Here is a 72,089-nt window from a genome sequence, read left to right as displayed (position 1 = left end):
AGAACTCCTGCAAAGAGGACTAGTAGGGCCGTAGTTGGGGGTAGAGCATCGACCCGAGTCGGGACCCGAGGTGGACGTAGTCGAGCGCCAGCTGTGGCACCCCTCGATGGCCCCCGATCCATTGGGGTCGCCACAGTTCGCTTACCTTTCTCTTACTTGACTTGAAGGTCTATCAATCTTGGGGGTTTATATCTTTTAGGTTAGGTCCTGTGCAATTTATGGCGGAAGCGTATCCAACAACTCCCTTCCCTATATTCAGAAAACAGTACACACCAACTAAACATTTATAGGTAAGTTAAAGCCGTACACTTTTATTTACATAACTTGATGGACATCATTAGTCGGTACATCAAAATGCCAAGGCTTTCTATACTCGGCTATATTTCAAAAGATGACCAACATCTCTTCCAACAGTCATATACTTAAAGTCCATCGATCAGTGTTGACGTCCAAAAGTTCCTTCCTCTGTTGTCCTCTTCCTCGCGGCCATATCCAACCACTCGGTCCATTTGCTGGTGGCGGTGGCAGCAGAGGTATCTTGTCTAGTCTAAAATGTTAGTCCCCAAACAGGGTGAGTACAACCACTCAGCAGTAAAAGATTCATCAAGCTATATCAAGCATTACTATTAATATCCAGATTCAAGTATGGTAGACAAAATAGGCAATCCATGAATGAGTATGCATCCAAACCATATAACTCTTCGATGCAATGACCAGTGCATTTCCAACCAATAAGATGCATTGTGTCCAGCTACACAAGTTCCGATCATGGGGCGAAACTGTAATGACACGTCCCATTTCATGCCATACAATTTAGTCCCATAACCAGACCACACTCACACTTAATATAATCGTCCATTTTATCATTCAAAAAGTTTCATCCCCTAGAGGACCAATGTTTGCATCCTTCTAGGATTCCGCACCCAACCTGGTGTCGCGGAAGCCTCAGGGCATGTATTCAAAATACAATCGGGCATCCAAAGGGCATCGACTCATTCGAACCTCTAGGCATCTCACACCCGACCTGGCATCACGAGGAATCACTGGGGACCATAGGCATGGTTACCCCTAACCTTCGGGCATGCATCATAATACAACCCCTCACCTTCTGGGCATGTATCATAATACAACCGAACATCCCGACACTCCCGGGGAAAACCTCTAGGCATGTATTCATAATACAACCAAGCATTCAAAGGGCATCGACTCATTCGAATCTCTGGGCATCCCGACTCCCGAGGCATCGTTGACCCGAGGGTCCAATGGCAACAATTAACATCTTAATTTCCAAATAACACTTTTCAATGCAAATGACAAAATGTCTCTTGAGTCTCATCACATCTCAAAATTGCATGATATGCCAATTCCAGTATCTTCATATCACATAACACCCACAATATCACATTTGATAAAGCAATTCATTGGTTTTTGAAAATATAACAAATTTTCGGGTAAAACAGAATGCACCTCTTTAGTAAAAATTCTTGGAAAATTAGTAAAAAATCTCAATAAATTCTGAAAATTTAACATGATGTAAAAAAGATCCAGAGGAAGATATTTCATGAAGAACACTATGTCAATAAAGTTTTACATCAATCACATAGGTCCATACATCACAACAAAAAGAAATCCCAGCACCACTTTTACACAGTTTCGGAAATAATTTCGATTAAGTCCTTAAATGAACTTAAAAATTCTGAGGTTTTGATATGTTATATCTGTGAGACCTAGAGGTAAAAGTCTTGTAAAGAAATCGAAGTCCAATTCCTTCCGGATTAAAAACTATAATTTTTATAACTCTCCCTAACTGTCGGTTCACTGTCCAGATTCATCCTTTTCAGAGAAAATCGTTTTCCCCGACCAATACTTGTCCGTTTATTCTAAAATTTAATAATGTTACTCCTACAGATATGCTCTTCAACTTTCATTAAGAAATAAAAGTCAAATTGTGGCTAGAAAATTATAGAAAAATCAAAAATTCACCGAGGGTCACACTGTCCTTCACAAAACAGTCCATTAACCTAACAAGAGTTTTTCCTACTCCTTGAATTTCAACCTCCAACATCCACAATCAAATATATACGAGTGTATCACACTATAACACAGCCTTATCACTTCCAAAAATCCTCCATAGTCAGATCTTTAAACTCTTGTTCCATCTCAAAATTCGAAATCCACAATGCATGCTCTGTTTTTGCTCGGTTTCTTAGTCCAGCTTCATCTCCTTCATCACAAATCGACATGCAACTCCAAATTCCACATTTTCTCACATCTACCAATTCTTAGCTAGATAAAAGAGCAAGCAAAACATAGTTTGAAGAACTTTTACTTACCTTAAACCTTTCTACTTGATTGCTGGCCAAAAACAGGGGTTTGGGGGTCTCGGGCTTGGCTCAATCGGCGGCGAAGATGGGCGGCGACAACGGCAGCACGCACGAGCACGGCTGAGGATGGTCCTTCTCCTCTTTCCTCGCTGCTCGCACTTGCGCTCACCACTTTCTCTCTCCCTCTTTCTCTCTTACCCGCTCGCTCTACCTCTCTCTCTCAGTTTTTCTGTTTGGTTAGTCTCTTTCCTTGCTCACATCTACGAGCACATTAGTCTCTGATTTTGTTAAAAATTAGTCAACTAAAGGGGGTTTTCGGTGGCTGCAGGAGGAACGGACAGCTCATCTACTCGTGTCCATGCGTGAGAGCCCCACTTGACTTGCTGCCACCTTGCTTCTCCATGCAAGATACGTGTCCGGTTCCTTGCTCCTGCGCTCAGTGTGCTGGCCAACCCATCCCCATGCAGCGAACGTGACTCTTCTTTTCGGTCAACTTCTCCATTTAGTTGACCCAGATGCTGCTGCCGCACGCCACTTCGCATGCTACATGCGAACGTGGCCTTTGCTGGCCGCTCGAAGCAACTCACGGTTGCTTCCTTCGGTCAACAATTCTCCATTTGTTGACCATCGTGGACGTGGGCTGCATGGCCGAATTTCCTTCATTCGGCTCATTAAAAATCAGTGTATTAAAGTCCAAATCCTCTTTTTATTTCACATACACTCAAGTGGCATAGTTGTGTAATGTCATCGGAACAAATATGCACTGGTCAGCAAGGTCTAATGTGGTGTCGACGACGAAGTTCGATACTAATTTTGTCAATCCACGATGTGTCGTTATTTTGCTAAGGTCGGCAAAACTACGGTTGAGGTTGGTCTCACCAATGATCTTAAATAAAAGGGATTTCCGACAAAGCTATAATTTATTCGACGACCGGGCCAATACTAAGCGTGACATATCGGTCCAACGATGAAAATAAAACGGTGTCCGTAAATGATACCGATGACATAATCCGACGATACTTCCGTCGGCCAGTCACGGACCGTCGAATATCCGAGGGCCATCAAAATTTTCGGATGCCACACTAGCACAGGCTAGCGTGAGTGGAGTGAATCCACCTGCTGTAGATGTAAGGGTAGCAGCCCCTAATGATCTCAGGTTTGACGGGATCATGCATGTTTTGGAAGCGATGGGTACAAGGATAGATCAGTAAGCCGTTACAGTTGAAGCCGCCGCTCAGGCCGCCACTACTGCCGTCGCTGCTCAGGCCGCCCCTGCGGCCACACCTATCGTTGCTCCCGCCGCAGCAAATGTTGAAGGTCCACCGGGGATTGCGGTCGCTGAAAGACCAATCCATAAGTTGGTGGAGCACTTCCTGTAGCTCAGTCTGCCAAGATTTAGGGGTACTGGAGACCCTGAGGTTGCTTCGCAATGGGTACAAGACTTAGAGAAAGCATTTGCACTTTTGATGTGCAATGAAGAGGAGAATGTGGTATTAGTTGTATACCAACTTCAGGATAATGCCAACATTTGGTGGAAAGCCACCAAGGACGCCGTGTTTCCAGAAGGAGTGCCCAGGGTGTGGGACACTTTCCTTAGGGCCTTCAATGATCAATATTTCTCGAGTGCTGCCTGGGAACAGAAGATGGAGGAGTTTTAGTGCCTTCATCAAGGAATGATGATAGTCGATCAGTATAAGGTTAAGTAAGCTGAACTTTCTCAATATGTCCCAAGATTGATTGAGGACCCCAAGGAGAAAGCTCGAAGATTTAGAAATGGTCTTCATACTGAGTTGAAGCAACCCTTACTACCATTGGATTTGATAGATTATCATGAAGTCTATCCTCGAGCTCAGATGATAGAGAGAGGTATAATGAAGCAGTCGGCCTCAACTAGATCGAGGTCCAATTTTCATCGAGAAAATATTCATCAGGGAAAGAGGCCTATGCTCGGAGGCAAATCCCATGCTTCACCTTTCAAGAAAAGTGGATTTAGTAGGCTGACATCCAGTAGTGTTGGTGCATGTTGCTTGTGTGGAAGGCGACATGGGTTAGCTCTATGCCCAGCTAGGACAAGAGCATGTTTCGAGTGTGGCCAATAGGGTCACATCGCAAGGAATTGTCCGAGAAAGCAAAGAAGGCAACCTCAGTTGCTACCACCACCACCAATGAGACAGATAAGAGGGTATGTCCCTCAGAATGCACCATCGGGAGGACAGCTGAGACCTCTAACTCAGGGCACGATTTATGTAATCACAAAGGGTCAGGCAGAAGTTGTACCTAACGTGATCACAGGTATGGTTTCGCTCAACGACCAACCTACATATGCTTTGTTTGATTTGGAAGCAACTCATTCATTCATTACCGAGCAATATGCTAGGGTTGAGTCATGTGTTATTGGAGTCGGCAATCTACATATCTACACCCTTGAAAGATAAAGTTATTGCTGCTTTGGGATGTTCGGGGTGCAAGTTAGCGATTGGTGAGCGAGTGGGAGAAATAGACTTGTTAGTCCTAGCCATGTATGACTTTGATTTGATAATTGGCATGGACTAGCTCACTAAGTAACGAGCTAAGATGGACTGTTATTGCAAAGCGATTCGGTTTGACCCGTTAGGGGGTAAAGGCTTCAACCTGCTTTCTACGAAATTAATTGAACATTTCATTGATGCATCTATAAGGCTATTCTCAGAGCCAATCACTCTCGAGATAACTAGATTAGTTGGAGAAGCTATTAGGGACTTTAAAACAAATAGACTTGAGAATTTGATCAGGAATCGGCTTCTCGACCGTGTTTATCTTTAGAGGCCGTTACGGCACAGTTAAAAATCGATTTGAGATCTAAGATATATCCGTTCGACTGAAATGTGTGGCCGATCGTGGGTGACTCCACTAAATTGGAAAATTCTCGTCGATCGATACTAATATGATTTTACTGTCGTTTTGGTACCTTGTGTCCGTAATTGAATTCTCGAGATTTTCATGACAACCAAGGGTTGCCAATGTGTCGAGTGAGTTCAATGTGGCTCGAAGAAAATCGACCACGAGTCATTTGCCCTAAAAAGTTCTAAAAACTACCCAGTAGTCTAGGTCACGTTAAAAACGCGCCGACTGGAAATTAACCGCGAATTCAATTTCAATTTCGGAAATTGAAATTTCTGTTATGTCATAATAAATTATAGGAGTATCGAATCAGTCTTAGAAGATTTTTCTGACACCCGACACTTTTTGGAAAAAAAATCGTCGCCGGGTTGTTTTTGTGCGGAAAATGCCGAAGATGGTTTTTGATGGCAAAATTGAGATGCAAGATGGATTCTTGAGTGAGGAAAAATGCAGAGATGATCAATCGGTGATCAATTGAATTGATTGAGGTCATTTGGGATTAATACAAGAGAGAATTTAAGTCCAATTGAAGCCAATTATTATGAAATTCGTGTGCCCCCATTCCTTATGGTCTTTGAACCATTTCAAGAGGTTGCGAGAAGTGCAAGTGTGGTTCAATGCGAGCCAAGGATATATGCTTGGCCAAGAATGAAAGCTTGAAGACCAAGTTTGGAAAATAAGGCCATATGGACCCCATCCCTCCTCATCTCTCTCTCTCTCTCTCTCTCTCTCTCTCACTCATCTTCTCCCTTAAGCTACCGTGGACCATTTCTCCTCCATCCTGCGGATCTTTGCGACGCCTGCAGCTGAAGAATACCGAAGCAGCTCCATGCCTGTAGCTTCTTCTCTCCACGTGTCCACGACCCAACTCTTCTTGGTCAACAACAAGCTTCAAAACTTCCTTGGTGGACTACTGAGTGCAGCGCCAGCGAACACCCTTCCCCTTCCTCACCGAGTTTGGTCGGCCACTCACACATGTCCAAGCCTGCAGCCTTCTTCGGTCAACACTTCTCTTCGTTGAAGCCTTGGTTGACCGCCCGTTACCCCTCTGCCACGAATCAAGCTCACCGAAGTCTTGCCAGCACGTCTATGCATCCAAATTTGTAGCTTCTTCAGTCAAAGTACCAATGAGAGGCTCCTTCGAAGACCCCACCGCCAGCTGCTTCCTCATCCATTGATCTTCACAAAGCGAGCTCAACATCTTCGAGAATCCCAGCGCCCGCATGCCCCGACTCCAGCTACCAGCCTTGCCAAAGATGCCACGTTGAAGCCCATCTCCTTCAAGACCCATATGGGCGTCGGCCTTCTCGTGTCTCACTCTGGTCAGTCAACCGAAGCAGCTTGAAGATCCAGGGAAGCTGCTGCCGCATCTTTTCTCTGCCGCTCGTTCAGTTGATCAAATCGATTGAAGCCAACAACCCAGCAGCCCACACGTTTGCTATGTCGGCCCATTTTTACTGCAACATTCGGCCAACCTGTTCTCAGCGACAACTCAGCCCACAGTTGGTTGAAATCAGCTCAACCTATTTCCAGCAAAGCCCAAGGATCCAACAAGTTCAGCCCAACATCTTTGCTCGTTAAGCCCACAGAAATTCTTGCAGCGGGTCCAAGCCCAAAGTTTCTGTGGGCTTGCTAAGTTTTAGGCCCGGCCCGAAAGTTCGTCGTCATCGTCGTCGAAATTTTGGAATTCGGCTGCCGTCGTGTCGTTGTCGCAGTGTCCCGATCTTTGCTTTGCGCAAGTAAGTAATCTCACTAATCCTTGCCTAGTAGGCTAATTATGCTTAAGGGTTTGTTAGTGTTAATTAAGTAGGATTAGGTGGTTAGATTAGAATGGATTAGTGATTATTAGTTAATTGCATTGCATATTAGTTAGGTGGTTAGTGTACTTAGCTAGAGAACTGCCTATACTATTTATTGAATGCATCTCGGGATTTTTCCCAACCCTTATCGGGCTTCAATTAGGCATTACGAGCCTAAATTGGATTTTTAGTATTTATTTATTAATTTTCAAAATTAATTATTTGTAATTATTTATTTTTCAGAAATTAGGCAGGAATAGCCTACCACCGAAATTTCGTGCTGATTGTCGTGGTGCAGTCCATCTATTTATTTGAATTCTACATTGTGCTAAATTGAATTAATTGTGTAATTTGATGAATTATTCCTAAATTAGTTGCAATTAAATGGAAATTGAGTGATTGACTGGTAGATAGCCGATTATAATTATTTAGCGTCAATAATGCTTTGATAGGCTAAAGTAGAGAGAATTTCAAGGGTGAAATGGGAATTTTCTTGGCTAAGACTAGTCAGGTATGACTCATGGACAGGTGTGGTTCGGTGATGAGGAACATCACTGGCGAAAATAGCGCCTTAAAGAACGCACGTAAATTGTCTATAATTTCTGGCAGGCGTGGTTCAGTGATGAGAAATATCACTAGTGAAAACGACGCCTTAAAGAATGCACGTAGACTGTTTGTGACCTATGACGGGCATGGTTCAATAATGGGGAATATCACTAGCGAAAACGGTGCCTTAAAGAATGCACGTAGACTGTCTATGACCTATGACGAGCGTGGTTCGGTGATGAGGAATATCACTAGCAAAAACAGCGCTTTAAAGAATGCACATAGACTATCTATTACTTACGTCACCTTGGTGAAAACGACGTCCGAGAGCATTAATGGAGCTTTGTGACTAAGTGTACTATTTGAGGTTATACAGTGGAGATGTGAATGACCTAAAAAAGATATGACTGACATGTAATCGACTAAGTCGATTGGTCAATCATTGATTTGATTTCGTGATTTGATTGACTATTTGATGTGATATATGAAGCATTTGTATATAACCTTGAATTATAGGTTGGAACTGATGCCAATGTAAGTCTTCTGACTTGTGTTGTGCTTAGGCAACCATGTGGTGTATTGATTTCATAATCGAGTCTTAGTGGGGTAGAACTTGCTAAGACGTAGGCTCATCCCGGTTGTGGGGCAACATTTTAGGCTCGTAGATGAGTCTGAGGAGGAATCAAAAGATGACGATGAGCCAGAAAAAAATGAAGAGCTTGAAGGAAACGAGCTTAGTGAAGAAGAGTTAGAAGAGGATCAGGATGATCCTGAGTACGACCCGGATGAGGACTGAGATCCCATCCTCTTTTGTGAATCCTGTTTTAATGTGAATAGAGTGAAATTAGAAAGTCGTGAATAGTTTGTGAAATACTTTGAGTTATGCTCTGTATAAAAATATGATTGTGAATTTCAATATGAAAAATATGGCATTACTTTTCTATTCCATCGTTTTATTGTCTAAGGATTTATAACTGCTTCCGCATGTGCTATTAAAAATGAAAGGGTCGGTGATACATAGTCCTGGGATATCGCATTATAAAATCAAACAAGTAGAAGGATGTGTGCATGCTTGAGGATTAGAGCGTGATAGTGGATATGATAGTTGTGGAACTGAAAGTGGAGGACATTTCAGTGGTATAGAGTTTCTAGATGTATTTCCAAAAGAACTGCCATGTCTTCCTCTAGAAAGAAAAATAAAGTTCGTGATTGAGCTAGCTCTAGGGACAGAGCCGATCTCAAAGGCACCTTATCGGATGGCGTTATCTGAGTTGAAAGAACTGAAGGTGCAGATGCAAGAGTTGTTGGATAAATGATTTATTCGTCCCAGTGCATCACCTTGGGAAGCACCAATTCTGTTTGTAAAGAAGAAAGATGGTTTGTTGCGTTTGTGCATTAACTATCAACAACTCAATCCGGTAACGATCAAGAACAAGTACCCACTTCCACGGATCGATGATTTGTTCGATCAATTACAAAGAGCGTCAATATTCTCGATGATTGATTTGAGGACGGGATATCATCAGCTGAGGATTAGGAATGAGGATATTCCTAAGTTAGCATTTTGTACTCGGTATGGTCATTATGAGTTTACAGTGATGCCATTCGAGTTGACGAATGCTCTAGATGCCTCCATGGATTTGATGAACATAATGTTTAAGGAATATCTAGATCAGTTCGTGATCGTGTTCATTGATGATATCTCGATCTATTCGAGAATTGATGAAGAGCACAAGAATCATTTGAGATTAGTGCTCTATACTTTAAGGATGCATCAGTTGTATGCTAAGTTTAGCAAATGCGAGTTTTGGTTGACTCGTGTTGCTTTCTTAAGTCATGTGATTTACGGAAAATTAATCAGCCAAAAGGAAAGGATGATGACAAAGAATGGTCACACATTTTTAGGCTAGGATGGGAGTGGCTGCAAATGTTGGTGATGATGGGCGAGTCTATTCAGATCAAAGGACCACAAGAAGGTTTATTCAAAACGATGAAGAAAGGGGTTATGAACCTAGAAGCGTTGATGTTGATTTTCTTGATTACCTGTCTATAATATACATCATCTCGTGCAAAGTAAATCTGAGGGAAAACTTGCACTTCTTCAATTAGAGCGTTTTTGTTATGAGACAACAATTGCTTATCCAGAACTCACAGCCTATTTCCATTTGAATCTATCTTTTTTAGATGCGAATAGATTCTCTTTTACCGTTAAGGATAAGGAATTTTTGGTCGATGTGGATATTTTGGTTGACTTGATTGGGGTGGAAAGAGCATGTTTCCAACCAATCAGTGTGTCCATTCCTCACGCTACACTAGAATTGGTAAAAGACAGGTTTGTTAAAGACAAGATCTCCTACACTAGAATGAATGCCTCCAATATATTGCTGCATAAAATCGTGATCAGCGCATCCGTCTAAAATCAACATCCAAGATTGATATATCTCGTTACGAAGCAAAATTGATGTATGCCATCAACATTGGCTACAAGTTCTCTCTGCCTCACACTATCCCGATGCACATGTACAAGATAATGGTGAAAGACAAGGGACAACTCCCATACTCTGCTTTTATCACAAGAATCTTCAGACACTTCAACATTCATTTACCTGCTCCTTTGTGCTTGCGAAGCATTGCTCCTATGGTAATTGGATTGAAAATGGTTACCAAGATGCGTCTAAAGGAACTCAACAAGGTGTTAGAGCGAATGAAGGAGCAATCCCTTGTCAAGGCAAAACAAAGCTTTGCAGCATCAAAATGGAAAGGCAAAGAACCAATGACAGAACCTATCCAAAAAAGAAGAGCCCTTATCTTGGAAGATGAAGATGATAAGGATGACATCACTCTCTCCACCTTTGCCCTTCGAAATTTACAGAGTTATGTTAACTTTCAAGAGACATAAGGAAGAGAGACCGGGGAAGAGACGAGAGAAGAGATGAAGGAAGAAGAAGTGAAGAAGAGAAGAGAAGCGAGACGAAGAGGAAGAGGAAGAAAGAAGAGAAGAAGAGGAAGAAGAGGCTCGAGATGATTCATTTGAGCCTACATTGGTTGTATCCTTGTCGAGTGATTCAAAAAAGACAAGGAGTGAAACTATTGAAGAGAAAGACAAAGAAAAACATCACTTTGGTGCTAAAGCTGAAGCTGAAAAGGAAGAAGAAATCACTTCTCCACCTAAAGGCACACAAACAAGGGGAGCTGCTGAAAAACAAGGTATTTCTTCACCTATTATAACTAGTGATGTTAGTCGATTTGCAGCAAATCCAAAGGACGTGTATGCCTCTCATCATCTAGAACCAGACCTTAAGGCATTCACTGCTAGTCTTAGTAGATGAACTACTGAAGAACCCTACAATCTCAAGACTTTAGGAACAAATTTGGCTGGACCCAGTTCTGCACCAGAACAATCAGCAGAATTTTCAAGATTACTGGATATTATGTTGGATTTAAGGAGACAGCAATATGGTTTGGAGTATGAGATAAAGGATCTCAAAAAGGCTTTCTTAACTACTTCATTTTCGTTGCAAGAACAGTTACTCGTCTGAAGAATCAAGTGCAAGATACTTTGTAAAGGGTGAAGAGTTATAGCAACTGAAGGAGGCTTTTGAAAAGCTTGAGAAGACAGTGAGTTCTATGGGGGAATTCTAGCTTGTTCGCTTGCCCAAACAGTCATGATTTTCACACCACTCTTTTTACTCAACTATTTTTGCTTATTCTCCACTTTTTGCTGTTGATAAAAAGGAGGAGAGTGTGCTGATTTGACTTTATCTTTTGTTTATCTTTTGATGATCTTTTTAGACTTTGGTATTTTTGTTTAGTTGTGGACTTTTGACTTTGGATCTTGATTGCTATCATGATTTGAATCTTTGATGCTTGCAATAACTTAGCCTGAGATACTGATTGTGGATGGATAGTTATCTTGTAGGCTTAACATGTTTTCTGTGGTTGCAAAATTGATACTATCCAAGTCCTAATCAACTTATTTTTATAAGTTATCATGTATTGCTTAAGTGTTGTTTTGCAAGACAAAAAGTTTTCAAATCTGCAGGAAAGTTTTGTCACCATAAAAAATGGGGAGATTGTTGGAGAAAACTTCTTTATTGTTTTGAAGTTGACAAAACGTTTTTATTAGTCTAGTCTGAAGACTTCTAAACTCAAGTGTTAAGGTCTAAAGAACTCCAGACTATGTTGTCAAAGTCTGAAGACCGCCAGACTCAAGACTTAAAGTCTACCCTCACTGACAGTTTCCAAACGAAGAAAGAAGACTTATCCAGATGACGGATTATCTTCAAGAATTTGATTCGTATGGTTTTGGAAGACCTTTTTGGCTGGATACATCTTCAGTAAGATTGATTATTCTTATTGGAATCTACTTTGATTTGAAGATCTTTTGAAAGCGAGCAAACTTAGATGGTTCTACTTATGGAAACCAAAGATCCTGATTGTATGGGCGAACAGGATTGACAGGCTTTCATCACTCATCTTTCAACGACTCGAGATCACCTTAATTGATTCTGTCCAACGGGTAGATTGGAAGAATTCTTTTGGAAAGTGCCAACGGTTGTGAAGGCATTAAGGAGTATTTAAGGCGAACTCTTCAGTTGTTCGAAACAGTGCATGAAAGAAGAATTTCAAAGTACGAATCTCTTAGTTCCTTGTTCTTTCAATTCATCAAGCTCAAATTGTATACAAAGAGAGAAGCACATAGGGTGTGTTTGGGAACTGCTTTTGAATGGGCTTTGGGGGCCTAAAGGCCTTTGGGCCAAAATGGAGGTGTTTGGGAACTACTTTGCAAGGGGCTTTGGGGGGATGCTAGCATTTGCAAGGCTAAAAGCCCAAGGCATGTCCTAGGCTGCCTTGGGCTTTCAGCATACTCAAAATGCCTCAGGTATTGTTCATCTTCCTTCTCCGGCCACGTCGCCGATTAGAGAGCTCACTTAGACGAGGTCATGACTGAGGTCGGCAAGGTCGTGGCGACCGTCACCGGCTAGTTGCGGCAACCATCACCAGCCAGTCGCGCGACCCCGGTGAGTCACAGCAACTGCCCGCGAGTCCCAGAGACCGCCCGCGAGTAGCGTCGCCACGACCCTAGGCACGACACAAATCTAGGTCATGCTGGTCGCCGCGAGTGCAGGTTGCCGAAGATCACACGACCTCGCGGCGACCGATGCGATCTAGATATGGTCGCTGCGAGTCACGCGACCTCCGACGACCGAGATCTAGGTCACGTCGGTTGCCGTGAAGTCACGCGACCTCCCGCAACCCAAATGCAGGGCGCGCCGATCGCCTCGAGTTCACACAACCTTCAACGGACCCAAATCTGGTTGGCCAACCTCCGTGAAGGGCGGCAGGGTCCCCTACCTCGGCTGGTGGCCGGTACCGCAAGGCCATCGGCGGCCACCTGCCTCACCAGCGGCCACTTGTCCTCACCAGTCATTTTTTTTTTCTTTTGATAATTTCTTTTTTATCATCAAAGCCCTTTTTGAACCCCCAAACACCATTTTGCCCAAAGGTACTTCAAATGTGCTTTCAAAGTATAATTTACCAAACACAGTTTGTATTTTATAAAATATCTTCAACTTAAAGGTTTTTGCATTTTTCAAAAGACTTTCCCCAAAAGTCTTCCCAAACGCACCTATAGTGAGACTTTGTGAAGAGACTAACTAAGACTCTCCACTGAGGAAGTCTAAGATCACAAGCTGTATAATCTCTTTTGATTTATAGTGGAATTCAGTCAGTGGGTTGTCAGCGTGGGAGAGTAGACGTAGGTTTGGATTAAGCCGAACCACTATAAATCTTGTGTTCCAATTCTCTTTCCTTAACTCCTTATCTCATTGCTTTATATAATTGTTTTTATAGAATCATTCAAAGTCGTTTACATCCTTAGCCAATCTTTTAAAAGGCAATTTATTTTATTAAGTCTTGCGAATAAATTTTTATTTACACCTATTCACCCCCCTCTAGGTGTGCGTACTAGCCCTTTCACAAGCAACCCCTTGGCCAGCGATCATCAGCCTTTGTTCGTTTCTATGGAGAAGATGAACAATACATGTCAATAGTAATGGGACTTGCATTCTAAAGATGTAACTTCCCAAAAGATTTTAGGAGTTGCTTTAAGCTAAATGCTCTTAGAGCCATTTGGAGATGCAATTGTATCTTGCCAAAGTCCTCCAAAAAATCGAACCAAATATGTTTGTATTCGACCAAACCCCCTTAGAGTCCAAAAGCTCCTTCCAAATGCTGAATCAAACAGGACCTAACACTAGCTACCCCTTTGAATATTTTTATAAAATCTAACACTTCAAATGGATTTTTGGATTGAGCCATAGTTACTTCATGTTGCTCGCGATTTGCCTTACCGTGTTTTAAGATCCAAGTTGACACCCCCATGTGGCCGGGAAGTGTGGTGAGCCCATTCTACTCAATAAAAATGTGGTTGGGCCTTTTGCATGTGATCTTGAACTAATTCATGGAGGAAAAAAGGGCGAGTCAATTTTCGTGGAGGACAAAGACTACTCGCGCCCTAGCCACTATATTTTTAAAAATTGGACCGAGAGAAGGTCTTTGAAAATGCTCCATCTGAATCTTTTTATAACCCTAATATCCCAAGATGCTAAATTCTCGGTGATAGTGATAGCTTGAAAGCCTCCAAAAGTATAGCACCTATGGACCTCTTGTAAGGTTTGGACTTGAGCAAGTTCTTAAAATGCTCCATTTAAACCTCCTGTGAATCTCGACATCTCTAAGCATTAAACCTTTAGGCTGCGTTTGGTAGTCAGGATAAAATTCATGATAGGATATGATTTATCTTATCCTACGTTTGGTGCTTGTTCAGAATAAAATAAAGTCGAATATAAGGGAATATAAGCCGGATAAAATTATCCCATGGGAGAAGTAGGATAAAGGCGGATATGGTTTCTAATATTTAGAATAGGAAAATTATTTTCTCGAATAACAAACTTATTAATTAACAAAATAAAATTACATTTCAATATAAAAAATATCTGAATTCTAATTTAAGAAATTAAAAATTAAAAATTAAAAATTATATTTTTATTTAATCTTATTTTAATTTATATATTGAACTTTAATTCTCTATTATAATAAACATTCATTCTATAAATTATACATTTATATTTATTATATATATTTGAGGTATTTTTGTATTTTTAAGTATGTTAGTACAATTTACTATTTGATAAAATTTTATTAAAGAATGATGAAAGGAAAAATAAATAAAAAGAAAATAATTTAAAAAAGAGGAAAAATAAAATAAAAATAAATTAAGGAATAGTATCACGAGAAATTTTTACCATCTTTGTTTATGAACTTTTAGGTTTATTTACAATGATATGTCATTTATATTTTAAAAAAAAAATACACATGGTAGGATGTGAATATATCCGACTTTATCTCTTTTATTTACTAAAGCATGGATAAGATATAGAAAAATCTCGGGATTTCATAACCTATCCTATTCAGTCATATCCTGACCCTATATCCATGATTGAATCCTCAAGATTTTCATGATAACCAAGAATCGCCAATGTGTCAAGTGGGTTCATTGTAATTCAAAGAAAATCGACCGTGGGTCATTTGCTCTAAAAAGTTCCGAAAACTACCCGATAGTCAATGTCACGCTGAAAACGCACCGAATGAAAATTAATCATCAATTCAAGTCCGATTTCAGAAATTGAAGATTCTGTCATGTCACAATAAATTCTAGAACCCATGACTCAGCCTAAGAAGATTTTTTTGACAACCGAGACTTTTTGAGAAAAAATCATCGTCGGGCCGTTTTTGTGCAAAAAAAAGCCGAGGGTTGTTTTTTACGGCAAAATTGAAAAGAAAATGGATGTATGGGTGAGGAAAAATGCTATGGTGATCAAGGAGGCATGGATTTATTTTATTGAGGCCATTTGAGGTTGAATCGGGAGAGAATTGTATCCAATTGAAGCCATCCTCTCCCAATTTCGTAACTCCCCCTTCCCCCATAACATTTTGGACCAATTGATATATTGTGGGGAGTGCTTGGGTGGTTCAATGGAGGCCAAGGGATAATTCTTGGCCTAGGATCATTGTGGGAGATATTTGTTGTGGAAAATATCAAGCCAAGGGCCCCTCCTTTCTCCTCACTCTTATCCTCTCCCCCTCTCTCTCCTACCTCCTCTCCCTCCTCCATTTTCGCGACCAGCAAGTAGCAAGGAGAACAAGAGTAGCAGCCGTCCATACCAAGCCGCCCGTCGCTGCGTCAATGTTGCTCTCGCCCCTCGCGTGCACACCAACCTAGCCGAGCACCGCCGTCCCCTTGGCCGTCTCTCTCTCTCTCGCCCAGTTGCTATCCAGCTACTGTTTCTGGTTTGTGGAAGCTTGACCAGAGCTAGTTTTCTTCGTTTCTTCACTGGTAAAGTTCCGTCAAGGCCCGGGTTGGTATATTTCTTCATTCCCGAGCAAGTTCTGCCGTAACCGAGTAGTTTTTTTTTCTCTATTTTCCAGCCTAGAGCAGCAAGTTTCAATGTGGGTTTCCAGCTAGGTTCTAGGCCTGTTTTGGAGTGTTTTGGGCCTCGGTTCTTAGGCCTACTTTGGAGAAAAGCGTTCCCCGCGCCGTCCCTATCGGATTGATCCGATTGGCCCATTATTCCGGTGAGTTTAGCTCACTAATCATTGCTTAGTTTTCTAATGATGTGTAAAGGTTTATTAGTGTTAATTAAGTAGGATTACACGACTATATTAGAGTATATTAGTGATTATTAATTAATTGTAATGCATGTTAGGCAATTAGCTCGTGTAATTAGTGAGTAGACATGTACTACTATTTATTGAATGCATCTTGGGATTTTTCCCAACCTGTCTCAGGCTTCAATTAGGCATTACGGTCTTAAATTAGATTTATTGTATTTAATTATTAATTTTCGAAATTAATTAAATAATTAATTATTTTTTGGAAATTAGGCTGGGATAACCAACGACCGAAATTTTATGCTGATCGTCATGGTGCAGTCTGTTTATTTATTTGAGCTCTACGTTGTGTGAAATTGAATTAATTGTGCAATTTGTGAATTTAATCCTTTATTGATTGAAATTGATTAATTGATTGGGAGATGGCTGACTATAATTATTTAGTGCCAATAATGCTTTGATGGACTAAAGTAGAGAGAATCGCGAGAGGGAAATGGAAATACTTGGGGCTGAGACCAATCCGGTAAGATGTTATAGGCGTACGTGGTTCGGTGATTGGGACATCACTGGCAAAAATGATGCCTTAAAGAATGCACGTAGCTTTCTATTACATACATCTTTGTAGACATACGTGGTTCGGTGATAAGGATATCACTGGCAAAAACGGCGCCTTAAAGAACACACATAGCTGTCTACTTCATACATCATTATGAGCATACGTGGTTCGGTGATGAGGATATCACTGGCGAAAACAGTGCCTTAAAGAACGCACGTACCTATCTATAATATACATCATGTCAGCGAAAACAATGCTAGAGAGAAAGAATATACGTGATTTGTGGACATACATGGTTCGGTGATTGGGACATCACTAGCGAAAACGACGCCTTAAAGAACGCACGTAACTGTCTATGGCTTACATCGCTTTGGCGAAAATGATGCCCAAGAGCATTGATGTAGCTCTATGACCAGGTGTACTATTGGAGGTTTTATAGTGTGGAGTGAAATGACCTAGAAATGGTCCGACTAACATGTAATCGACTAAGTCAATTGATCAATGATTTGATCCAATTGTCGTAAATTGATTGATTGTTTGATGTGATATACAAGACATCTGTGTATAACCTTGAATTGTAGGTTGGGACTAATGCCAAGGTAAGTTCTCTGACTCTTATGTGCATAAGCAGCCTGGATAGCGTATTGGTTTACTAATTGAGTCTTAGGGGGTAAAACTCGTTGAGACGTAGTCTTAATGGTTATTGTATAACAAATTCAGGACCTTGATGAGGAGCCTGGGGAGGAGGAATCTGAGGAGGAGAACCCTGATGTGAAACTTGAGGAGGAGGAAGATTTTGAAGAAGAAGATGATCCAGAGAAAGATCTTAGGTATGAACCAGATGAAGACTGAGATCCCAGCCTGTTTTGTGTGAACCTTGTGTTCTTGTAGATAGGTGTGAGATTAGACCTTTATGAATAGTATAGAAATATACTATGAGTTGTGTTGATGTATAAAAGTGTGATTGCGAATTTCAGTATGAAAAATATGGCCTGCTTTTCTATCCTATTGTTTTATTGTTTGGGGATTTTATAATTGCTTCCGCATGTGCTTATTTAAAATGAAAGGGTCGGCGATACATAATCCTGGGATATCGCACTTAAAATCGATCAAGTTTAAGGATGGGTGCGTCCCCGAGGATCAGGGCGTGACAAGTCAGGAACAAAGCAAGACTTGTAGCCAAAGGATAAATGCAAGAAGAAGGGATAGACTATGACAAAATGTATGCACCAGTAGCAATGTTAGAATCAATTAGATTATTACTTACTTTTGCTTGCTACAAAAATTTCAGATTATACCAAATGGACGTAAAAAGTGCATTCCTAAATGGATTTATCCAAGAATAAGTCTATGTGGAGCAACCACCTAGTTTTGAAGATCCAAGAAAGCCAAACTCAGTCTACAGACTGACAAATGCCCTACATGGATTAAAGTAGGCACCTCGAGCTTGGTATAAAAGGTTAAGTAAATTCCTAACTCAAAATGGTTTTGTTAAAAGGAAAGGTAGACACCACATTGTTTATTAAAAGAGAAAGCAAAGATTTTCTACTTGCTCAGATTTATGTCGATGATATTAAATTTGGTTTATCTAATGAAAATTTGTGTAAAGAGTTTTTAAGATGCATGCAAGACGAATTTGAGATGAGCATAATGGGTGAGTTAACCTTTTATCTAGGATTACAAGTTAAACAATCCAAGGAAGGAATTTTCATTCACTAAGAAAAGTATGCAAAGGATCTCATCAAGAAGTTCAGGATGGAGAATTGCAAAAAGACATAAACGCCTATATCAAGTTCTTCGAAGCTGGATAAAGATGAATAAGGAAAAATTGTAGACCAGAAGCTATACGGGAGCATAATTGGTTCACTTATTTATCTTACTATATCTGGACCTGATATTTTGTTTAGTGTTTGTATTTGTGTTAGATTCCAATCAAATCCCAAAGAATCTCATTTAGCTGCTTCAAAGCGCATTATCAAATACATTGGAATAACTCCAAAGCTAGGACTATGGTATCCAAAAAATGAGACTTTACTCTCCTTGGATATTCAGGCGTAGATTTAGCAGGTTACAGAGTCGATAGAAAAACTATTTCTAGTACTTGTCAATTACTAGGAAATATGACAGTATCTTGGTTCTCAAGGAAGCAGAGTACTGTAACTCTTTTAACAGCAGAAGCGGAGTATGTGGCTCTTGGAAGCTACTGTTCTCAAATCTTATGGATAAAACAACAGTTAAGAGACTTTAGAATTGAAGACTCATGCACAGAGATCAAATGCAATAACACTAGTGCAATCAATCTCACAAAGAATCAAATTCTTCATTCAAGGGCAAAGCATATAGAGATTCGACATCAGTTTATTAGAGATCATGTTCAGAATGGAGAAGTTATGATTTAGTTCATTAACTCAAAGAATCAATTGGCAGATATATTTACAAAGCCACCGGAGAAAAGCTTATTTAGTTCATATCTTCTATCGAGTAAAGTTTGAAAGTGTTCAGACTCATAGGTAAAGTCTGAAGGTATTCAAACTCAAAATGACTAAGAGTTACGACTATAAGTTATTTCAGTACTAGCAATTTAATTTTTGGATAGAAAATTTAAAAATGTACGATTGTTTTTTTCATCGCTACTTTCTTATTTTATTTTAGAAATTATCTTTTCATTTTTAAATTATGGCAGTTTTTCATTTTCAAAAAGGCAGTTTTACTTTTTTCTTTATGATGATCCGTATACATCGTTTCATCTGCTTTATATACTGTCGAAATTCATCTTCCCCATTTACACTCTCTCAAACCCTAGAATATAGAACTCCACCCTCACTCATTTTCTTTCTAGTTTATTTCAAAAGATTTAACCTTTTTCGAGCAAGTTCAAGGATTTCTCCCATAAAGCAATAATGTCTTCAAGAAAGTCTTCCAGAATCGCAAGCAGGCGACCACGGCACATGCCTGAGGGTCCTACGCACTTCGATTTGACTGAGGAAGATGACTCTTCTCAACAGCAACAACCAAGTTAGCAACAATATTCTCAGTAGCGTCAATCTCCTCCATCGTCTCAACCAAAAGAAGAAATAATGGAAGAAATTGAACCTGTAAGAACGCTAACACCTAAAGTTACTTTCAAGCTTTATTCTAAGTTGAAAGAATGAGGTACTGCTATATATTTGATCGATGAATATCTGAGAGAGAGAGGCTATAAGAATGAAGCTTTATTCTTGCACGATATGGAGAAGATGGGCATTGCGGAAAAAATGGTTGGCTTAAAAGACTTTTGCTAATTTTCCTAGTGACCCGCGTTTTAGCACATTTAATCAGCCAAAAGGAAAGGATGATGACAAAAGAATGGTCACACATTTTTAGGCTAGGATGGGAGTGGCTGCAAATGTTGGTGATGATGGAGCGAGTCTATTCAGATCAAAGGACACCACAAGAAGGTTTATTCAAAACTGATGAAGAAAGGGGTTATGAACCCTAGAAGCGTTGATGTTGATTTTCTTGATTCTGTGCAAGTAAATCTGAGGGAAAAGCTTGCACTTCTTCAATTAGAGCATTTTTGTTCTGAGACAACAATTGCTTATCCAGAACTCACACCTATTTCCATTTGAATCTATCTTTTTTGGATGCGAATAGATTCTCTTTTACCGTTAAGGATAAGGAATTTTTGGTCGATGTGGATATTTTGGTTGACTTGATTGGGGTGGAAAGAGCGTGTTTCCAACCAATCAGTGTGTCCATTCCTCACGCTACACTGGAATTGGTAAAAGACAGGTTTGTTAAAGACAAGATCTCCTACACTAGAATGAATGCCTCCAATATATTGCTGCATAAAATCGTGATCAACTGCATTCGTCTAAAATCAACATCCAAGATTGATATATCTCGTTCTGAAGCAAAATTGATGTATGCCATCAACATTGGCTACAAGTTCTCTCTGCCTCACACTATCCCGATGCACATGTACAAGATAATGGTGAAAGACAAGGGACAACTCCCATACTCTGCTTTTATCACAAGAATCTTCAAACACTTCAACATTCATTTACCTGCTCCTTTGTGCTTGCAAAGCACTGCTCCTATGGTAATTGGATTGAAGATGGTTACCAAGATGCGTCTAAAGGAACTCAACAAGGTGTTAGAGCGAATGAAGGAGCAATCCCTTGTCAAGGCAAAACAAAGCTTTGCAGCATCAAAATGGAAAGGCAAAGAACCAATGACAGAACCTATCCAAAAAAGAAGAGCCCTTATCTTGGAAGATGAAGGTGATGAGGATGACATCACTCTCTCCACCTTTGCCCTTCGAAATTTACAGAGTTATGTTAACTTTCAAGAGACATAAGGAAGAGAGACCAGGGAAGAGACAGAGAAGAGAGATGAAGGAAGAAGAAGTGAAGAAGAGAAGAGAGCAGACGAAGAGGAAGAGGAAGAAAGAAGAGAAGAAGAGGAAGAAGAGGCTCGAGATGATTCATTTGAGCCTACATTGGTTGTATCCTTGTCGAGTGATTCGAAAAGACAAGGAGTGAAACTATCAAGAGAAAGACAAAGAAAAACATCACTTTGGTGCTAAAGCTAAAGCTGAAAAGGAAGAAGAAATCACTTCTCCACTTAAAGGCACACAAACAGGGGGAGCTACTGAAAAACAAGGTATTTCTTCACCTATTATAACTAGTGATGTTAGTCGATTTGCAGTAAATCCAAAGGACGTGTATGCCTCTCATCATCCAGAACCAGACCTTAAGGCATTCACTGCTAGTCTTAGTAGATGAACTGCTGAAGAACCCTACAATCTCAAGACTTTAGGAACAATTTGGCTGGACCCAGTTCTTCACTAGAACAATCAGCAGAATTTTCAAGATTACTGGATATTATGTTGGATTTAAGGAGACAGCAATATGGTTTGGAGTATGAGATAAAGGATCTCAAAAAGGCTTTCTTAACTACTTCCTTTTCGTTGCAAGAACAGTTACTCGTCCTGAAGAATCAAGTGCAAGATACTGTAAAGGGTGAAGAGTTATAGCAACTAAAGGAGGCTTTTGAAAAGCTTGAGAAGACAGTGAGTTCTATGGGGGAATTCTAGCTTGTTAGCTTGCCCAAACAGTCATGATTTTCACACCACTCTTTTTACTCAACTATTTTTGCTTATTCTCCACTTTTTGCTGTTGATAAAAAGGGGGAGAGTGTGTTGATTTGACTTTATCTTTTGTTTATCTTTTGATGATCTTTTTAGACTTTGGTATTTTTGTTTAGTTGTGGACTTTTGACTTTGGATCTTGACTGCTATCATGATTTGAATCTTTGATGCTTGCAATAACTTAGCCTGAGATACTGATTGTGGATGGATAGTTATCTTGTAGGATTAACATGTTTTCTGTGGTTGCAAAATTGATACTATCCAAGTCCTAATCAACTTATTTTTATAAGTTATCATGTATTGCTTAAGTGTTGTTTTGCAAGACAAAAGTTTTCAAATCTGCAGGAAAGTTTTGTCACCATAAAAAATGGGGAGATTGTTGGAGAAAACTTCTTTATTGTTTTGAAGTTGACAAAACGTTTCTATCAGTCGAGTCTGAAGACTTCTAAACTCAAGTGTTAAGGTCTAAAGAACTCCAGACTATGTTGTCAAAGTCTGAAGACTGCCAGACTCAAGACTTAAAGTCTACCATCACTGATAGTTTCCAAACGAAGAAAGAAGACTTATCCGGATGACGGATTATCTTCAAGAATTTGATTCGTATGGTTTTTGGAAGACCTTTTTGGCTGGATACATCTTCAGTAAGATTGATTATTCTTATTGGAATCTACTTTGATTTGAAGATCTTTTGAAAGGCAAGCAAACTTATATGGTTCTACTTATGGAAACCAAAGATCTTGATTGTATGGGCGAACAGGATTGACAGGCTTTCATCACTCATCTTTCAACGACTCGAGATCACCTTAATTGATTATGTCCAACGGGTAGATTGGAAGAATTCTTTTGGAAAGTGCCAACAGTTGTGAAGGCATTAAGGAGTATTTAAGGCAAACTCTTCAGTTGTTCAAAACAGTGCATGAAAGAAGAATTTCAAAGTCTGAATCTCTTAGTTCCTTGTTCTTTCAATTCATCAAGCTCAAATTGTATACAAAAGAGAGAAGCACATAGGGTGCGTTTGGGAACTGCTTTCGAAAAGGCTTTGGGGGGCTAAAGGCCTTTGGGTCAAAATGGATGTGTTTGGGAACTACTTTGCAAGGGGCTTTGGGGGGATGCTAGCATTTGCAAGGCTAAAATCCCAAGGCATGTCCTAAGCTACCTTGGGCTTTCAACATACTCGAAATGCCTCGGGTACTGTTCATCTTCCTTCTCTAGCCACGTCGCCGATTAGAGAGCTCACCGACGAGGTCATGACTGAGGTCGGCAAGGTCGTGGCGACCGTCACCGGCTAGTTGCGGCAACCATCACCAGCTAGTCGCGCAACCCTGGTGAGTAACAGCAATTGCCCGCGAGTCCCAGAGACTAGGGGTGTGCAACCGGACCGGGTCAACCCGGTTCCCGGTTCGCCCACCCGAAAACAGGTCGGGAACCGGTTCCGGTTGAAACCGGTCCGGAACCGGTTCCCAAAGTTCAGACTGTTGAACCGGGTCCGGGAACCGGTTCCGAGGGAATACCCACCCGGAACCGGATCGACTGACCGGTTCCTAGGAACCGGCTTTAGGCCCCAAAATTCCAAAAGACCAAAACCCTAGTCGTTTCTTTCTAGTCTTTACTCACGCCGCTCGTCGCCCGCCGCTCACCTCCGCCGATCCATCCGAGCGCCGCCGCCGACGCCGCTCCGCCGCCCACCGGTCCCGCCATCCTCGCCACCCCGGCGCCGTCGCCTCGGACACAAACGTGACGGCGTTTGATGAGTGTTCGATCTCCCCTGTTTCCACCTTGTTCAAAGATTCGAGCGGCTTTCGATCCGCCTCGAGAACCAATGTTGGCGATTCCTTGCTCTACATGAGGGTTTTGTGATGGTTTAAGCGGTTTCTTTTCCCCTCTCCTTGTACCTTTCTCCAAACTGGGATTTACTCGTAATTCTGCTTTTCCGTTCTTGAATTTCAAGTCTTGACATTTTCTGACCGTTCATCGGTATTTTTCTTTGATGTTACCTTACGCGAGTCGTCAAAACCCAATCGGTAGTTTTGTGACAGTTTGTTGCTGCGTGCGCCTTGTATTTCCATTAGGGTTTTGGATCCGTTAATGTCCTCTTAATTTTAGTTCATGGGGCAGGTGTAAATTTCAAGGCTGATTACAAGGATAAGAGTAGTTATTATAAACGCCAAAGATCTCGGAGGAACTATCCTTTCAAGAAGAGAAAATTTTTTTGATATTGACTTTGAGTCGTATTCGACAAGGAAATTAGTAGCAACGCCACCGTCTATCCACCCGAGAAGCATACCGATGGAGATGTTTCGGTTAGTTTCAAAAAAATGCAATAGTTCCTTTCTAGTTTGTTTTTCTTTTGCCTTTTGACATAGAATCCTGTCTAAGTCTTTTTTTCTGCAAATTTGGTCCTCTTGCAGCCAAAAACGCCATCCCCTCCAAAAGATCGTCAACATTTGTCGTACCAATCTGATTCCCATGGTAATGGAGCTTTTGGAAAGACGTCGTGTACTACTTGTGGTTTTGTAGGGTAATTCATTTTGCTTATCAACGCTCTTTTTTATATTCAAGTGAAGCTTCGGATTGAGTCTTTCACGTGCCGAGCTATTTATTGAAATTCTTAAACATCTACTATTGGCTCATTGAAGGTATATTGGCCATCATTTTCTTCAGATTATACCACAATATATTGCTTGGCCATCTTGCATAGCTGATTGCGGGGGCTATTCTCAAGAGTGTGTTTAGGGTCTCCACTCGACTCTCTCTCCGTGCATTTCCCCTATTTTGTTCACACATGAAGAAAGGTATGTAGGATGAGTGGTTTGTCATTTTACTTCTTCTTAGTCTTTTGAACCACAGACTAACTTTTCTCTTGATGGCTTGGATTTGGCTCCTTGTCTGGGGATTTCTCAACAAATTTCCTGTCAATTCTCTTTCTTTAAATTCTTTTGTCTGTGCAGAGGGCGCTTATGGAAGCAAGCAAGGTGTGTTCTTGGCAGTGAGTTATGTGTTGGAGTTCTTCTCCGTGGAAAAAGTTGGAGATGACAGAAAATTTTTGCAAAACAGGTTCTAATATAAACAGGGTTAACCCCGTTCCCGGACCGAAAAACAGGTGGGCCGGGAACAGGTCCAATTCAAACAGGGTAGGAACAGGTCCAAAAAAGAGAACCGCTTATAACAGGTCGGGAATGGGTCCAGTGTCTAGACCCTACCCACCCCGGACCCGATCACCCCTACCGAGACCACCCGCGAGTAGCGTCGCCACGACCCCAGGCACGACACAAATCTGGGTCATGCTGGTCGCCGCGAGGTCTGGGTTGCCAAAGGTCACGCGACCTCGCGGTGACCGACGCGATCTAGATATGGTCGCTGCGAGGTCACGCGACCTCCGACGACCAGATCTAGGTCACGCCGGTTGCCGTGAAGTTACGCGACCTCCCGCAACCCAAATCTGGGGCGCGCCAGTCGCCGCGAGTTCGCGCAACCTTCGACGGACGCAGATCTGGGTTGGCCAACCTCCGTGAAGGGCCGCTGGGGGTCCCCTACCTCGCTGGTGGCCAGCTGCTTAAGGCCATCGGTGGCCACCTGCCTCACCAGCGGCCACTTGTCCTCACTAGTCAATTTTTTTTTCTTTTGATAATTTTTTTTATCATCAAAGCTCTTTTTGAACCCCTAAACACCATTTTGCCCAAAGGTACTTCAAATGTGCTTTCAAAGTATAATTAACCAAACACAGTTTGTATTTTAGAAAATATCTTCAACTTAAAGGTTTTTGCATTTTTCAAAAGACTTTCCCCAAAAGTCTTCCCAAACGCACCTATAGTGAGACTTTGTGAAGAGACTAGCTAAGACTCTCCACTGAGGAAGTCTAAGATCACAAGCTGTATAATCTCTTTTGATTTATAGTGGAATTCAGTCAGTGGGTTGTCAGCGTGGGAGAGTAGACGTAGGTTTGGATTAAGTCAAATCACTATAAATCTTGTGTTCCAATTCTCTTTCCTTAACTCCTTATCTCATTGCTTTATATAATTTTTTTATAGAATCATTCAAAGTCGTTTACATCCTTAGCCAATCTTTTAAAAGGCAATTTATTTTATTAAGTCTTGCGAATAAATTTTTATTTACACCTATTCACCCCCCTCTAGGTGTGCGTACTAGCCCTTTCACAAGCAACCCCTTGGCCAGCGATCATCAGCCTTTGTTCGTTTCTCTGGAGAAGATGAACAATACATGTCAATAGTAATGGGACTTGCATTCTAAAGATGTAACTTCCCAAAAGATTTTAGGAGCTGCTTTAAGCTAAATGCTCTTAGAGCCATTTGGAGATGCAATTGTATCTTGCCAAAGTCCTCCAAAAAATCGAACCAAATATGTTTGTATTCAACCAAACCCCCTTAGAGTCCAAAAGCTCCTTCCAAATGCTGAATCAAACATGACCTAACACTAGCTACCCCTTTGAATATTTTTATAAAATCTAACACTTCTAATGGATTTTTGGATTGAGCCATAGTTACTTCATGTTGCTCACGATTTGCACTACCTGTGTTTTAAGATCCAAGTTGACACCCCCATGTGGCCAGAAGTGTGGTGAGCCCATTCTACTCCAATAAAAATGTGGTTGGGCCTTTTGCATGTGATCTTGAACTAATTCATGGAGGGAAAAAAGGGCGAGTCAATTTTCGTGGAGGACAAAGACTACTCACGCCCTAGCCACTATATTTTTAAAAATTGGACCAGAGAAGGTCTTTGAAAATGCTCCATCTGAATCTTTTGCCAACCCTTATATCCCAAGATGCTAAATTCTCAATGATAGTGATAGCTTGAAAGCCTCCAAAAGTATAGCACCTATGGACCTCTTGTAAGGTTTGGACTTGAGCAAGTCCTTAAAATGCTCCATTTAAACCTCCTGTGAATCTCGACATCTCTAAGCATTAAACATTTAGGCTACGTTTGGTAGTCAGGATAAAATTCATGATGGGATATGATTTATCTTATCCTATGTTTGGTGCTTGTTTAGAATAAAATAAAGTCGAATAGAACAGAATATAAGCCGGATAAAATTATCCCATGGGAGAAGTAGGATAAAGGCGTATATGATTTCTAATATTTATAATAGGAAAATTATTTTTCTCGAATAACAAACTTATTAAATTAACAAAATTAAAATTACATTTCAATATAAAAATATCTGAATTCTAATTTAAGAAATTAAAAATTAAAAATTAAAAATTATATTTTTATTTAATGTTATTTTAATTTATATATTGAACTTTAATTCTATATTATAATAAACATTCAATCTATAAATTATACAGTTATATTTATTATATATATTTGAGGTATTTTTGTATTTTTAAGTATGTTAGTACAATTTACTATTTGATAAAATTTTATTAAAGAATGATGAAAGGGGAAAAAGAAATAAAAAAGAAAATAATTTAAAAAAGAGGAAAAATAAAATAAAATAAAATTAAGGAATAGTATCACAAGAAATTTTTACCATCTTTGTTTATGAACTTTTAGGTTCATTTACAATGATATGTCGTTTATATTAAAAAAAAAAATACACATGGTAGGATGTGAATATATCCGACTTTAATAATGTGATTTACTAAACTGTGGATAAGATATAGAAAAATCTCAGGATTTCATAACCTATCATATTCAGTCCTATCCTGGTTAAAAATCCAGACGACCAAACGTAGTCTTAGTGGATAGAGACAACTCCCATGCCTCAATACATATATGGCATGTTTGATAATCATCCAAATAGTGCCAAATTATATTATTTTGTTCAAGTAGTTTTGGAGTAAAATCGTGTTTGGTAAATTTTTTGTTCTCAAGAACAAATTTCTATTTTTTTGTTCCCGGAAGTAAATTTAGAACATAATCAAGAATAAAAAAAAAAAGTTGATTCTAATTCCCGGGAACAATTTTAAAATCAAGCCTATATTTTCTCTTATTCTTCTCTTTTCTTTTCTTCTTCTTCCATTTTCTTCTTTTTCATCCACCGCCGCGATTGCTATCCACTACCGTCCACTAGCCATCGCTGCCAGTCGCCAGCAATCGGTCCGGCGAGCTCGCCAAAGGCTCACTAAGCCAGGGCGAGGTTCGGCGAGCTCACTGGAGGCAAGCCTAGCCATTGACGAGGCTCGCCTAGCGACCGGCGAGGCTTGGCCGATGAGGGTCAACGAAGCTCTGATGAGGTCGCCAGCCCTCGTCTAGTCGATTGTCGAACCGGTGATTGGCCATTTGAAGAAGAAGAGTAGGAGAGAGAAAAGAAAAAAAAAGAAAAGAAAAAAGGAAAAAGTAATAAAATTATTTTAAAATATAAAAAAATGATTTGTAGTAGAAATTTTGAGCATAGTACTAAACAGAATTCTATTTCAGAATTGAAATTTTGGACAATTACCAAACAGCTTAAAATGTTCGGAAATTATTCGTGGGAACAAAATAAAAAATAATAATTTATGATCAGAAATTATTCTAGGGAACATAATCGTTACCAAATGCGCTTATAATAGCTTGGGATACTCCTCGTAAGACTTAAACTTGAGCATGTCCTTAAAAGGTTTCGTCTGGGCCTCTTGCAAATCTTAGCATCTTCTAAATATCAAACCCTCAGGGGGTAGAGGCAATTCTCATGCCTCGATAAATATTGTAGTTGGGGACCTCCCCATAAGAATTAAACTTGAGCATATCCTTTAAAAGCTTTGTTTGGGCAAGCATCCTTAGATGTTAAACCCTCAAGGGATACTCCAACACCTCAAAAAATATAATGGCTATTGACCTCCTCATAAGATCGGAGCTAAGCAGATTTTTAAAAGGTTTCTTTTGAGCTTCTAGCAGACCCCGACATCCCCAGATGTTGAACCCTTAGGAGGTAGAGACAGCTTTTACACCTCAAAAAAAATAAAAATTATTGTGGCTAGGGACCTTCTTATAAGACATAATCTATGCAAGTAGTTAAAAGGCTTCGTCCAAGGAGTAATTTGAACTTCTAAGTCCCTAAGATGTAAAGAAACTAGAGGGTAGAGCAAGGGATAGGCTCGAAAAATATACTGTACTAAGGAGAGTAACAGAGTATGGGAGCATGACACGTTAAAATAAGTAACATAGTTTTGCAACCCGCCACGTTTGTGGATGCGCGGAGACAGTCCCTGTTGATTGGAAACAACTTCTGTCTTGAGAAGAAACTTGTAACCAGCCGGACGAACCAAAGCAGACTCCCTGGTTCTGGAAAGCCGACTAACGCTAGCTAACCCTGTGAATAATTTCGTAAGATCTAACGGATTGAGCCATAGTTACTCCACGTTGCTTGCGATCCGCACTGCCCGCGTTATAAGATCCAAATTGACACGCCACGCGGCCAGGAAGTGTGGAGAGCCTATTCTGCTCCAATGAAAAGGTGATTGAGCCTTTTTTGCAAGCGATCTTGAACTAATTCACGGAGGGAAACGGGGAATCAATCTTCGTGGAGGACAAACTGCTCGCGGCATCGTTCTTGTGTCAGCTCGCGAGCGTCGTTCGACGGTAAGTCCATCGATCTCGTCTATGTTCGTCGCGACGTTTTCTCTCGTCATCAGCAGAAGATCGCCCCCGAGACCGCTGTTGTGGCAGTTCGCAGCGGTTGCTTTCTTCCCCTCTCTCTCTCTCCCGCCCCGTTCCCGCCCCCGCGCCCGCAAAAAAAAAAAAAAAAAAAAAAAGAAAAAAGAATTACTTCCTTCCTGTTATAGGTGACGAAAATAGCGAAAAAAATGGTATTAGGTCTTGCCAAATTTCTTCGCAAAGAAGTCGTTCAGGTATGCGGGAGATGTTAACATGGTGGGATCACTGAAGGAGAGGAATAATTGACTGTTAACCAAACCCATGACTTGTAATATGAAATGAAACTGCGTGAAAAAAGTCCCAGTCATCTTGATGATCTGTCTGTGACACTTGGAGTCCTAGAGTGTTGTTCTTCATGTCGAAGGAAGGTAATTTGGAAGAAGATTTCTAAAAGGTTAAGGAATGACAAAATCAATCCAATCAGGACATAAAAAGTGAAGTTCATGCGGATGGCCACATACTTGTTCTGTATATCATTTGGCTTTGAAAAGCTGGATGTATTTGTTATAGCCATGGAATGGCTGTACACATGTTTCTTGACTCAAGCCAGATTTAGAGGAAGCTTAAATGATTAACCCATCTGCCTGTGACTTTATGTGCGATTAGATACCATGCTTATTTGGTCTATCTTCTTGTCTGCATACTATGTTTCATCCTATCAGTGCATTACGACACAAGGAATACTCAGAATTGTTGCGCTGGCTTGGGTTTTCAATTTGAACCACTTTTTCTTATGTGCTTATTGGCTATGTGGGGCTCACGGTTGTGTACATTTGGTTGCAAATTGATCTATGAAAATAGCGCATATTTTTCACGAAAGGAAGCTGAACGAACTCTCCGATGCATGCTCTTCTTTCCTCATCTCTTTATTCTTTGCGTTTGCATGTCAAATAGCAACAGAGAGGTCCATCCTTTTTGACCAATACTCCTACACATAATGAATGGATTTCGAACTATAATCTGCAAAAGTTTGCAAATTTCTAAATTTTTTATAAACTGTAGAGGTCTCACTTGTGGAAGAAATGCAGTTACAAGACTATGAATTTGTAGAGTAGAATTGGCAGTACAAACCTTTTAACAGATGTTGGTTAGAAAGGGGACGACAACTTAGCTGATGATGGTCGATACCTTCTGGCATGTTGTCTTGCTTTCATTATTTATTGACATATTTCCATTTACAAAGATAAAGTGTCCCATGTTCTGAGTTTTAGACATGACATACCATACCTTGAAGTCTTTCTGGTGAATATACAAGTTTGTTGTTTGAAGATAACTTGTAGAAGCTTGAGCTTTTGAACTGTCTGCTAGCTTTCAATGCAATGCGTTGATAACCATTCCGCAGTCTGAACTCGTGCTAATGCAGTTGCAGTCTGGTTCACAGTGCTTAATCAGATCTGTTGTGTGAAAGACATGTCGTTGATTGAAAGTATGCTCTTCAAAATAATTGAGTGGGAAATTTACCCCAGATTGGTTGTTTCAAGGGGGACTTCTTTACTCTGAGGCTGTGGTTGGCCTAGACGGAGGTTTGAAGGCGCAAACAAGTCATGCACTATGGTCATAGTTGATGGTTCATGGCAATATTGGTTAGCTTGATTCACATCGCTTGCTCTACAGACCTATGGATTAGGAAATTTGTCAGTAAAATAAAAGATGAGTAATTGATTGACATGTAATAGATGCACTTGTCATCTGAACTTATACCTTCTTTCTCAATGCATTATTTTCCTGAAGGAAGAGACTGATCTTCTTGTGAAGCTCTATGTTTTCCTGATGCATCACATTTCCCTGGAATGAATTAAGCTTATGTGAGTCACTTGATAGTTGATAACCGTACTATTGGAATACAGTCGTTAGGTTGTTGAAACCTTTAGGTTCAGCTCTTTTATGTCAGCAGAGAAAATTCCCTCCTGCAGAGAAAGAATTACCAGAATTATTCCTCAGATAAAGTGAGCTTGTGTCGTCTTTTCCTGGATCTGGTGGTAATACATAAACAATGTTTGAGAGTTTGAGGCAGATATTCAGCTACTACCTTATTGGCACGGATGCTTTTTAGGCTTTGCTCTAGTTGGTTTTCTAGATTATGCAGATCTTTGATGCTGAGGCCAGAGAGTTGTTCTCCCATCAATTGCCTGTGTGTATCAGATTGAAGAGAAGAAATCATGCTCAGACTTGAGAACTTATCAATTTCCTGCCACATTTTGAAGACCTTCTTATGTCTCTAGATACTTGACATTCTGATAGCATATCATATCAAAAGGAATCCAACACCCTTTCCAATTTTTTAGTTGAGTGAATGGACATTTTTCTAATGTATAATTTGCCGCATTTTCAAATCTAGAAGCCATCGTAATGAGTTACTTTAGCAATTCCGAAAGGACTTTACTGATTATATCAATGAAACTAGTCTATTTTAAAGTCTTGGACACAGTATAGCCTCCCAAGGTTGTACAAGCTTGAGGAAGCTTTCTGGATTTCTTTTTGTTGGCAGCTCAGCTAAAATAACTGAGAAAGTATACCCCAAAATATGATAGTTTCTGGATTTCTTTGTCCTTGGAGCTCATCCAAAATAACTAGAATTATATAGTTGATCAGATAGTTTCAAAATGAATCCCTGATGTTATTGTCCCCTCTACAATAAAAAACTTGTTGGGCCTAATCCACAAATGCATTCTGGATGGACTAAGAAGATCCATTTGGTCGCAGCAGGTAACACTTTATGCTAGTTTTGCCAGGACAGTAGTAGCTCTCTTGAACCATTTACATATCAAGTAGATAGAATATGGTCGATTATGCTTAGTGATTATAAGAGAAGTTGCTGTCTTCTTTGGTTACGAAATAATTACTGTGCTGCACTATCGACTCTGGGCTTCATCTGCTCTACACAAGTATTCTTAATGCATGTGATTGAGAAGATGAAATATATATTTTGTTCTCTCCTCAGACATGGATAAGTATTACCAAAAACAGACAAGTTTTTCGCACAAGTGAATTCTTTGACACCATGGCAATTTGTACTTTTGAAACTGAATCTTGATATTCCTCAATCTACAAGATGAAAATTCTAACAGATGCTAACATTTGGAACAGAATTTTAATTCAGATAAGCATTCTATATATCATTTAGTGAGATAACTGGAAGAGTCCTCAATCCCTTTGGAAGTCCACTTCTACACCATTCATGTTCATTCTCCAAAGACTCATGACCAAGTGGAAGATTACTGTACCTGTGGTGCTCTTGCAGGTGCTGCAGCTGTTGTCTTAAGCTTTCGACCTTTCTTTGGCAATGCTGGTAACATCATAGAAGTAGCACGACAGAAAAGCTAATGAATGGGAAAGCATTGGTGTGGTGCATGTCATACAATGTGAAAGTTCTGAAAGCGTTACATGGATTTCCATGGCCATAATGACTGATGAGGACTGATGGAACAGATGATCCTAAGACTGAGTAGACAAGTACAACTGCAGGCAGGGTCTGTAAGGAAAGAACCTGCATATGATATTTTTCTAATGGATGTGTTGGGGATATTTTACTCGTAAGTAGAAGTTTGAAGCATTATTTAAGTATACAGAAGTGAGCATTCCTTCATCGAATCCTGATTAAATTAACTACAGTAGTTTCTACCAATTGAATTTGGTGTTTGATCAGTGAAGCATTTGCAGCAAGTAGGCTTCTCAAAGCAAGTACGTTGGAAAAATGTGCAACCTTGCAGATAAAAGTTGGCCTGCACTAGCTGTTGATCTGTTGTAGATTATAATATGTGTTGCATTGTTTCATAGTTTCTCTTTCCGTAGTTCTATCCACATGCACCTTTCTGGTGCAACCTGCAAGTGCACTTGCACTGTGCTCTTCCACATGGATTTCACCTGTAGAAATGCATCGTGAACTAGTCCATTAGCTCATGGATCTAATCACTCTGTTCTTGAATTAGCCTGTGCAGAGGATATGCATCATCTTGAATGAGGCAACATGTGCCTTGCTCAACCAACCCTGAGACAGCCCGTAGTTGCCCGCTCACAACCCTCTTGGAGTGCACATGGCCTCCCAAACACTCCAACGCCCCAAGCCCCACATAGAGTAGGAGAGATATATTGAGTGGTCTGCCCACTCCCAAAGGTCACCACCACCTTGATTTCTCCTTTTGGGGCTTAGCTCACATGGATTGGGTGAGGTTGTAACAAATGATATCAAAGTAAGGCACCGGCCGAAGTGCAGGATTTATCATACCTCCCTCGATGGTTTTGGGCTTAATGGGTTGAACTCTATGGGCCGGCGTTGATGTTGGCGTTATTGCTATATGCAGGGAAGGAGGTTGTAAGACTACGAGGGTCGTACAAAGAGTGAGAGAGGGATTGCACTGATGCATTATTAGCAGCCTAAATCTACAGTCACCACGAATTTGAGTAACACTTTGAAGGATTTGGCTCATGTGGTTCCAGCCGCTTTGTTACAAATAGCCTGTGCATTAGAGGACTTGGACACCATTGGCTCGCGCTGCCAAGCTTTATTCTGTTTAGCGCGTCCCTGCCCGGCCATGAGTAGGTAGCCCAGCCTTCCCCTTTGCACCAGTCAGTCATTGCCAGTGCTACGCTTCACTCTTGAACGACTTCTCTGCTTGCCGATGTCTAGTCCTAAGACTTGCACTTAATGCTCTAGCGGCACACCTTGCACTTAAGCATGTCCTAGAAAATGTCATAGCGTGGTTCATGTAATGATGTAGTCCGGTCCCCTTGTTGTTCAAACCCAAGCCCCTAAAAGGATTATTAAAATGGTGGCCGTTGGAGTTGGGTTATTTCCTTAAGAATCAAGCTATAAGTCCTCTTCCATTAGAAGTGAGATTGGAGTGTCACAAACTTCCTAATTTAGCACTGATGTGATTGTCAATTTCGGCTCTTTAACCAAACACCAGAAATAATTACATAGGATCTACAAGTGGCATGTAGATTCAAGAGGTGACTCTAACCATGTAACACTTTGCTCCAAACAGGTTCTGGAGGTCCTACATGCTCCTAGTTCAAGCACTTCCTACAAGTGTGTTGCTTGATATCTATGAGAATTTGGTGGGAACACTACCAATTGTTTTAAAATCTTAAGTTGTTAAATAAAGAGGTGATTTACTATTTAAATATTCTAATACTCCCTCTTATGCTCAATTTGGTCTTTTTACGTAGTATTAAGTGTGTAAATTTAATCAGAGAGATAAATAGAATCTAGAAATATTCGAACTCAAGACTTCTAATTCTGATACTATGTGAGAATTTGGTGACACTACTATCAACTATTTTAAAAGTTTAAGTTAGTAAATGAAAGTATGGTTTATTATTTAAATATTTTTAAAATACCTTTTTATAACAAGCCAGTCTGGTTCATATGGACCAAGCCCCAAAAAATAAATACTCAAGGAGTGACCTCAGGTTTCGTAAAATCAAGCCATAAGTCTTCTCACATCCTATGTGAGGTTGGGGCACTACAGTTCAAGCCCCAACTTTGAAGAATGGTGAGATGACCTTAATCAAGGGTAAAATGAGGAAAGCCCATTTGAGGATCTCTGGAATTTTGGAACAATGTTCATGAAATCCTCTAGTGAGAAGATGTGAGTGCAGGATGGATACATAGTTTAATAATGGCAGGAGAAAGCCTATAAGTACATGGAACAAATGATAAGGAGAAAGTTGGAGTACTTAAACCCTACATAAGACTCGAGTCAAAAGAGTGCACAATGACACATTAGGATAAATAAAGCCAACCTCACTTAGTGGGAGAAGACCTAGATTTTGTTGTCGGTTGTTGTTGCTAGTTCCTGGCTTGGGACAATGACAACACGAGTACTTGAGCATTTGTCCGTTTTATACTCAAGCACCCAAACTTATTTTTTAAACAAGTAACCTGGGCCCCACTGTGTAATATCCTTCGCTTTGGACACTGAGTCCTCACGGTTTTAAAACGTGTCAAACAGATTAGAGGAATTTAGGCCTTATAAACTAGCCCCAGAACTCCCCCCTAAGCGATGTGGGACAGGAGATGCGCTGTGACAGCCCGAATTTTCATAAATTGTTTTCGATTAAATAAATCGGGCCTTTCATCGAAACGCTAATAGTGCTATTCTCGAGCTGATCACTCACGAGATAACCGGACTATCCGGGAAACAAGTAGGGAATCTAAATGCAATTGCACTTGAGAATTCGACCAAGAATCGATCTGCTCAACCGAGTTGATCCGCAAGGGTCATTACGACACCGTCGAGATCGATCGAAATCAAGATAGGTCGATTCGACGAGATAAGTGATCAAATTGTGGGTGATTCCACTTGATTGAAAAAATTCTCATCGATCGGCACTAAATTGATTTTCTGTCGTTTTGGTACCCGGTGCCCGTAATTGAAACCTTGAGATTTTCACGACAACTGAGAGTTGCTAATGTGTCGAAGATGTACTTTGTGACTCGAGATAAATCGATCACGGGTCAATTGCACCAAAATTCCTAAAAGTTATCCGGTAGACTAGGTCACGCTAAAAGCGCGCCGGATTGAAAATAACCGCAAATTTGAACCCGATTTCAAAAAAAATTGAAAGTTCCGAGGTGTCACAACTCGTTTAACGTCGACTCACTCTCCGAGGAATTTTCAGAGATTCCGGGATTTTTGCGGAAAATTGATTCGGACGTTACGGAAAATCAGCGGAAATTCAGATGGGCTAAATTGATGGAAATTGAGATTTCTAAACTGAGCCTATGAGTGTCGGGGAATTATGGAAAATCATTTGAGATTTTTCTTCATTGAAATCGGATATCAATTTGGGAGATTGAGCAAGGAAGTTGAATTTAATTGGTGAAATTCGGAATTGGAGAAAAGGCAGAAAATTTGGACTTCAAACTTTGGATTAATTGGTGGAAATTATGGGGGAAAGTAATAGGAGACAAAGTAATAAATTAAGGGGATAGGGATTGTTGACTCTTCCGCGCGGTTGCTTCCTCGGCAATCTCGGCCAGCTGCTTCACGTCACTTTCATCATTCCCTTGAAGCTTATCCCAATTTCCCCACCGCATGCAGCTCAGCTGAAGTCCTCTGTCTCTGCTTTCTTTCGATTTTCTTATTCGAAGCTCCTTCCTTCATCCCCTTCGAGCTAGCTGCCGCATCCTGTGTCGTCTCCAGGCCCGGTCAACCGCCAGCAAAGAAGACCGACTCAGCTTTCTTCAATTCAGCGCCCATGTCTCCAGTTGCTATAGCTCAACACCACCGAAGACCTAGGCCCACGCGTCTTCAATTTTGCCGAGCTACCACCATCTGAAGAAGCCCCCACCAGCTTCTCCACCGAAACAGTTTCGGTCTTGCCGCGCTGCCATCTCCGAAGCCCACCGAAGTCAGCTGAGTTCCTGCTTTGTTGACTCCTTGAAGCCCACAATCCACCGAAGACACCAGCAGCTTCGGTCTTCATGACTGCAGCTCGTGCTCGTGCTTCTCCACGTCTTCTCCACGCACCAAGCTCGCTCAAGCCACGAAACTGCTTCAGCGATCTTTTCCCCCTGCTGTAGCTCCCACGTTGACGCTTGCTGCTCCGCTTCTTTCCTCTTCGCCAGCAAGCTGTCCGTGTGGTCTTCTCCAGCGTCCATTTCCTGGGCTCGTGGATCAGCCCAGCGAAGCCAGCGAATTTTGGTCAGCAGTTGGGCCCGTCCAAGAAACCAGAGAAGCCCATTTTGTTTAACCCAGCAAAGCCCAAATGATTCAGGCTCAGGCCCAATTCCATTGCAAGCTTAAGGCCCACTTGAATTCAAGCTCAACTCAGCCTTTCCAAGCCCGCCCAAGAACTGAAGCCCAAGTCCACCGAAGTTCAGCCCGCGAATCAAGTGAAGCCCAGCCCAAGTTGGAAACAAATCTCAGATTTGGGCTGAGATTTGTTGGGCCCGTTTTAGGCCCGGTCCGAGAGTTCGCCGACGCCGCCGAAAATTAAGGTTTCGGCCGCCGTCGCGTCGTCGTCGCGATGAACCGGTTTTCGCGATACACCGGTGAGTTTATACTCTAAACTCTGCTTAGTAGGTTAATGACGTTTAAGGGGTGTTTAGATTTATTTTATTAGGAATTAGGTGGTTAGTTAGATTAAATTAGAAATTGAATTATTTAATTGAGCATGTTAGGTGGTTAGCATGGTTTAGCTAAGGCCTAAATAAATTGTGCTATTTATCTAGTAGGGTTCGGGAATTTTTCCGAGTCCGTATTGGTTATTAATTTAATGATTTAGGCCTAGGTTAGTATTTTTAGAATTGAAATTGATTTATTTAATTAATTTCAGTAATTATTTAATTATTAATTATTTTTCCGGAAATTAGGCCGAGATGGCCTATGACCAGAATTTCGTGCTGATTGCAATGGTGTGGTTAATTTCTGCAATTGAGTGTTAAATTATGCAAATTGAGTGTTGATTTGATTTTTGGTATTTAATTCCAAAAATTGTGAATTTCAATATTTATTCAGAAAATCCCGTGTCGGGTTTTGATACCGAAAATGGTTTTTTGTACTATATGAAATAGTGGGATTTCAAAAAGGATGAATATCAATTTTTCTGGATCAAGTTGACCGTGTACCCACACACGAGTAATTTCATGTGAATTTCTAATACGAAGAAAAAGGCCAAGCTCACCATTTTAATTGAAGCATTTGAGTGCAATGCACGGTGCCTTGGGCCATATTTGAGTGATCGTGTGATGGCTATGAGAAATCGTCCGGGCTGTTGAGCTGGACGTTATCCCTATGTGGGATACCCCGGACAACGGGAAGCCGGTCGCAGCTTGATTCGGACCCTATGCTCCTTCGGGAAAGCCGTCGATAAAGAGACGTGCCGCGCTCCATGGGGAGGCGATGCCTGGCAATGCCAGAAGACCGCCGAACTGAGAGTAGGCCGTGCTATATGCCGAGATCAAAACTAAGAACGCATGATTAATTGAGTGTGGCGTTTCAATTACTGGAGCTTATTTGTTGCTCATGCTCTCGTGTTGTCTGTGAGATAAATTGTACTGACCTGCAGGGTGGATCTGAGACGAGGTAAGTCTCCTTGATTGTGTGATTGCGTGCTTAGGACGCTTCTTGCGTATTTCCCTCCTAATTGGGGTTTAGAGCTTAGACTCGCCGAGATGATATCTCACCCCGTTGTGGGACAACATTTTCGGGGTCGTCGAGTGGAGGACCCGGAGCCGAGAGGAGGTGATTGGAAGCGTAGGTCGCTTAGGACCGCTTCTTTTTGGAAGGCCGTCTTTTTGTAGTCTTTGGCCATGGACTTGTTCATGACTCGGTGTATATAAAAAGCATGTTTGGGTGTGAATCTATTATCCTGCCTTTCTATCCCGAGATGATTACTGTCAGGGGATTTCTTTTCGCTTCCGTATGTGCAATAAAATGGAAAGGGTCGGCGACTCGTCCTGGGAAGTCGCAAATTTTTAGAGACGAGGTAGGGATGGGCACGCGCTCGGGGTCCGGGGCGTGACATCCCCCTTTTGTGGTATCAGAGCGAAGTTTGTATTTGGAGTGATAAGGTGCGATGGGTTCTTGGGATAGTTAGTAGGAATGGCTTTTATATTATGCTGATGCATGTGACTGATAGCTGTCTGGTAAATTGATTGTGAAATCACTCAGTTTCTAATTCAGTATGGAATTGGAAACAGGTGTTGTAGATTGTCTACAGCATGAGTGATCAGGAGCCGAGAACTCCTAGGCAGAGGACCTTATCCTCAGTGACTCGGGCTAGAACGCCTGCAAGAGGCAGTACCCGAGGCGGTCGAGGTAGAGCGCAAGCTGAGGCTAGCGCGAGTGGTGTAGCACCACCACCAGTCCCGCCGGTTGATGCCGGGGTAGCAGCCCCTGGTGATCCCAGATTCGAAGGGATCATGCAGGTGCTCCAGACTGTTGGTAATCTGATGGGGCAGCAGGCCCAGAACCAAGCTGCCGCAGCCGCTGCCGCACAAGCTGAAGTTCCAGAAGGGAATGTAGTTGCAAACAGACCGATTCATAAGCTCGTTGAGCATTTCCTAAAGTTGCAACCACCAAAGTTCACCGGGACAGGAGATCCCGAGGCTGCGACCCGTTGGATCGAAGGACTGGAAAAAGCATTTGAGCTACTGAAGTGCTCTGAAGAAGAGAAGGTTACCCTTGCCGTGTATCAGATGCAGGAAGTTGCAAGTACTTGGTGGAAAGCCACCAGGAGAGAAGTATTCCCGGAAGGCGTAGTCCCAGAGTGGAACGTCTTCGTTAGAGCATTCAATAACAAGTACTTCTCCAGCTGTGCCAAGCAATTAAAGATGGCGGAATTTCTGCACCTCCGTCAAGGTTCAATGACTGTGGACCAGTACGAGGCAAAGTTTGCCGAGCTTTCACAGTATGCTCCTAGGTTGATCCAGGATCCCGAGGAGAAGGCAATGAGGTTTATAGATGGCCTCCGACCAGAACTGAAAGATCCACTGGTGCCATTTGATATAAAGAACTACAATGAGCTGTATGGACGAGCTCAGCTGATTGAGAAAAATTTGAATGAACGAGCTGCCGCATCTGGATCGCGGTTTAATTCGAACCAAGATAGAAATCGGTTTGGGAAAAGACCGATGACTGGAGGAAGATACCCTGTTCCGCTCAATAGGAAGGGTGGAGTAGGAAAATCAACATGGAGACAGAATGGTGCCTGTCGCTTCTGCGGAAAGCGACATGGGTCAGCCCCGTGCCCCTCTAGGCCGGGTGCTTGTTTTGAGTGTGGCCAACAGGGTCACATGGCTAAAAATTGTCCCAGAAGACCGATGGGACCGCCACAGTTGCCGCCACCGCCACAGATGAATCAGAACCGAGGACTACCGCCACCGATTGTACAGCAGGGTGGACTACTTAGGCCTCCAGCTCAAGGAAGAACTTATGCGATCACAAGAGGACAGGCGGAGGATGCGCCTAATGTGATTGCAGGTACTATTTCACTGAACAACCATGCTGCTTATGCTTTATTTGACCCTGGTGCAACTCATTCATTTATAGCTGAGCGGTATGTTAAGTTGGTAGGATTAATTCCTGAGTTGTTGAAATCAGTGATTAGTATATCGACACCATTGAAGGATAATGTGTTAGCTACAGTGGGTTGTCTTGGTTGCATGTTAGCGATTGGTGAGCGAGAGGGGAAGATTGACTTGATAGTCCTAGCCATGTATGACTTTGACCTAATAATTGGCATGGACTGGCTCACCAAACAACGAGCTAAGCTAGACTGTTATCGCAAGACGATCCAGTTTAACCCGTTAGAGGGTGAAAGTTTCGAGTTTATAGGGAGTCGAGGAGGACCCTCGATTTCCCTAATCTCGTCACTAGAGGCAACCCGGTTGTTAGATGAGGGTTGCCAAGCTTATCTAGCGACTGTCGTGGACACGACAGTTGAGGAGCTGAAAATCGAAGACATCGCAGTGGTTCAGGAATTTCCAGATGTATTCCCGAAAGAATTGCCAGGTCTACCGCCAGAAAGAGAAATAGAGTTTATGATTGAGTTAGCCCCCGGGACAGAGCCAATCTCTAAGGCTCCTTACCGGATGGCTTTATCAGAATTGAAAGAACTGAAGGTGCAAATGCAGGAATTATTGGATAAGGGATTCATACGTCCCAGTGCATCACCTTGGGGAGCACCAGTTCTGTTCGTGAAAAAGAAAGATGGTTCATTGCGCCTGTGCATTGACTATCGACAACTCAATCAAGTGACGATCAAGAACAAGTATCCACTTCCGAGGATTGATGACTTGTTTGATCAACTGCAAGGAGCGTCGATATTTTCGAAAATCGACCTGAGGACGGGATATCATCAGTTGAGAATCAGAAAAGAAGACATTCCAAAGTCAGCATTTCGTACTCGGTACGGCCATTATGAGTTCACGGTCATGCCATTTGGATTGACGAACGCCCCAGCTGCTTTTATGGATCTAATGAACCGAGTTTTCAAGGAATACTTGGATCAATTCGTGATCGTGTTCATTGAAGATATTCTGGTGTATTCTAAAAGTCCAGAGGAGCATAAAGGACATTTGAGATTGGTACTGCAGACTCTAAGGACTCATGAGCTGTATGCTAAATTCAGCAAGTGCGAGTTTTCGTTGACTCGTGTTGCTTTCTTGGGTCACGTGATTTCAGGAGAAGGAATCTCCGTGGACCCAAGCAAGATAGAAGCAGTGATCAATTGGCCAAGACCGACAACAGTGACAGAAATCAGAAGTTTTCTGGGTTTAGCAGGGTATTACAGACGGTTTGTGGAAGGTTTCTCATCGTTAGCCTCACCTCTAACAAAGCTCACGAAGAAAAACGAGAAGTTCATATGGACAGATAAGTGCGAGCGTAGTTTTCAAGAGCTGAAAGAAAAGCTGACTACCGCACCGGTATTGACGATTCCATCTGGTCCTGGAGGATTCGAGATCTATAGTGATGCGTCTTTCAGAGGATTGGGTTGCGTGTTGATGCAACATGGCAGAGTGGTTGCATATGCTTCCCGCCAGTTGAGACCTCATGAGCTAAATTACCCGACGCATGACTTAGAACTCGCAGCCATCATATTTGCATTGAAGATTTGGAGGCACTACTTGTGCGGGGAAAAGTTTCAAATCTTCACTGACCATCAGAGTCTCAAGTATTTGTTCTCTCAGAAGGAGTTGAACATGAGACAGCGCCGATGGATGGAACTGTTGAAGGACTATGACTGTGATATTTTGTATCATCCTGGAAAAGCGAACAAGGTCGCCGATGCACTGAGTCGAAAGTCCTCAGTTGCACAGATGGTACTTAAGGAATGGACTTTAATCGAGAAGGCTAGAGATTCGGTTTTCAAATTTGAGGTAGGCCACCTTTCAAATCTTATGGCCACCCTCAGAATTGAGCCGGAAGTGCAAGTCAGAATCAAGATGCTTCAGTCAACAGATCCGGTTATTCAGAAGATCCTGCAAGAGGATACCGATAAAAGAAAAGCTGACTTTCAAATTTCTGAGGACGGAACGTTGAGGTTCCAAGGACGTTTGGTTGTACCTGACGATGTAGAGCTTAGAGAAGAAATTTTATCTGAAGCACATCGTAGCAGTTATAGCATTCATCCTGGAAGCACTAAAATGTATCAGAATCTGCGTCAACATTATTGGTGGTCTGGTATGAAGGCGGACATCGCCAAGCATGTCGCCAAATGTCTGACCTGTCAGCAAGTAAAGGCACAACATTGTAAGCCGGGAGGACTTTTGCAACCTCTCGCGATCCCAGAATGGAAATGGGAGCACATCACGATGGACTTCGTGACTGGACTACCAAGGAGTCAAAGAGGAAATGATTCAATTTGGGTAGTGGTCGACAGGCTAACAAAGTCGGCTCACTTCATTGCAATACGAAAGGACTTGAGTCTGGATAGACACGCAGACCTGTATGTGCGTCAGGTGGTTCGTATGCATGGAGTGCCGGTTACGATAACTTCAGATAGAGACCCGAGGTTTACTGCTGCTTTTTGGAAGAGCTTGCAGAGTGCTTTAGGTACAAAGCTGCAGTACAGTACGGCCTATCATCCACAGACGGATGGCCAGTCTGAGAGGACTATTCAAACTCTCGAGGACATGCTGAGAGCTTGCGTAATAGACTTCAAAGGAAGTTGGGAAGATCAACTTCACTTAGTGGAGTTTGCCTACAATAACAGTTATCAGCAGAGTATTCAGATGGCTCCTTTCGAAGCGTTGTATGGCCGAGTGTGCAGAACACCAGTGTGTTGGGATGAAGTTGGGGAAAGGAAGATAACAGGCCCAGAGTTGATTCAGCAGTCAGTAGATGCCGTGGCAGTGATTAGAGGCAGATTAAAGACAGCGCAGAAGCGAGCAGAAAAGTTATGCAGATAAGCGTCGAAGGTCTTTAGAGTTCCAAGTTGGTGATCACGTTTTTCTGAAAGTGTCACCAATGAGAGGAACTTCGCGCTTTGGTAAGAAAGGCAAACTGAGTCCGAGGTACGTAGGTCCGTTTGAGATTCTTGAAAGAATCGGGAACCTAGCGTATCGTCTTGCATTGCCGCCAAGATTGGCGCAAGTGCATGACGTCTTTCACGTGTCGATGTTAAGGAAGTACGAGCTCGACTCGACCCACGTGCTCAATTTTGAGGAATTGGACGTGGATGACCGTGTGTCATACGTGGAAAGCCCGGTTCAGATTGTCGATCGCAAAGAGCAAGTTCTGCGTACAAAGACCATTCCGTTGGTCAAAGTGGTCTGGCAACACCACGGTACAGAAGGAGCGACATGGGAGACTGAGGAGTCAATGAGAGAATTGTACCCCCACCTTTTTGATCAAGTATTGTAATAGGTTTAAATTTCGAGGACGAAATTTTTATAAGAGGGGAAGAGTTGTGACAGCCTGAATTTTCATAATTTGTTTTCGATTAAATAAATCGGGCCTTTCATCGAAACGCTAATAGTGCTATTCTCTGAGCTGATCACTCACGAGATAACTGGACTATCCGGGGAAACAAGTAGGGAATCTAAATGCAATTGCACTTGAGAATTCGACCAAGAATCGATCTCAACCGTGTTGATCTTTGCAAGGGTCATTACGGCACCGTCGAGAGATCGATCGAAATCAAAGATAGCTCGATTTGATTGAGATATGTGATCAAATTATGGGTGATTCCACTTGATTGAAAAATTCTCATCGATCGGCACTAAATTGATTTTTGTCGTTTTGGTACCCGGTGCCCGTAATTGAAACCTTGAGATTTTCACGACAACTGAGAGTTGCTAATGGTCGAAGATGTACTTTGTGACTCGAGATAAATCGATCACAGGTCAATTGCACCAAAAATTCCTAAAAGTTATCCGGTAGACTAGGTCACGCTAAAAGCGCGCCGGATTGAAAATAACCGCAAATTTGAACCCGATTTCAGAAATTGAAAGTTTCGAGGTGTCACAAGCTATTTTAGGAACGTCGACTCACTCTCCGAGAAATTTTCAGAGATTCCGGGATTTTTGGAGAAAATCGATACGGACGTTGCGGAAAATCAGTGGAAATTCAGATGGGCTAAATTGATGGAAATTGAGATTTCTAAACTGAGCCTATGAGTGTCGGGGAATTATGGAAAATCATTTGAGATTTTTCTTCATTGAAATCGGATATCAATTTGGGAGATTGAGCAAGGAAATTGAATTTAATTGGTGAAATTCGGAATTGGAGAAAAGGCAGAAAATTTGGACTTCAAACTTTGGATTAATTGGTGGAAATTATGGGGAAAGTAATAGGAGACAAAGTAATAAATTAAGGGGATAGGGATTGTTGACTCTTCCGCACGGTTGCTTCCTCGGCAATCTCGGCCAGCTGCTTCACGTCACTTTCATCATTCCCTTGAAGCTTATCCCAATTTCCCCACCGCATGCAGCTCAGCTGAAGTCCTCTGTCTCTGCTTTCTTTCGAATTTCTTATTCGAAGCTCCTTCCTTCATCCCCTTCGAGCTAGCTGCCGCATCCTGTGTCGTCTCCAGGCCCGGTCAACCGCCAGCAAAGAAGACCGACTCAGCTTTCTTCAATTCAGCGCCCATGTCTCCAGTTGCTACAGCTCAACACCACCGAAGACCTAGGCCCACGCGTCTTCAATTTTGCCGAGCTACCACCATCTGAAGAAGCCCCCACCAGCTTCTCCACCGAAACAGTTTCGGTCTTGCCGCGCTGCCATCTCCGAAGCCCACCGAAGTCAGCTGAGTTCCTGCTTTGTTGACTCCTTGAAGCCCACAATCCACCGAAGACACCAGCAGCTTCGGTCTTCATGACTGCAGCTCGTGCTCGTGCTTCTCCACGTCTTCTCCACGCACCAAGCTCGCTCAAGCCACGAAACTGCTTCAGCGATCTTTTCCCCCTGCTGTAGCTCCCACGTTGACGCTTGCTGCTCCGCTTCTTTCCTCTTCGCCAGCAAGCTGTCCGTGTGGTCTTCTCCAGCGTCCATTTCCTGGGCTCGTGGATCAGCCCAGCGAAGCCAGCGAATTTTGGTCAGCAGTTGGGCCCGTCCAGAAACCAGAGAAGGCCATTTTGCAACCCAGCAAAGCCCAAATGATTCAGGCTCAGGCCCAATTCCATTGCAAGCTTTTTGAAGGCCCACTTGGCCCAATTCAAGCTCAACTCAGCCTTTCCAAGCCCAGCCATTTTGGGCCCAAGTCCACCGAGAAGTTCAGCCCGCGAATCAAGTGAAGCCCAGCCCAAGTTGGAAACAAATCTCAGATTTGGGCTGAGATTTGTTGGGCTAAGTTTTAGGCCCGGTCCGAGAGTTCGCCGACGCCGCCGAAAATTAAGGTTTCGGCCGCCGTCGCGTCGTTGTCGCGGTGAACCGGTTTTCGCGATACACCGGTGAGTTTATACTCTAAACTCTGCTTAGTAGGTTAATGACGTTTAAGGGGTGTTAGATTTATTTTATTAGGAATTAGGTGGTTAGTTAGATTAAATTAGAAATTGAATTATTTAATTGAGCATGTTAGGTGGTTAGCATGGTTTAGCTAAGGCCTAAATAAATTGTGCTATTTATCTAGTAGGGTTCGGGAATTTTTCCGAGTCCGTATTGGTTATTAATTTAATGATTTAGGCCTAGGTTATTATTTGTAGAATTTAAATTGATTTATTTAATTAATTTCAGTAATTATTTAATTATTAATTATTTTTCCGGAAATTAGGCCGAGATAGTCGGTGACCGGAATTTCGTGCCGATTGCAATGGTGTGGTTAATTTATGCAATTGAGTGTTAAATTATGCAAATTGAGTGCTGATTTGATTTTTGGTATTTAATTCCAAAATTGTGAATTTCAAATATTTATTCAGAAAATCCTGTGTGTCGGGTTTTGATACCGAAAATGGTTTTTAGTACTATATGAAATAGTGGGGTTTCAAAAATAGGAATATCAATTTTTCTGGATCAAGTTGACCGTGTACCCACACACGAGTATTTTCATGGATGTTTTTAATACGAAGAAAAGGCCAGGCTCACCATTTTAATTGAAGCATTTGAGTGCAATGCACGGTGCCCAGGCCATATTTGAGTGATCGTGTGATGGTTATGAGAAATCGTCCCGGGCTGTTGAGCTGGCGTTATCCTTATTTGGGATACCCCATGGACAACGGGAAGCCGGTCGCAGTTGATTCTGGACCCTATGCTCCTTCGGGAAAGCCGTCTGATAAAGAGACGTGCCGCGCTCCATGGGGGGAGGCGATGCCTGGCAATGCCAGAAGACCGCCGAACTGAGAGTAGGCCGTGCTATATGCCGAGATCAAATCTAAGAACGCATGATTAATTGAGTGTGCATTTCAATTATTGGAGCTTATTTGTTGCTCATGCTCTCGTGTTGTCTATGAGATAAATTGTACTGACCTGCAGGGTGGATCTGAGACGAGGTAAGTCTCCTTGATTGTGTGATTGCGTGCTTAGGACGCTTCTTGGCGTATTTCCCTCCTAATTGGGGTTTAGAGCTTAGACTTGCTGAGATGATATCTCACCCCGTTGTGGGACAACATTTTCGGGGTCGTCGAGTGGAGGACCCGGAGCCGAGAGGAGGTGATCGGAAGCGTAGGTCGGTTAGGACCGCTTCTTTTTTGGAAGGCCATCTTTTTGTAGTCTTTGGCCATGGACCCGTGTTCATGACTCGGTGTATATATAAAAGCATGTTTGTGTGTGAATCTATTATCCTGCCTTTCTATCCCGAGATGATTACTGTCAGGGGATTTCTTTTCGCTTCCGCATGTGCAATAAAATGGAAAGGGTCGGCGACTCGTCCTGGGAAGTCGCAAATTTTTATCGACCAGATAGGGATGGGCACGCGCTCGGGGTCCGGGGCATGACATGCGCCTCCGCGCTTGGGCCGTCACATTTTACATGTGAGTCGATATGAGACCTCCCTCTAGTAATGGTCATATAATGCAATTTTAATAGGTTCGCCTACGTAGAAAAATGGTAAACCCAATTGGTATCAGCTCAATTATGACATTTTTCATTTAGGTGTTGGGTGATGAGGAGAGAGAGAGAGAGAATACTGACTTGGACAATCTTGGCCATTCAATGTGACTCTGTTGAAATGATGTCAATATAAGAGGCCAACATCATACACCAATGTAGACAATTAATGGCTATCTACCGGCATCAGTGTCCAATTTGGCATTTTCTATTCAAAATTTTAATGAAGGTCTCACATTGACCCATATTGGACAAGTTGAGGTATTTGATTGAATAATCAATTGTAAAACAAGCAAAAGCTCAAGTATTTGGGGAATCATTACCCCTTTTATATGCTATTGCTTCTAATACGTCCTTGGCACTTATTGACCCCGATTGAAGTGCAATTGCAATAGATTGATTGCTTCAGCTACCACACAATGACCTGATAAACCTCACTTACTTTAGCATTAGTTTTATGCACGCATAATTCACTTGTATAAAAGGATAGATGATAAGGTGGGTAAGCATTTCTTTACTTTAGTCTCTCTAGCTTATTGAGAGTAATGATATTCTCAAACATGGGATCATTAGCAATATTTTCTACGAATCTTCATGAATTTCCTGTATCCAGATGATTGCTTGAACGCAAAGAATTTTGTTTCTCTTGAGGCTAGGTAAAGGAGAATTTTCCTTCGCTCAGGCTAGGTAAAGGATAATTTCCTTCGCTCAACTTTTGCTTATCCTTTCAACTTGTTGAGCCACCAGAGGCTCCTTTGCATCTTTGGCATACTTTTTTCTGAAACTTCTGACTTGACTCTGCAAATGCAAAGGCAAGGACGTTAGCGTTACTTAGCCGGTTGCAAGTGGGATATAACTAAAAGCTAGTGATCCATCACTGGGTGGTAAGGCGGTTAGTTACCAGTACCTTTCACTCAACTTTGAGGTGCTGATGCTCCATACGTTTGGTCAGATTAGAGAAGCAGGGTCATTGTTGCCCATTTGAGCATTGAAAGCAATTTCCATCGTCATTGACATTATGTCATTCCTCCGCTATGTAGATTTTTTCCTTAGTTTCATACCTAGTTGGTCAATAGAGTGATCTAGTGAGCTTGAAAATATATGGAAACTTCACCTGGATTTGTCAAGTTAATAGCACTGAGAATGACTTGTATATCATTAAGCCCATATTAGTCAAAGTCAGAGGTTCTTAATGAGAGTTTCCTCTGTCAGAGAGCTTCTTTGTAGCTTTGATGCTATTTCCCAAAAAGTTACCTTGTCCACTTCCTTGGTTGTTCCTGAAGGTGTCCTGCGGTGCTTTGCATCTGAGTAAGCACACGGGATTTAGCTGAAATTTTTGGGAACTTCATATAATGCTGGTCTTTCTAGAGAATGAAGAGCTTTGAATGGTATGGTCACATATAACAATCCTCCATATCCTTCTTATGTTTGTGAGAAGCTTATTTGAGGAAAATGCTAGACTTATATCACATGAAAGATCTCGTTTGAGCAACATGGTACACTTAGGTCACATGAAATTAGAAGAGCTTGTTCCGATCTCCGGTCCCTTTAGTCAATGGAACTTTACTTTCAAGCATAAAGCAAAGGCTTCTGTCCATCTCCAAAAGAGTTATCTAATGGTTCTCTCGATGCCACATAGCATAGTTGCTTGAGGGAGTATAAATCACATTCTATACAACTATTGACAGCTGATTGGCCTATGGATACATATTTGTCTTCCCTTGCTTGCTTAATCCATTGAAGTCCTCCATTACTAGACTTCAGATGAAATGGTCTTCGACATTCTCTGATGACTCCTGCTTCACTGCCCTTGCAGTTAATCTTTTTTGTACTTTTCTTGTTTGTCATCTATGCTATGCTTAGGCGTTTTGGTTAGATATTAAGTCTTGGAGCCATGCATTATGGAGATGTCGCCACTATGCACGAATTGGTTGATGAAGAATCCTGCCTGAAGTTTCTTAGCTTGAATAATGGCTTTCAAGTGGGTTAATCCAATTCTCTCTTCTACCCAAACAATCAGACTCCATGTCTATTAAATAGGTTTAGTTTTAACAAATTCTGGTCATCATCATTAAAATAAGTATTAATATGGTGAAAAGGTTACGTAAATAAACAACAAAGGCAGATTGAGATGTTATTTGGTAGTACACCGTGGTTAACACTTTTTAAAGAACACTAATATGATTAGCTTGTGTGGAACTATTTTTAGGGCCCTGGCCAAATATATCTCCAATCCTTGCAGCAAGTGTCATTTTTCTGCTACATTAGTTGCTATGTTCTTCTAACAAAAGCTTTATTTTAAACTGCATTGCACAAAAATTCTATTTCTGGGATAGGCAAAGTTCTGTACGCAGCTGATCTTCAGCTTCAATGCTAAAACATGTCAAATTAGTTACGGCATTTTTCATGCATTTTTTGCTTGATCATATGATAAAGAGAAACATTTTGACATTGAAGTAAAGTATCATGCAGGTGAAGTTTTACAGCTTGAGTATGAAATTACTAATGGAATGACAGTTTTCACGGGATGATTATGCCATTTTAGTGTAAAATGAGTATTTCGAAAGTGAAAGACATCTGACATTTCTGTGCAAACTTTGTAGAAAAAAGAGGTGGTATTTTCAGATTCTTACCTTGATTTCTGAAGCTGGATTACGTAGTTGGTAGCCTTCCCCCCTCAACTGCTTGTAACGTTCCAGCACCGACTGCATACTGCGAAATCGAACTTTCAGATATTGACTAATATGTTTCGTTGTTATAGGACTTTGTGGTATTACTTCCAAAATTGTAAAATGAATGCAGAAGCAAGTTGAGGTACATCTGCATAGTGCAAATGGGTAAATCCCCTAATGTCAACCCGAAGTCAACTTGTGAATTATCTATTGAAAGTTGTTACCTTATTACTGAAATCACCATAGAAGCGTGAGACCTGGTGGATGTTACCTATGGTTGTACCCATCAAGGTCCGTCATCTCAGGGCACCATCCGATTCTTTTGGATATTTAAATTTCAAGAAGAAGACTACTGACAAACATGCAAAGTGGTGTCCGTGTTGTCCATTTTTGGATTAATTTAACGTTTCATTGAATTTCAAATTGGGAGAATAGAATGTCGTAACAGATGGTTGAGCTATCCCTATTTCTAATTATGTTGAGTACTCATGTTATGAGCTTTGAAGAGCTAAAAAATGAGTGCCACATTTATCGTTACTGTCACAAGAAGAAGCAAGTGTAGAAGTTCTGCCTTCCAGTTGCAACGGTTGTTGTCTATTTGAAGATAATTTCCTATGTAGTCCAGAAGGTTCTTTATGCAAATACATAATCAGAGAATTTTTGGACATTTTAACGGGATAAAAACAATGAATCTGATGGCCGATAATGTAACAAGACCTGAGCAAATTGTTGAGTATATTAGTCTTGTTAATTTAGCTAGGGGAACTCAAAGAACACAGGTTTGATTGAATCCACTACATGCATTCAGCAAATACCAGAAGCACCTTTGATTCATTTCTAATGGATTTTATCTTAGGGACTTCAGTAGCCAAGAAAGGGTATGACTCTCAATCTTTTTGTGGTGGATTGATCGTTAGAAAGAAGAATGACATACTCCATTCCCTGTTATAAGTCATATGATACAACAGATATCGTGGATTTCTTCTTTTCAAAAGTTGTTAGGCTGCATGGTATTCCGACTTGCTGATAAAGATGGGAAACTCATAAGCCATCGTTGGACTTTGGGGAGGAGATTCAACATTCAATTGGGATATTCTACTTTTCACCTTTGAACATATGCTTAGACAGAAATGGTTAACCCAAGTCCGGTTATCTGATATGGGATTTCTCATTGGAGATAACAAGAAGGGTTTGGATTTTCAGGAAGGAGGCTTGTACACGTTCATTTGAAGCGCAAGAGGTTTCCTAAGGGCGAATGTGATGAACTTAAGTTGATGAAGTTTGGACAGACTAAAGCATCGAAGAAAATCTTACTTATTCCATACAGCTGCTATTCGAGTTGCATACAGATCAGCCTAATTACAATGTTTCTGACTTACATGATTCTGTGAGGTTTGACAGAAAGGTTGCTGCAGTTGAAGATCAAGTTAGTCAACTGCTGAAGAACCTTGAAGACGCCATTGAAGATGTGTTAAACGTTAAAGAAGTGAGACGACTTTATAAGGGAAATCTACAAGTGAAAACATTTAGTTTTTTGTTAAAACTCTCACCATCGAGCTTGATTTTATTTATTATGGCCCATTTGATGCAGAAGCATAGTCATATAGTGTTCTGAGCGTTTTTCTTCTCTATTTAATCTTTCCTTATTTTGTTAGGATCAATGAGCGGTCATGTGATAGTCACGTGACTTTTGTTGAGGCTGAATGGTTCTTTATCTGTAATTGAGGATTGAGATCGTCTTATGTTTGAAATCTTGTATAAATAGGGCTTTGATCCACTTTTTCTGTCTAGATTTTCTCTAAATCCCAAAATATGAAAAATGTTACTTATACATGATGGACTATCATCAAATTTAATTTTTGACTGGTAGCAGAGTAATGTATTTTAATATCTCCAAGCCCTTTATTTTCCTCTCCAATTGTCAATTTCCATGATTCCATATTAAGGCACATCTAGCGTATGCATAGGTGGAATATCCTTGCATTTGAATATTGAACCATACCTTTTTAATAGTTTGAGCTTTTAGATTAGTCATTAACAATGTAAATAGCAAAACAAGTCCCTATTTTCATTTTTATTTTCAAATTTATCCCCACCTTTCAATCTTATCAAAATAAATTTATATTTGTTGAGATTGCATTAAATCTATCAACCTCCCACAAGTAAACTCTCTCGATCCAAAAGATCCATTACTTATGCTTTTTACCCTTTTAGCATTATATAATGTCAACTTTGTCACTAAGGCTATGTTTTCATTAAAAGAAAACCTAGTTTTGTAATATTTCTTCATATAAAATCAAATAAACATTTTCAATATATGAAAATGACCGATATCACGCCAGATATATCTTCTCCCTTGAATTATGTCTTTTACTTTACCTTTTCTTTTTGTTTGCTCAAAAACTTCCTATAATAGAGTTTATGGCCTTATCTAACATATTTCTTTTATAGTCCTATACTAATTTCCATTGAAAGTTTATGTTGTGCTTGTATAGCACGTATCTAGATGCATTTCTGTTTCAGTGTAATGAAACTAATTTTAATTTTATTTCCTGTATCATTTATTTATAAAAAATGATGGTTATTGACGTCTAACATGGTCCAATCATCTATATTTCTATTCTCATATGTTCATAGTACAAGTTCGATATGAAACTAGTAAAATCAACTAATCCAAAGATAATCCTATCTTATTACAGTATTCAGGCATTTTTCTATGTGTCACGCATACATTTTATCTTTCTCATGCTTAAATATTTGTAGAAGAGATAGTCTTACTTGCTTAAAGGGGAGAAATGTAAAATCAATTTCTACTCGTCCTAATCTCTCTAGATAGTTACTTTGGAATCTAAATCTATAAAATCACAAAGAAAATTCTCATCATTCCATACTTATTAGCTTAACACGCAAAGAAATTAATGGGTAAAGGTTGGGTATGGTCAAGCCACTTAACGCAATGAAACACCAAAATTTTGCCCATTTTTATATTGATATATGTGTTGAATCTTTTCTCATGTAATTAATTTATCTACTGTATTTATCTGTAAGTGTTAATGGTATGATAAATCGTAGTTTCTGGATCGGATCGTATGACTTAGCCATTGATAGCACAAAACACTAACACCATGTGAATCTGTGAAGTTCTTTTGGAAATGACACTGACGAGTTTGTGACATCTTTTTCAATTTGCTTGATATTGGATGTTTTGTGCATGAATTTCTTCTCTTCATAGCAAATTTTCATTTAGTGATAACACTGACATTGACATCAAGAGATACATGTTGAATAAATATGTTCATAACTACCGACCAGTTTTCACCACCGCTTTCACCATATTTCAAGTTCAGTTATTTGAATGTTGATTTGCTTTTGAATGGACCTTATTTTAGGGTTTTCTTCTTATACACTATATTAACCTAATTTAGTAAATCATTAGAGTCAAACTGAACAAAAATTGAGTCATTGTTATATATATAATTTGTTGTCGTCAATATGTATTCATCTTTTGGTGAGGATCAATTTCAAGCATGTACTTGCAATATCTTTTGGTTATCTTTATGAGAAATAAATCTCAAAGTATTATGTATCTTTGAGATTTTGATTAAAACCGTTTTGAAAGGAGCCAACTTTTCCCTAAACAATTCTAGCCCATATATCTGACTACTTCATAAGACCCACTTCTTATTAGAGCTGCCAAAATGGAGATACTGAGATTATTGTAGGTCTATTGTATTAAATAAGGAAAACAAACGAATGAACATAAACCAAAATAAACAGCAAAAAATACAAAATTGAATTAAGAATAAAAGAAACATTGTCCTGCTTTCAGGCAGTATGTACGAGAGGCATGCATATGTAAATGGAGAAGTAAAAAATCCAAGGGTCATGACAACAGAAGATTCCTCTAACTTTGGCTGATCCCTATGCACATCGACACATGTTATCACTATAATATTTAGGTATCATAGCCAAGACTCAAGAGGTCAAAGCCCAATATGATGTTGAAAAAGAACTGAAGCCAATAATCAGTGAAAAGCATTGAGTATAGCATAGAGGAGACTTGACTTTGAGGGAAGAAAAAAGAGCTAGGGATCTAACCTAGAGCTGGTGAAATCGTAAAGCTTTCCAGTGGAAGAGAAGACAATAACTCCCACCTCAGCATCGCAAAGTATGGAAAGCTCCCTCGCCTTCTTGAGCAACCCATTTCTTCTCTTTGAAAAAGTGACTTGCCTACTCGTGGAGTTGTCGATTCTCCTTATTGCAATCTTTCCTCTTCCCATCTCTCACCACCTTCTCCTTTAAAATTTAGGGTTTCTTACCCTCTTTATCTATTAAATTTACGATTAAGTTCTGGTTAAATCACCAGTCCCTCATGATATCACACATAAAAAAAACTTAACGTATTTCACCACTCAAACAAGAGGAATGAAAGTTATGATTCTAGCTCAAGAACACAAGGCATTCGCATATTAATGAGAAAAAATATATATAGTAACAGCAGATGTGATCGAAATATGAAATAATGAAAAGTAGAAAGATGAATATAGCAAGACGAAGAATAAGAAAGAGAAAAAGCCTCACTTGCTGTAAGCCGTGATTGAATGGACTACAGAAACAATGCTTGGTGTTTCTCTGGATGGGGTTTCAAATTAGAAAGGAACTGATGTTCTTTTCCCCTCAATGGCAAGTTGAAAACCTCGTATTTGAAGGAAAAAGGGAAAGGCGGAGCAGATTCTCTTCGTCCAATGAAAGGTCAGCTCTATTCCCCAAAACAGAAAAGAATTGGGTCTCTCGCCAACCGGTGGATGGACACTCGCGCGAGTACGACTTAACTGAAACTCTACGTCTCAAGGCACTGACACTCCCGAGAAAGCCTTTGAGGAAGAGAGACAGATCAGCTAAGGACAGATGTCAGTCCACTAAGGAGAGTAGCACTCGATTTGTACTCGAGAGGAAAGACAGCAGAGCAAACCTAGTATTCTCATACAGTTGGCTTGAGATTCTTGGGTAGCATGTGGACAGCGCCGTTGTCGTATCCATCGTTGACACGTTGTTTATTGTTTTAATCTATTTCGTACACCCTAAAAATATAATTCATTTTTTTTTTCACGAATGATGCTAATATGTCATCATCACGTGTGCACTTACGAAACTGTCTTTTTCAAAAGAAGGGTACCAGTCAACAACAAAATTTGCACACTTATTGATTGATGTTACTTACGAAACCCTTTCTTTTTAAATTACAATATTTTTTGGCCAAAAGGAAACGAAAATAAAAGAAGTTACCCCAAAAGCGAGATGGCTAATGCAGTCCTCTTTCATCTTCTAACTCTAATTACTCATGAGATATTTATTTCCGGTCATCATAACCTTCAACTGATCATCGCCTTGATTACCTCCATCGCTACCATCTCCTCAATGAGCTCTACATCGGTCGAGTCTCCAAAAGGACAAAAGAGATATGAGGTATCAATACTAACAAGTTTGTGTTACCACACCTTATGGCAAAAGAGAGAGGAGGAGGGGGAGGGGAGGGGGAGGTATATTGTCCATGGAGCAATGCACTATCAACGCTAATGATTGAATTGGCAAAGGTGATTGATACTGGTGGCTATATGAGGCATGACGTCTTCACAAATGTTGGGCATAGATATAGCATATAGAGATCAAGAGTGTGTTGGGGGTGGGACATGGTCAATCACAAACAAGTTTGACATAAAAGAAAACATTAGTGCAGGGCATAAATCTAGTAGACAGAGATCACGAGTGTGTTGGGGGCGGGGGCATGGTCAATCACACAAAGAAGTTTGACATAAAGAAAACATTAGTGCGGGACAGATGAGCCTAAGCGTGGAGTGGGTGCTCTCTTTACCATAATAGGACAGAGTTTTTTTTTAGTAACTTATAGTTTCTTTTTACTTAGAATGAATTTGTCATGGTTCGTAATTCTTCCGTGCTCACGAACTCTTATGAGTGAAGCTTGGAGTTATTAGTTGAAGAGTGAATGATGCATAGGGGATTAATACAACTGGTCCATTAGAGTGGCGTTAGAATAGTTGATACTAGGAGTTCTAAGATGGAATGAATAGATCGCTAAGGAGTTTTGAAGGTGGGGTTGACCTCCTGGGTATAGACTAGTTGAGAGCTGATGTTGCTCTCTTAATGAGGCCATGGCAGGCCGAAGCTAGTTATTGAGCTCAAAGTGATATGCTATTTTGCTCAATGGACTAGACACCCAAGTTAAGTTGGGCATGGTACATCCGATACGAGGAAGCTATTTATTGTATTGTTCTTTGGAACAACTATAGAAGGAAGGTTGGTTTGTTGTTGTTGGCTCATCAAGCTCCACACAGGCTATTCCACGGCCAAGAAACTACTAGGTCGTGACAGATAGCATCAGAGCAAGATCCCTGCAGTACATGAGTTGAGATGGAGAAAACTTGTGGTCTACCCGGTCCTACAAGGGTGGAGGGTAAATTGCTAGGGTCAAATAAAGTGTGGCTCTCAACTAGCTTATAAGATGATAATGGCGGCATATGAAAGACCCAATTCCCTACTAACTAGGGAAAATGTTCCTAGATCAATTGATTTGTCTTAAGAAGAGGTCTATTGCCACGTTTTTAACAAGGAAAAAAACCTCTATTGGTTTGCTAAGATCAAGAAAGGCTTAGTATGTGAAATAGGATGCTGCCAAAAGGTGCAGGATGCTTATCACCCATTTGCCCTCATGTCACTTTGCGTCCTCAATTTTTAAAACCTTTGATTTGGCCTACTTCATGATGACTAGGGCTAATAAATGGGTGGATTGGGTAAGGCTGGGTTTGGAATGGATAAAAACGGTTTAATTCAAATTGACTTATTAACATGTTTTTTCTTGTTTGTATGCAATACAAGTTTAGTGACTCACACCAGACCTAATCCATTTACTAAAATATTTTCATATTTAATTTAACCTATGAAAATATGTATCAATCTAATTAATCCACTTTAAGCTCTTCATCTGTATATATTATTTTGGTAAAATTGTTATTTTGACTATAAGATGCTAAAGAATTGACTTTCAACGTTGCATAAAATTATTATTTTTGTATTGATTCATAATAAAGAATAATAGAAAGTTAGTATTTGGTAGTAAATCTAAAATCGTGGCAGTAATAAATTCTAAACTATATTTTTTAGAAATCTTTATATACACACACATTGATTTGTGAAAATGGTTCATGAAATGAATTCGGATATGGTTTGTGAAATGTAGGTTGCTTTATGATATGAATCCTGAATTTAGTTTGTGGATTATTGGAGGATGATGATTTGATACTCATTATCTCTGTGAACTTGGTTCGGGGTTCTAGGTATGCATATTGGTTTCAAGATATCTATTTAGGTCAAGTTACTAGTAGATAATAGGTGGGGACATGGCCAAAGAGCGAATCTTGATTGCCTTATTACTAGATGTTATGTGGTAACCATGGATTGATATTGACGATGAGAGTGATTAATGAACTAAATCATTGATATATGTTAATTTAATATATGTGTATTATATGTTTATAATCAGATTAAAATGATATAACCACTTTTGATTTGGTATTTGAATTGTATATTGAAGTTAAGATAAGAGAGTTTTTATAATGTTTTATAAATATACATAGTGGATATTCGACATGTTTAGAAGAAATATGTACTATTCACTGAGTTGTGATTGGTTACTCCATTTATTCTAAGTCTTACTCAAGTAATTTAGTTAACGACAAATGGAATGGGAATGCTATCAACATGGATACTGGGGAGTTGGATCTTTGGTATGGTTTGAGGCAGATATACATATATATATATATATATATATGTATGTATGTTTGTTGATAACTATTTGGTTTAGATGAGTCTTGAGTCTTTAGTGTATCTGTGTGTCTATATATACATATATGTATGTATATATATATTTAAATTTATTGTAGATTGTAGAAATTTTAATATTGCAACCTGCTCTTTGTTTTATCATATATATATATATATATATAGAGAGAGAGAGAGAGAGAGAGAGAGAGAGAGAGAGAGGTAAGACCTAAAAGTACGTTGATCAAGTACCCAAAAGCCCTCTTTTCTCGCGTATATATTACCGAACCAATAGCATTCCGACTGTACTCGCCACGAGGCCTGTAATAAAGAGAACATGAGACACTAAAGAAAGAAGCCACTGATTCTGTTGCTAACTTTCGATCAGATGAAACGCAAAATTGTCTCATCACAGAATAAGATATTCAGCTTATGACACTGGATCTTTTTGGGAATAACCAATGTTAAGGAGGTACTGAGCAAGCTGTCAAGTTATAATATTAAATAAATAAATAAAACGACATTGCCCATCCATGATTTGTCACTGCAGCAAAACACAACCCTGTACGTATCAATCCGTGCGATGTTCTGCATTCTCTCCATCAGAGCATTGCATCACCTGCTAATGCTCTGTGCTCACTGTGTGATTGCCGCTTTTGCACAGAGTCCTGTGCTATGTTTGCGAAATTGGGGAAAAATTGGGAGGACTGAAAATTTGTGCACAAATTTTGAAAAAAGAAGTGTAAAATTTATCTGATAAGTAAGAGGATGAAATGTCCTATAGAAACATCTTAAGTGGGATGCCGAGAGTGGTGGGTTCTTTCGCTTACGTGTCCTCCCAGGTTTACTCGCCGGCTGCCGGCTGTATAAAGTTCCTCGATCACCCAAAAAAAAAAAAAGTTCTGTAGAGACACCACCCGCCACGGTGGCTTCGCTGGATAAGATTCCGTTGATCCTTGCTTTCAATGTGAGGGGTTTAAAACCTAGTGGAAGCGCTTGGTGCCTTAACCTCTTGCACAGGGTGGTGGTTCCTTCATGCGGTCCTAGGGTTTGCCCGTCGGTTACCGGTTGTATGAAGTTCCCTGGGTTATAAAAAAAGAAGTTATGTAGAGACCTACCACCGCCTACGGTGGCATCGTTGGCTTTGGGCTTTGTCCTCCTCACGAAGAGGGCAAGTTCGAATCCCACTGGTGTCACTAGGGTTCTTAAGTGTGATGTCGGGATTGTGGGTCATCCGCTAGCATTACCCCTGGTTTACCTCGCCGGCTGCTGGCTATACAAAAGTTCCAAGGTCATAAAAAAAAAAAAAGTCCTGTATAGACCTTTTCTACTCACTCTCTTTCCCTACATTGCTTCCCAACATAGCATTAAGTCTGAAAGGATAGAAAGAAAGAAATCATGGAACGTGTTAGAAACTACTCAACCAATTCCTTAAAGATTAATAAGACCATGGTTATCACCTTCGTTAAAGAGAGAAACAGGGCCAATTTCGCGAATGTCCTATTAATCACATATATAAGTCCATTGAATAAAAAAAATACAAAAAAACGCCCATAACCCTGAAAATATTGCTTCAAGAAATTTTCTATTTTTGGCGTGATGATTTTTCTCTTGATTCTCCTCCTTCCCTCCCTCCCTAATGTGGTTGACTTGTCCCATCTATTCACTCGTCTCTCACGACACCGCCCCCACCCATCAATCGCGTCCCAATCGCCCAATCTCGGATTTGTGATGCCATAGCCGCACCAACAATTTAATTAAATATGTGTGTGAATGACGTTTATAATTTGTAACTCATTAACTAAAGGCTTTCTCTAATAATGAATTGAAGGAAGTATACCGTTATTTTATTTTCCATTCATGCGAGTCAAGTTTTTTTAAGGAGCTCTTGAGTTGGGTAGGGCTTTATTTATGAATAATATCGCAAGCTCACCCTCATGTAATATAGAACTTAAATCATATTGAGTCATATGACAACACTAAGGTGGTTAACTTCCTTGGGGCATCAAGAAAGGAATTCTCATCGATGGTTGATCTCGACGGTACTGAGGTGGTTAACTTAATGTCTTGTAAATCCAATTAAGTGTCGAAAGCTTGTATACTCAACAATTTAAAGAAATTAAGTATTTCAATAACCTTAATTAGCATTGGCTTGTTAGAGTCAAGTAAGACAAGAATTTAATGTAATAAGTAAGGGATGTATTGCTTAATTTAATCAACAAGAAAAATAAAATGATGGCAAGTTGATTTGTGATAAATATATTACTAATAACAATGAGGTACGGACATTTAGAGTGTCAAAACTTGGCATGGAGGACACTTAAGTGTCAAAAGTTTGGAAAGTGACACTTAAGTGCTAAAATCGGAACAAAATAAATCACTTAAGTGTCACTCCAACCAAAATCTGGCTAAAATGTTGACGTGGTGGTTTTTCCGGCGAAAGAAGTGCAAAACGACGCTATTTTGCATCTGACTTAGGCTAAACAATACCAAAATGATGATGTTTTGGTGCTGACATTATAAAAAATTAATATAAAAATTAATTAAATTAAATTTAAAACTTAAACATTTAAAAAATAAAATTATTAAAAAAACTAAAAATTAAAAAATAATAATTTTTAAATAAAAATATTTAAAAAAGATATAAAAAAATTAATTAAAAAACTTAAAATTTTTTAAAAAAAAATTAAAAAAAAACTAAACTTATTTAAAACATGTAAAAATAAAAATAAAAATATTAAAAAACCAAAAAATTAAAAAGAAAACTAAAAATTTAAAACATTTAAAAAATTTAAAAACTAAACTTATTTAAAACTAAACCACTACTCGGTTGGCCTCTCTTGGATAATAGGCTACTTGAATATGTTCATATTTTCCTAACAGAGTTTTGCATTTGGAGATAAGAAGGTGCACATCCCAAGAGGTTTATCGCGATCTGTGAGGCAGTTTATCAAAAACAACATATCGTATTCAAAGTTAAAGATTAGTTCATTTTGTGCACGAAAGTAGTTCAGAATCTCCAAGCATGCTAGGGTTTCCACTTATCAAAGATAAAGTTTACTAGTTGGTACGGTGTAATCTGGACATTTTATACGGCAATGTTATCATTCGGCAATTAATATGGGAAGTGACTCAGCTTATATACGACGCTTCCCATCCTAATTGAAAAACAAGAGGCTTGAGAAGAAACTGCTTATTGGATCGCTGATGAACTCCGGCCTGAAATGGAAGAATTCGTGGTTTCCTCAAAGCGTATGAATATTTTTTTGGGATTTGACATTTAATTAAAAAGAAAATATAATTAAATCATGGGAACTCGGATCGAGATCTTCAGCCTCAAGATAAGGTCTTCTAAGATCGTGACTTGGACTTAGCATCGAAGGTTGGTGAACGGTGACCTCGAGGTTGACCACTTTCGAAAGAGGGAGATAGAGAGACTCATGTATGGCGATGGCAGTTTTGGTGATGAGCGATGATAACAATAACGAGCGGCTGCAATAATTTGTGATGCTCATGTGGCGTATCCAGTCAATGCACCACCATAGCCCCAAGTACGATGAGATTTATAACGTGCGGATAATGATGGTGTTCGGTTAATTACACCACGTCATGGCTGTCACATGGGGCATATACCGTGTAAATAAAACTTTCTCGTGAGAGAGGAGTGGGAGAAGGAAAGAAGGACACGTGCGTGACTGATCCGATGATTGTAACTTCTTGTGATGGTCGAAATTTTTAGGGACGGAGAGAAATAGGCAAACGGTTGTCACGTAGATTCGGCTATTGAGTGACTCGCTAACTTGATTTTATTCAATTACTGGTGAAATTGATGTTGGTGTCATCGAACAATTACTGGTGTAAAATATCATATTGTAAGAGCACCTAGTAAAACTCTTGTCAACACTCTCCGTCCTCCGCTATTTTAATTTGATTTTCCACACTTTCCTCGAACAAATCGACGCGATGGACTGTCTGGCTGTCCTCAACCTCATCTTTGTCAACACGAAATTATTTTTCGTGAATTTTTGTGTTTTACCTTTGTGGAACCATCCCAAGCAATCGCCTACATCTTATCGGTATTTTTTTCTTTTCTGAACGAAATATTTTCCTCTCCTATTTATTGACTTCCAATGATGAATTTCCATGGCTTACACAACATGAATTTCGTGAATTTTTGTGTTTTACCTTTTGTGGAACCATCCCAAGCAATCGCCTACATCTTATCGGTATTTTTTCTTTCCTGAACGAAATATTTTCCTCTCCTATTTATTGACTTCCAATGATGAATTTCCATGGCTTACACAACATGAATTTCCTATTCATCTTCATCCTTTCCGTAGTCATTCGATTAACAACAACTTTGGCAACATTTGACAATATACCTTCGGCTTCGCAAATTTCGACTCGAACGATCGTCGAATCTGCTGCCACGGGAATGCATCAATCATGATCCCGATCACCCAGCTTGCGGTCGACCAGCACGGCAAGGACCTTGTCCACAGCAGTCGCCAAGCCACGTATCACAAACCAATGCATCTTTGGGACGTTGTCACGGTCAACATGGCTGATTTCAGCACCAAGTTTACTTTCGTCATCAATTCGCTAGGTAGCGAGGCACACGGCGATGGTTTTGCCTTCTTTCTCGTTCCCTTTAGATCTCAAATCCCTGACTCCTTCGCGCAAAATCTAAGCGTCCTTCTGATAGGAGACAGCGGTGACTCGAGTTCGGGTGAAAATGTCTCAAGTATTCCCTCCATAGTGAAGTTGAGAGACAAGTTGCCAGGATTGGGGGCCTCGGATTTCTCAGGTAGCTCCGAACCGCTATCTGGGCAAAACAGTATTGACACATGGGAATCCTTCTCTGGCCCAGAAGTCCGTCTTGACATCGTATCAACCAATCGGAATAAAACGACACGACCGGTTGTGATTAGTGTTAAAAGGAGTGATCACACAAGGTTTTGGATTGCTTTAGGTTGTTCAGGTGGCATCGTACTGTTTATTCTCGTTCCGTGCTTGGGTTGGTTCTTCTGCAGGTCAAAGAGGAATCCGAAAGACGAAATTAGTCGAGAAGGAAATGAAGGTACAGTGTCCATCGGTGAAGAACTCAAAAATGTTAGTGGAGGGAGGAAGTTCTGCTACAAGGAATTGGTCGTGTCGACGCATAATTTCGCAGACGATCGTTTACTTGGCCGAGGGGGCTTGGGAAAAGTGTTCAAAGGTTACCTGACCAATGCGATCCTAGTGGCCATCAAGAAGATAACCCCGAATCACGACAAGGGGTGAAGGAGTATGTATCGGAAGTGAATACAATAAGCCAACTCAGGCACAAAAACCTAGTCCAGCCAATTGGTTGGTGCCACGAGAAAAAGGAGTTCCTTCTTGTCTACGAGTTCATTTCTCGAGGTAGTTTGGACAGTTACTTATTCAAGGGTAAAACCCTGTTGACTCGGGAAACTCGGTACAAAATTGCTCGGGGATTAGCCGAGGCGTTGCTGTACCTCCACGAAATCTATCGGGACATTAAATCTAGTAACATCATGCTTGATGAAGAATTTAATGCCAAGCTAGGAGATTTTGGGTTGGCTAGACTAGTTGACCATGCCAAAGGGGTGCGGACAACTACATTGGCTGGGACAATGAGTTATATGGCTCTCGAATGCTTTCAAATCGGTAAGGCAAGTAAGGAATCGGACATCTATAACTTTGGGTTGTCCTTTTTGTTGCGAAAAGGCAAGCGATCGAACAATAATATAGACAGATAAATAAAATAAATCGGACACCAGATTTACGTGGTTTAGTCGTAAAGACCTACGTCCACGGGGAGAACAACAATGAATTTCACTATAAATTAAGCGATACAAAGAGATTACACACTCGAGTCACTCAAACACTCTCTCGATGTTTCCCAAGCTCTAATTACACCCAATAACGCATGCAGTGTTTAGCCCAAAAATTCCTCAAGAAATAATCTCTCGATCTCACGAATGAATTACACGCAAATCTTAACACCATTTTTAATTGGCTACAAACGCTAAACTTCATTGGATGTAATTCACGAACAAGAATGACAAAGAAAATCCCTCCCAAGCACTCGACGACAAGACAATGCTTCAAGAACAATTATTCATGATCAACGGCGGAACACCAAGCACTCATGCGGTGCTTCAAGATAATTTGTGATGCACCACTACCACCCACGTCCACAAGTTTATATATAAGTAAAACTCTTATTCTTTTGCCAACTTCTCATAGGATTTTGTTTCCTATTCAAAACATATCTTTGAATAATTTAAACAAAATCCAAGTCCTAGTCAAAGTTGGACTTTCCTATTTTAGCAATCAGACTCTCCAACGCAGATTCAAATTTGGGGAAGTTGATCTTCGGATTTTCTTTGCTTAATTTCGAATGTCCATAACATATCCAATTCGGAATATTCATAATTTCACATTGGACTCAAACTTGACACATATTTAAACACTTTTGGAGATAGTGAGCGGAAGAAAAGTCAATGACTCGAGATTGTCGTAGGACCATGTGGGGCTTATGGGGTGGGTTTGGGAGCATTATGGTACAGGGAGCCTTTTGGAAGCCTTAGATCCAAAACTGGGCCAAGACTTTGATGAGAAACAAGTTCAATGCGTGACAATTCTGGGGCTTTGCTGTGCTTATCCAGATTATAAGCCTAGGCCTTCTATCAGAGAAGCAACTGATGTTCTTAAAGGTGAGGCTTTGCCGCCAGACCTTCCCATGAAGATGCCTGTCCCAACATATCTAGCTCCCTTTTCGGGAATATCCATGTTATCACCCATTTCTTCATACAAGACCGGCCGCTGCTAATGAAGCTGGTGATGTATGTGCTTAGTTCTCAAAATTTTGTTTTTGTTTCAGGCTATGTGAATGGCTTGACAATTGTAGATTAAGTTTGTATGGAAGATGCCCACTGCCAACGAAGCTGGTGATAAATATGCTTAGTTCTCAACATTTTATTTTTGTTTCGGACTATTGTAATGGCTTCATGGTTGTAAATTGAGTTTGTATGCACAGCAAATTCAGAGGCTAATTTCAAACCAGAAAGTCTGATCAATTTGGTCAGTCAGCACGCAAATTTAGAATATGAAAATAACAAGTTGATTTACCATTAAATAATGGTGGTGCATGTGTGAAATGTCAAAATAAAGCGAAAGGAGCTCTTATGCGAAAGTGGACTTGACTAAATATTTCAGTGGATTCAATTTTGGGGCTCCCAATTGGATCTTCCAATTCCAAAGATATTGAACTTTTGTTGTGTTTTTCGCAATAGCGGTACCAGAGCCTATTAGCAGTCGGTCTCAACAATTGGATCATCACTGGTTGCCAAGTTGTGATTTTGGAATGATGATGTAGCAACAAACTGCCATCGCTAAAGAAAGCACCTTAAGGGACGAAGTTGTGATCTTGTCGCTGAAAATTCTTCTTTGTGATGATACTTTTCATTGCTCAAAATCCTTTTACGTGATGGAACTGGAATTCTGTTGGCATAATGCCAAGTCTTTGGCGATGAACGAGGTTGTCATTGTGAAATGCTCAAGCTTTAGCGACGAAATTTGCATTTTTGACCTTAGAGATGAATTTTCGCAATGGAAGATGGGATTTTTGTCACCATGGATCACCATCAGGGCTGAGTTTTATTCTTGTCACTAAAAGTGAGTCGTTATAACATGTTCTTCTACAGGATCAAGTTAGATTGGTTTCTACTTTCTATTATTATTTTTATTTTTTTTGGCTTAATCTAAGTCTCGAGACTTGTGTACTTTGACTTTTTTAAAATTGAAGCTCTTGAAACACTCAAACGTTGACATACAATACATATATAATTTTTTCATAATTTTTATATATTAAGAAAATTATTTAAACTTTTGTCGAAAATAACATAGTATTTTTTTTTGTTTTTATTTAAATCCAAACAAACTGGCTACTTAAAAATATCATATACAAGGGGTGAGCGGTTCCCGGTTTTGGTTCGGTTCCGTCTAGAACAGGAACCTACTGTCACGGAGTTCCGAGGGTCGGTTCCAGGTTCCAATAGGTTCTTTTTTTTTTTTTAGGCATCAAAATCAATAATCCATACTTGCAATTCAGAACTTCTCCAGAGCTAGGAATAGCCCAGTTGCTTAATACAACTATACATCCACCATCAAGTCTCTCACGAATACGAAAACATCCACTTTCTTTACTTCACCGTTGCCCCAAAATCAACACCTTCAATAACTCCTCTTCGCTACAAATAAAATAATCAACATTACTATAGCTGCCAAAGCAAAACGATGATAGGAGAAATGTGAACTGTTTATTCAACTAATTCGAGATATCGAGCAAGAGAGTAAGCATGTAAACCGTTACCTTGGTTGCAAGAAAGTTACCACTTGCGACACTTACACCAACTTCATGCAAACGGCTACTATGCCCGTGACGGCGCATACTGGAAATTGGGGGTCCAGGAGATAGTTTAGCCTCTATCATTAAACAAGTACCTCCAGCTGCTTCCATAGCTGCTTCTAGAGCTTTAGTGTCTGTTATTCTGTATCTTCCAACATAGTTAGGCTCATGTCCTACGAAGACATGCTTAGTATCAGCAATTAAAGATCTATTGTTGAAAATTGATGTTATAGAAACAAAAGCAGGCCACACAAACAAGACTTAGCCACTTCTGAAATTGAGATCCAATCTGTGCAACAGACATAAAAACAAATGCTCAGTTGCACCTCATGCAAACATTAGCAGAACATATACTTTCTTTGCCCTTTGTTTGGATAAATAAAAGTAAGTAAGCTACAAAGCATGAAGAACGCGAATTTAATCACTTGGAGCATTCCACAACAGAACGGGTCCGCGCTTTTGTTCTTCCTCATAGCATTAACATGCAGCCAAACCACAAATTAGAAATGAAACAGAAGAAGCGAGGAAATACCGACGCGTGCCTTGAGAATCGGATCCAAGTGTCAACTAGGCAACGATTTTGCCGGAGATGACGACGACGAAAGTGCCACCCCGTGAGCTCAAATATGGCCACGCCTCGTGAAACCAGCGCACGAACTGCTCGTTCTTCTCCGAGCTGCCGCCGCCACTACTGCTCCCCTCGTCGGCCCCGCTCTCCTCCGGATCGCCGAAGGTGTGGCGCTGAACCCGAGCCCCCCCGCTGCCTTAGCCCCGAGCGCTTTGTCCTCCGCCACCGCCAGAGGCGAGGGGCTCGAGAGTCGTTCCCTCGCTCACGGCGGCGAGGAGTGGTGCGATAGCTCGTCGGGCTCAACGGCGAGACGGCTCGTCAGACGAGCGGTGGGTGGTGGTGGTTCAGTGGCCAAGAGATGGTGGTGAGTAAGGCGTGGGGTGGTAGTGTGGTGGTGGGTGAAGCGGCGAGGGGCGGTGGTGTGGTGGTGGGTGAAGCGGCGAGGGGTGGCGAAGAAGAAGAAGAAGAAGAGAAGAAGGGGTGGGGTTTCAGCCGAGGGGAAAAGAGAAGAGAGAGAAGAAAAGAAAAAGTTGGGGGCAGGAAGTGACGTGTGAGGAGGAAAAATGGGAGAAAAAAAGAGAAAAAGGAAGGGAAAGGGGGAAAGAAACGTAGGGGAAATCACGTGGGGAAGCAATTAGGTTTTCTTTTTTTTTTTAATTTTGACCGGTTCCGGTTCCGGTTCTCGAAAAGGGAATTGGGAACCGGAACCGGTCCGGTCCGGTTCTCCGGTTCCCGGTTCTACCCAGGAACCGTGCTCACCCCTAATATACACGTCAATGCACCTAGCAGATCTTCATGTCTGCTGACTATTTTTCAGACTTCTGCATTTGAGGCTTGTTTGATTCGTTGATTCTTTATTAATTCTTCATTGGAAGATGAAAAAAGGGCACACGATAATGTCGCTTTGTCCAACATGCATTAATTATTTCCTAAAGCACGGCCTTAACGTGGACGCGGGCCGTTCTTTTTTGCGCTCATATTTTTCCAAACAATCCATTTTTATTAAATATAATCAGAAACACAGACATTCTCTTCAATGTTGGACCTTCATCTCTCTCTGTCTCTTCTTCTTCTGACTGGCTTTATGGCTCCACCTCAACCCTCATTCGAAGGTTCAGGCTCTCTGTCTCTCTGTCTCTCTGTCTCTCTGTCTCTCTGTCTCTCTCTCTCTCTCTCTCTCTCTCTCTCTGTGCGCGCATGTGTGGCGTTTATGGTACGTTTGCTTCGTTTGTCAAAGGATATTTTGCGTAATAATGCAAATTTCAAGTAGATTTATCTACTCATGTATCTGACTTTGTGTTTACAGCAAAAATTGGCTTAGTCATCGGCATGATATTAATAAGCATGTGACTTGAACAAAGTATGGCCATCAATGAGACAATGATATGTAAGCCTTTACTGATGACCTTGATTAGTTATCAACATACGATAACAGCTGGCTGTCAATTAGCAAAATTGGTTGAGGGAGATATTGAGTAAAAGGCGTGGATAGATGTTCAAACAAAGAATCATTCGAAAGTTGGCCATTTAACAAATAAAGTAGAGGTAAGATTCAGGTACAATTTATTTGAACTTAAAACTGCTTGTGGATAAGACAATGGGACAAAATAAATCGCAGATAAGGTAACGGATTCGGATGAGAATTTAAAGGATAACCATTCAGAGATAAGAAATCGTCGTAATGTGAAGGTATGGAGTTAGGAATTCCAGAGATGTAAAAGCACGGCCAAAATTGCTCTCTTTTATCTATTTAATTATCCTGACCAAAAAAAAAAATCTAATTAATTGTCACACATTAGGTCAAATTAGGGGTTTTACAAATTGAGCTCGCAAAGTGACGTGCGCAAAATGTGATACGGGTATTTAGAGTTTTCTTTTATTACATTTATTGTCCAAAGTGTGAGGTCCCAGTGAAAGTAAGTCACCGTTCACCTCTACACCATCGTTGGATATTGGCTCCACCATTGTGAAAAAGAGGAGAATCATTAAAAATTAGATACATGTATTATAAGTAAAAATACGTGTAAATTACTGACAGAATGGTAAAGAGAGCACCCACGCCATAAATAGGCCCATCTATTCAATTGATGTAATCCGCCAGACGAAGTGATTGGTGAGTAATTGATCAACCTTTTCAGTTTGCTTGAATACTCGTATTTGATGGGGTTTTGGCCTTTATGGAATGGATCAGAATGTTACAGATTGTATCACAGGAGGACTTTTAAAAAGGGAGCAAAAAGTGACGGGATCGCCAATCTGGTAGAGAGAGAATAGCCCATCTAAATGTACCTTATATTACAAGTAGGAAAATTTGTGAAGCCTAAAGTCGCATTATGATTGAATTGAAGAATGTTTGCTGATGTGATTCATAAGTAAGCCCATGATTCCTTGGCGAAGACGACAATTGCAGTTCGTCATTCCAACGTGCTCGCTTTCGTATGTCTATTTGTTCAATTTCACGTCTGGTAGGACGAAGCAATTAGCTAGTTTGAAATAATTATTCATCATATTTTGAAAATTAGAAGTTTGCTTGAAGAAAGCTGACCAACCTCAGTTATTTTAAATTGATAAAGGATGACAGCTGCCTCAATCAAATATTTGATAGCTTACTCGCCTAGATGAATCAGGAAAATTGCAGCTGGAGGTTAGTTTCGAATAGATTTCGCATCTCTTAATTAGTAGCTAGACTGGATTGAAAAGTACTTGATTGTTGGAAACTCGCGAATCGAGGCAGAGTTCGATCGATTTTAACGGGAAAGATTATCGCATTGCGCTTTTTCAAGAAAACGGATTTTTCTTTTCCTCTTGGTTTTTTTTTTTTTTGGTCAGAAAAGGAAATAATATATAATCAAGGTAAAGAAACAGAGAAGCTTGTTGCATGAGCTTCAGCATATAGAAGGTCTAGAAGCGAAGCGGGAGGGGACGTAGCCTAGTCTAGTGGTAAGGTGTGACATTCCGATTTTCCAATTCTATTTTCAATAAATTGAGACGGGCATTTCGTTGGCACGCATATAGTTCTTTTCCGTGAACTGATCACTCATGGGATAACTAGTCTATCAGGCGAAGCCGTTAAGAAATTCTATTGCATCGGACTCAAGAATTTGACTAGGAAACGACTTTTCGACCGAGTAAATCCACAAGGGTCATTACGGTACAGTTAAAACGATTACAGACCGGAGATAGGTTGACTCGACAGAGACATGTGATCGAGTGTGGGTGATTCCATAAGATCGCACAATTCTTGTCGATTGACACTGGACCGGCTTTTCTGTTGATTGGGTACCCTGTATCCGTATTTGAAACCTCCCAGACAATCGAAAATAGCCAATGTGTCAAAGAGGTACATTGTGGCTTGAATTGATCGACCACAGGTCAAATGCATGAAAATTTCTAAAAGCTACCTGGTAGATTAAGACGCGCTAGTATTGTGCCAAAGTGAAATTAACTGTGAAATTGAGGTCGAATTAAGAAATTGGAAGTCTTGGTGTGTCACAAATCATTTTAGGATCATTGACTTGTCTTTAGAAGATTTTTCAAGCAATTAGAGTTTTTCAGCAATTAAATCAAAAAATGGCTAATTTGGCTCGAGAAATTAGTAGGCCCGCCTTTGGTTGCGCTTTTGGGACTTAAGTTGGTTTTACGGACAAGTGAAGATATGAATTGAAGTGTGGTGACATTGGATTAATTTTATGGACTTCCATTGGACTCAATTGGAAGAGACTTGAATGGAATTGAAGAAATTAATGTACAAGATTTTATGCCCCGGCGGAAAATGAAATTTGCACCCATTGGAAGAGGTTGTGGAGGATTTAGTTACTGGATATCATGGTGTGGGGGCAAGACTGGCTAGGATGTTGACAAGTGGAGGGTGAGGATTTGCTCTTGTAAAGGTGGGCTATCACCATCATCTTCTTCCTTGAATCAAGGGAGTTTGTTGGGTTTTGAAAAGAGGAGAGAGAGAGAGGAGCTTGACCAGTTGGACCAGCAGCCCCGACGCCCCCTTCGTCCGCCTCCTTCACCCGCTCGACGCCGTCGCTTGTCGCCGGAGCTGTCGCCATCGCGATCGTCGCCCATCTGCATGCGCCTCGCCGGCCAGCTCGTCGTTCCGCCGCAACTTGAGCGCCCCCGAGCTTCCATCATCTTCGTCAACCGCTGTTCTTAGTCGTCCAGCTCGTCGGAGAGCCACCGTGAGCCAATCGAAGCCAGCTCGCCACCAATGCCACTTCTCCTCCACTTGCACGATCGGTCGGCTCACGCTCGACTCAGCCGCTACTAGTGCGACCAGGACCCTGCAGCTCTGTCGTCCGCCTCTGTCCTTGGTCATCAGCCATCACTGGAGGTCTTGCCTGGCCGCCAGAGTCACCGCTTCCACCCGAACGAGCTGCCGTCGCTCATTTCCGCCGGTCCCGCGCCCAACCGGTGACCGAGCACCCTCGACCAGCAAGGAGTAGCCACCGGAGTTCTAGCCCTAGCCAAATCTTCAAGGCCCGTTTTGGGTGCCTTCCGATCCTCTTTTGGCATCGCCCCGAGGAGATTTGTTGATGGCCTCGCTGACCTCTTCGCTAGGGACTCGTCGAAAGTGATTCCGGTGAGTTTAACTCACTAAATCTTTATTAGAGGGTTAATGATGCCCTAAGTGTGCTTAGTCTAAGTTAAGTAAGCTTAGGTGGTTAGTTTAATTTATTTAATTGTGATTTAGATTAAGAGATTTGTTTAATTTAAAGCATGTTTAATTAAGGCTAAGAGAGTTTATTTAATAATAAACCTTGATGGGACATAATAGGGTTTTATTTTTTATTTACTTAAATGTTTCTGAAATTCTGAATTTTTAATAATATATTATATTACGAAATTATTAAAATATTATTATTTATTTAAAAAAACTGAAAAATTATTTCTAATCTCAATTGCTCGAATTTCGTGCCGATCATTGTTGTGCATTCGGTTTTTGAAACTGATGGTTGGATATTATAAATTGAGTGTGGTTTGTGAAAATATGGATATTATAATGTAATTAATTTTCGGAATAAATTTAATTATTTAATAAATTCCGAAAATTATTTCAGACACTAAATTCTCAAGATTTTGTGCTTTGATCACCGTGGTGTAGTCAGATTATGAATTTGATGATTAGATATTGCAAATTGAGTGATGATTCG

General features: G+C 40.6%; 2 protein-coding genes across 2 annotated transcripts; one reads left to right on the top strand and one right to left on the bottom strand.

Moving 5' to 3' along the window:
• Positions 1-31,200: 31,200 nt before the first annotated feature.
• Positions 31,201-54,390, bottom strand: LOC104452941 (MADS-box transcription factor 27-like). The gene is made up of 6 exons (XM_018876902.2): positions 54,209-54,390; positions 50,072-50,150; positions 32,730-32,791; positions 31,535-31,634; positions 31,371-31,412; positions 31,201-31,290 (listed from the first exon to the last, which is right to left on the bottom strand). The coding sequence occupies exons 1-6, from the start codon at positions 54,388-54,390 to the stop codon at positions 31,201-31,203; spliced, it is 555 nt and encodes a 184-aa protein (XP_018732447.2).
• An 8,002-nt stretch (positions 54,391-62,392) lies between these two features.
• LOC104455181 (L-type lectin-domain containing receptor kinase IX.1-like) lies at positions 62,393-63,229 on the top strand. Its single transcript, XM_039317597.1, has 2 exons — positions 62,393-62,901; positions 62,980-63,229. The coding sequence occupies exons 1-2, from the start codon at positions 62,393-62,395 to the stop codon at positions 63,227-63,229; spliced, it is 759 nt and encodes a 252-aa protein (XP_039173531.1).
• Positions 63,230-72,089: the final 8,860 nt, after the last annotated feature.

This window comes from Eucalyptus grandis, chromosome 7, assembly GCF_016545825.1.
Source record: "Eucalyptus grandis isolate ANBG69807.140 chromosome 7, ASM1654582v1, whole genome shotgun sequence".
NCBI lineage: Eukaryota > Viridiplantae > Streptophyta > Magnoliopsida > Myrtales > Myrtaceae > Eucalyptus > Eucalyptus grandis.
This window is presented reverse-complemented; position numbering and strand designations above follow the sequence as displayed.

Excerpts from the sequence above, each read along its gene's own strand:
- LOC104455181 (XM_039317597.1), top strand. The coding sequence starts at position 62,393 with ATGATCCCGATCACCCAGCTTGCGGTCGACCAGCACGGCAAGGACCTT. Across the intron at positions 62,902-62,979 it reads AAAAGGAGTGATCACACAAG|GTCAAAGAGGAATCCGAAAG; the intron begins GTTTTGGATTGC and ends GTTCTTCTGCAG.
- LOC104452941 (XM_018876902.2), bottom strand. The coding sequence starts at position 54,390 with ATGGGAAGAGGAAAGATTGCAATAAGGAGAATCGACAACTCCACGAGT. Across the intron at positions 31,413-31,534 it reads AAAGCATCCGTGCCAATAAG|GAGGGAATTTTCTCTGCTGA; the intron begins GTAGTAGCTGAA and ends CTTTCTCTGCAG. Across the intron at positions 31,291-31,370 it reads TAAAAGAGCTGAACCTAAAG|GGAAATGTGATGCATCAGGA; the intron begins GTTTCAACAACC and ends AATTCATTCCAG.